Source organism: Cupressus sempervirens, chromosome 1 (genome assembly GCF_028749045.1).
Source record: "Cupressus sempervirens isolate cs-2001-9-10 chromosome 1, ASM2874904v1, whole genome shotgun sequence".
In the NCBI taxonomy this organism is placed as follows: domain Eukaryota; kingdom Viridiplantae; phylum Streptophyta; class Pinopsida; order Cupressales; family Cupressaceae; genus Cupressus; species Cupressus sempervirens.
The window spans coordinates 138,877,983-138,950,071 of NC_143118.1; the positions used below are offsets into that span (position 1 = coordinate 138,877,983).

The 72,089-nt window shown below is 35.5% G+C and overlaps 3 protein-coding genes across 3 annotated transcripts in view; all 3 read right to left on the reverse strand.

Moving 5' to 3' along the window:
• The window catches only part of LOC149576569 (PRA1 family protein F2-like), a 1,282-nt gene extending 119 nt beyond the window's left edge, over positions 1-1,163 (reverse strand). The window contains exon 1 of the mRNA XM_089817887.1: positions 1-1,163. This exon is cut by the window's left edge and continues 119 nt beyond it. Within this exon, the coding sequence (XP_089674013.1) occupies positions 265-846 (582 nt within the window). The 5' untranslated portion in view covers positions 847-1,163 and the 3' untranslated portion in view covers positions 1-264.
• A 25,794-nt stretch (positions 1,164-26,957) lies between these two features.
• On the reverse strand, positions 26,958-54,939 carry LOC149576570 (uncharacterized). Its single transcript, XM_089817893.1, has 5 exons — positions 54,118-54,939; positions 29,608-29,866; positions 29,271-29,441; positions 28,812-28,949; positions 26,958-28,379 (listed from the first exon to the last, which is right to left on the reverse strand). The coding sequence occupies exons 1-5, from the start codon at positions 54,526-54,528 to the stop codon at positions 27,691-27,693; spliced, it is 1,668 nt and encodes a 555-aa protein (XP_089674019.1). The 5' UTR covers positions 54,529-54,939; the 3' UTR covers positions 26,958-27,690.
• On the reverse strand, positions 41,460-43,277 carry LOC149576571 (uncharacterized). The gene is made up of 3 exons (XM_089816725.1): positions 42,682-43,277; positions 42,143-42,549; positions 41,460-42,009 (listed from the first exon to the last, which is right to left on the reverse strand). The coding sequence occupies exons 1-2, from the start codon at positions 42,748-42,750 to the stop codon at positions 42,145-42,147; spliced, it is 474 nt and encodes a 157-aa protein (XP_089672851.1). The 5' UTR covers positions 42,751-43,277; the 3' UTR covers positions 41,460-42,009; positions 42,143-42,144.
• Positions 54,940-72,089: the final 17,150 nt, after the last annotated feature.

Sequence of the window (72,089 nt, forward strand, 5' to 3'; positions counted from 1 at the left end):
AACAACTATAACAACATCATATTCCTCCTTTATTCCAACCAACAAGTAATAAGCCCTCACCAGGAAGAGAAAATTAGAAAAAAATGTAAAAAAAAAAAATCCAACCTATACAGCCATAATATCGACTAGATCCGTCAATATTTATACAGGTACAAAATTAAAAGATTCAATTGAATGTGTATATTGGAGTAAACAAAACTCACACTTGTTTCTCCCCAGAAAAGCATCAAATCAAGCCAAACAAGGGTTTGGTTCAATATGACCCTAAACCCTAGCAGACGGAGGGGGAACAGAGCTTTCGACAACAGAGTACATCCCCCCTGCAGCAGCTTCGTCCTCATCCATGGACAAATTCTCCGGAAGACGAAAAACGGCATGAAGAATGACAATCACCACACCGATGAGCAGGCCGATCAAGAAGGGCAGGATCGCATGGGTGAGCATGACGAATACGAACGTGAGGATGGTAAGCGTCCAGAAAACCAATCCTTCACCCAAGGTGCGCCCAAATACAACGAGCGGCTCGTCTCTGCAGAAGTAAAGTAAACCCCAGAAGACAAACATGACAATTAGCACGATTAGCGAGATGGGGTGCCACAGGAGGCTCAGGAACACGATGCACAGCACAATCAGGGCGTAATTAACTCGAAAATGGCTCAAATTTCTTCGCGCTCGACCCGTCGCATCTGCAAATGAATCGGGTTTGCCGAAGGCGTAGCGGTCGAAGAGCTCATTCCATGGCCGGCGAAGCGCATACACGGCTCGCCCCGCCTCCTGGACTCGAGAGAAGTAATTCATCGATGGCGCAGAGGATGTGGGCAGAGTTCCGTACTTCGTCGTGCTCATTACTTTGTGCAAAAATTCGTCCTCTCGCGATTCAAACCCTCAAACTTCAAGTGCAAATTGGGGCCAACTGGTTTCCAGATTTCTCTTATAGCTTAAATGGTATCTAGTTTTCTCTCGACAGGAATCGATCCGACGATTTTCGTTAGCTGCTTGTTCAACGAGAAGATTTGATCTTGAGAAAAAGAACAAGAGAAGGGAAGAAGCAGAGGCTGTAATGATTCTTGCAGTGACAAAGCCAACAACCAGTCAAAGGATAACGGATAGTAGAAAGTGACCTCCTCGGACAGTAATTTTACTCTCAATCAAAACGCTGAGGTGGGACAAAACTGATACATTCAAAGGTATGCAATTATAGTATCTAAAGATGTTATTGAATTAAATTAAATTGTTTAAGTTTCTATCATAAATTTAATAAATGCATCAGATTATGTCAAATAATTAATAATAATAATTTGCACATTCTCTTAGAGTATTTTAAAATTTTTTTTGGCAAAGTCAATTTTGCACAAGGTTCTAAGGTAAGCTTTCATCACATTTTATTAAGATTGAGAAAAATCTCATTTTCAATTTCTTCAATCTTTATTGTAATTGTGTCCACATCAATGATAAGATTCATTTACAATTAGATAAAATCTCATGAAGTGAATACACCAAAAGTTAAACTTGTTTTTCTTCAGATTTTTCGTATGTTGTTTTAGATTACATAACATGAAGATCATGAAGAATAAATGCTGAAAATATGAGGAGAACCCATCATGTTTTTAATTTTTTTGCATTTTGTGTTGGAGGATAGTTGTGTCCCTTTTAAAATATTTATTCTACCTATCATAAAACTAATTTGAATTCATTTAACTTAATTATTTATATTTCAACAATCAGCTATATTATATATAAATAATTATATATTTTTATAATTATTATGCAATTATTAATTATTTTCTTCTAAATATTGATTAATTGCACTAGATTAAAATTGTAGTTAATATAGTCACTAACATTTAAGTAACTGGGGTGAAACAATCTCTCTTATTCCTTACATTTAAAAGGGTTAAATAATCTTATAATTAGGGAGAGTATTTAAAAGTATTATTGAATAGTTCAAAGTATTAAAGCTATGATTATCATTTTAGTTAAAGTTGTTTTCTCTAGTTCTAAATCAAAAAAAAAGGAAAAAAGAGCTCTATAAGTGCCCATTGGGAATGATACAACATCCCTGATAGCAACACTTGCATCACCTCTCATAGGCCTTTGTGGACATGTGGTTTAATTGTGTTTTTGTGTGTCAGGTTTGGTATCCTTGTTTCATTTGGTTTGGTTGTGGTTGTGTTTAATGTTTATTTTATTTTTCTTGTTTGTGCACCTTCTCGTTCATAGCTCTTCAGCTTGGACGTGGTGCCCTTGGACACCATTTATCCTTGTGTATAAGCATTTATGGATGAAGGCAATTCCCTTAATAAGAACATAGACCCAAATATTATGCAAAATAATTATGAAAAATAGATAAAATGAGAGGTTTTGAGATTTAAAACCTTCATACAAGTCTATTCTATCGGTAGAGGAGGATATTATGGTTTTCCCATATTCTACAGAGTTCACTGGAGGAGTCTTGGCCATCGATAGAGTGGAACAAAAACAACTATTGGGGGCCTGCATATATGGAAGTGGAGATGGGAGCGTTGTCAAAGATAGAGGCAGTAGAAGAGGAGGAAATGGTAAGCCTTCTCCGATGTTAAAAGTCCTTCCATTTTCTCCTAATGAGGATATGTTGAAAAACATAAAGACTGAGAAGAATAGGTTACAATTGTAGAAATGTGTTTTACTTGTATGGATTCAATTACTTTATTGTCAAGGAATTTTTTTTTATGGATGGATTGTGAATGTGTGGGGCAAAATACTAGGTATACATGTAAATTTCTATCAAATGATGCATAAAGGATTTTTTTTGTTATTTTCAAATCAAGTGGAATACAAAAGAGAGTGCTTCAAAAAGGGTTTTGGAATGTAGTCCAAACTCTATTTTAGCCTTTCCCTTGGCCAAGTTGACTCCTAATTGGCTGGAGGTCAAGAATCTCCTTATCGAGTTTTGGTTGTTCCTCCCACAAATTTTGAAGCCTTTGGGCAATGTTTTGCAAATTGAGGAGTCTAGGGTTATATTGGCGCACTTGAATGCATATTTTGATTTCCCTTAACCTATAGTAGACATACTTAAAAAGATTTATTTGTTGTTTGAAGATGATTCATTATGTTAGGACATTGAGGTGTTAGGGAACCTTAATACTTTCTTTCACTGCAAGTGTAATGGTCACAATAGAAGGAAATCCCCTATTTTTAAGAAACCTAACAATGAGTCCTCCAATGTGGTTGATGAAAAGAGTAGCAAAAATTATAGTAAAAGGGGTGGCCACTAAGTATGTTTGTATTTAGATTCATGGATTTCTCCCAATCTGTTTGTATGTGTGTGACTCACTTAAGAGCCTAGTTGACCATGCCAAAATTGTAGGGATATTCACTTACCTTGGACTACCATCAACATGCATCACCCAAGCTTGAGGGGACGAGACAAGAGTTTACTTAGTGCCTTGTTTATATACCAATCAATGTGTTACCGATTTCAGGTCATTCTCTAATGAGAAAGTGTGTTTATAGTAGACAATCCTCTCTAGAAGTGAACTAAAACCTATTGTATCTTTCTCTTCACCCAAATTTTGTGAAAGCAAGGGGAGATGATACAGATACAAGAGATTTTATTTCATGTCATGTATTTAAAGGGTGCAACAAAAATGCAATAAATTGAGCTCAAGTTAGTGTTAAAAAATACTCCTTCAAACACACCAAGAGGAGTTCATTTCCAAATTGGTGATTAATTAATCCCGAGTTCTCTAGTCAATGACTTCAAGCACTTGGGATTAGCATGTAAGGTTATTTTTTGAAAGTAAGTGCTTCAAAAAAAATGATTAGTACAGTAAGATGTGTTTACTTTCCTTAAGAACTTAAGACTTGTGTGTTGCTTTTAAGCCCAAATCGAAATATAAACCATAGCATTGTTAATTGTCACATAGCATTCAAGAGTTTGTTGCATTGAGTTTGTTGATGCAGTAATCAAAGATCTACTTGAAAATAATCTCACTCTTCATGAAGAAGTCAGAAAGCTGAAAAGAGAATAAGAAATTTAGTTAGTCAGAATTTGTGAAGACTTGGAACAAAAGGACAAGCAAAAGAAGAGAAAATATTTCTAACTAAAAGGATAGAAGAAAAGGATAATGAAATTCAACACCTATCTCTTCAACAAGTAGATTTGATAAATCAACTCAATTGTGCAAATAAAGAGCTTATCAAATTAAGGACATATAATGAAAGATTGTAGAATGATCTCAGCATAGAAAGGCAAACCAATGAAAGTATGATGAAATCTCAAGAAAGTATGAATCAATTGGACAAGAAAACTCAATTTAGACACAAAGGCAAAGCATGATTAGGCTATACAGATGAAGGTGAATAATCACAACAAGGAGCTCAAAAGAACAAAAGACCTACATGTAATCATTGTGGAAAGATAAGGAATACATAAAACAAGTGTTGTAGCAATGGTAATCAAAATTCAATGGAAAATGCTACAGTTGTAACAAACAAGGTCATAAAGCAAGTGAATGCATAGAGAAAATCAAGTTCGAAGGAAAATGTTTCAATTGAAACAAACAAGGGCAAAAATCTTTAGAATGCAAGACCAAGAAATGGAACCCAACAAAGAAGATTGTGAAAGCTATCTTTGGTTGGGATTATAACACATGGTGCAGATGTTACTCATGTGGTGAGCATGGAAATATTGGAGCAAATTGCATAAGAACTCACCCTACAAAGAGATATTTTGTATGCAAACAACTTGGTCATCTAGCAAAGAACTATATGAATCAAGCTATAGTTGAAGATGAAAAGAAAGAAAAGGCTAACATTATCAGAAGTCAAATGAGGCAACAATGGGTAAAGAAATCTCCAAAAAATGCAAGTCAAAGTCATGAGAACGTTGACACCCATTAAGACAATGAATTGGATGACTCAACCATTTCAAACTGATGATCCATAAGGATCACCATATCAGTTCCAGTCTGCAAGAAAGAAGATCCAAATTAGCAACTCAGATGCATTGGGATCATCGAGTTGCAAGACCTTATCAAGAAAAGTCAGGTTGCAAGACCTTACCGAGCAAAGTTGGGTTTCTGACCTAATTGAGCTTGGAGGTAGATGGCGTATATCGAGTTTGAGACATAACTAAGCTTATGCTTACTGAGTTGAAGATCAAAGGTATCTACCAAGTTGAAGACTTAGCCAAGCTTTTCATGTTTGTCAAGTTTAATAGGCTTTTATCGAGTTGTCCTACATACGATACATTAATGGCGACTTAAAGAAAAAAAAAATTATTAAAAGGAAGAGTCAAAAGGTTTCATTTTTCACCGTGAATTTCAGAGCAAATAGAGGAGAGCATTCCTGAGCCCTCGAGCGATCTAGAGAAAATTTGTCAAAGTTTATTCCTCCATCACCAAGCAATATGGCATCCTCATCTAGCAACAAGGTTAAGAAGGGTTCTAAGATGTTAGTAAGGAATGTTGAGCTTGGAGTCCCAACATTCAAACTTTTTCTGACGATCACAGAAGAATTGGACCTTGTTGGTGTCCATTCACAAATTCCACCGAAGGTACTTTTGATGCATGACATTAGATCCTTTTATCATTGTTCGATTCAAGAATTAGGAACTTTAGAGACGAATGAAGCATATGAAGTAGTGTGTGGAGACAAAAACCTAAAACTCGAGCATAAACACCTGGAAGTGAATGGTTTGACCCATATATTGTAGATTCCAAGAAACTTTCAAATTAAGTGGAACAGGTTTATCCTAAGTCATGTTCACCACATGCAATTCTGGCTCAACCAACCCATCCATATCACAAAGAAAATGATTCATAGGGTTACCGGGTTTACCATTCTTGATAGACCTAAAACAACAAAAAACCCTAGGTCAGGTTGAGCTGGTAGAGAAGACTCTTGTGAGTGGGATGGCAAAGGAATGAAGCTAAATGGTGTTACAAACATAGAGATCAAGTTTGGAATTCATGTGATTGCTCACAAGATATATAGTTCTAGCTTATTGAACAGTGTTCCATGTGAAACTGTAGACTTAGCATTCAAGGTGGTCAAGAATAATCTATCCTTTGACCTCACTGAGTTACAGTTGAGCTAGTTAAGAAAGAACATGGAGAGCATTTGAGCATCAAAGACCAATCCATGTATGTTTGGATCACTCCTACTATGTTTATTCTTTTATGTTCAGAATTTTTTCCCTTTAAAAGGCACTGTAGTATAGAAGAAAGATAGACCTACTATAGATCAGATCAATGAGTTTATAGCAGAACTGGGAGACAATTTTGAGGGCATCATGGATTTATATTTTGCGACTTTCAAGAAAAGGATGCAAAGTAGGTTCAGAATACCTAAGCAACTAGTTGATGATTATGAACAAGACATATGTTTCCTTGTGGACTATGACAAGGTACATAGACAAGTAGTTAGACCTAGAGTTGCATGGATAAAACCTCTTGGCTATGTGGTAAACATTGATGATACTAAGAATGTCATTGAGGCTCTTGTCAATGAGCCCGTGGACCCTAAAATACCTTATTTTGGAACATATGAAGAGGCAAAAACTAGGATTTCCCTTGAAATCAAGATTCCACAGATTCTAAAGAGAGGAAAGAAGAAGGTAGAAAAGATTCAGAAGAAGAATTTGGAATCTAGTTCCCCTTTCCTGCTCATAGAAGGTAAGGGAAATGCAATTGAAGAAGAAGAAGAAGAAGGAATAGAGGAATATGAAGAAGAAAAAGAGGAAGAAATAGAAGAGGAACCTCCAAAGAAAAAGGGGAAAGTAACTATAACAAAAAGAGCTACTAGGTCCTCTCCTGCATTTCTCACCAAAAGACCTACCAAGTCAAGGAAGAAGCTTAGACTTGCAGATGAAGATGAATATGTAGAGAAACATATATCATTCAAAAGGCCTGCCCTAACCTTTAAAGATATATTGCAGCGACTCAAAGAAGAAGGAGGTATGGTAGATTTCAAATTTCTTAAGGATGAAACTAGAAATAAAGAGGAACATAAGAAAATAGAAGAAACCTTAGTGGAGAAGATGGCAAAGTGGAAATACTCTCCAAGTGAACTAGGCAGTCAAGTTCCTGACATTCTACTCAAGGTAGTATCACATTGTTGGGAAAATATAGTAAATGTTGTCAGAGACATCCGTGATCAAACCCGAGAAAGGCAATGCCATGCATGTCAGATAAAGAAGTGAAGGAGGCATTGAAAAGGCATGAATAAGCCTTAACCCCTAAGTTTAATGCACTCCTAATTTTGGCAAATGACATTGAGTCTGTTGTGCAATCCAATATAAATGCATGGGAGAACATTTATGGATTGAATGTTCCAAAGCCACTGAGGAAGTTGTGCAAGTTGATGATGTTGATGATGATGAAGAGGAACATGATGATCAAATAATTAGTGAAGATCTACCTGATATTCAGAATATCCAAGATTTAGATCCTGAAAAGATTGTAGTAGAGGTGATGGCCTCCCTCCCAAACTCTCCAAAAAAGGCCTTAGTGATATCTAGCTCAAAGAAGGTTGCAATCAAGTCACAAACAATTGAGCTTAACATTGTTCAACCTAGCACTCAATTGGTTGTTGGAGATGTCTTACCAAGCATACTGATGAGTACTATCACCACTACTTCATCTACTAAGTAGAAAGTTCCACTCTTCACAGCTCTAAGCCAAACCGAGTCACATCAAGGTACTATAAGTACTCTTGCTATTGTTGTTGTTTCTTAAATCAATAATGTTGTTTCTGTTACAAGTGATTCCATAGTAAGTGCAATGATAGTTGAAGCTAAGCCTCAATCAAGCACTGAGGATTTGAACAAAGGTAAGGAAATCATTTCTTCATCTATTCCAAAGGCAAAAGGTAAAGTGGTAGAAGTTTCTCATGAGGAAATTAATCTAGAAGAGGAAAAGTAATTCTAGATTGGGATCTTTCCAATCTCACTTCTGATTAGATGGATACTCTTGGAGAACTTTGGAAGAAAAGGGCCATACAACAAAAGCTGAGAGTAGAGAAGAAGAAAAGAAATCGAGTGTTGGAAGATATCAAAAGTATATTTATTGATGCACTTGGTATTAAAATTGATGATAAGAAGCCTACTTTGGATCAACTTGTTGACATAGTTCACAAGTTTAATGAAGATTTGAATGGATGAGAGAAACTACTGCATAGGGCAAAGAGAAAATTTGATAACAAGGTTTTCGAAAAGGTGGTACAAAAAATTTCCATAGATCAAGTGGAACTATTTACTATTCTTGTTTGAGAGTATTATAAACAGTGTTGTTTCCTTGTTTATAAAAATAAGTGATACTACAAATCTCACCAAGGAAATCAAGGACAAGTTGTTAAAGATTGATATTGATATGAAGGCAAGTGCAAACCAGTTGTCACTTGACCTAGCACCAAATCAACATATTTTGCAAAGACTAGGTATCTAACAGACTTGTAGGCAGGGTTACTAAGGGAAGAAGTAAGAATCAGGGCTACAATGGAAAAAAATTTAGAGTATGATAATTCCAAACATGTATATAATGCAGAAACACATTGTTCATACACAAACATTAATCCATGACAACAAATTTTATATTGTTGATCATATGATGAAGTTATCAACTGAAGTTCAGACAGCTTTGCACACTTCAAAAGTTTTGCAAGAAAATTGGGACAAAACTATGTGTGTAGTTTTGAAGGTACATAGTGATTTCCTCTCACATTTTGGTGTTACCTTGTAGACATGTTTTTTTTTGACATTTGTGTCAAAAACAAGGGGGAATAGAGAATATTGCATATATATAAGGGGGCAATATAGCATGCAAAGAATAAGGGGGAAATATGATTAATCAACATGAATCTGTGTATACGTCAGAGTACAAAGTAGAGCTACAAAACCAATTTTGAAAAATAAAAAAGAGAGTCAGTGTCAGTCGAGTATCAGCACAAAAGTCAAAACTAAATTACAGACCCAAGTACATTGATAGGGGGAGTTTTGACTTATCTTTTTGAGCATTCATAATTTTTTGTATGATAAGTGTTTTTGTCACTAATGCAAAAGGGGGAGATTGTTGACCTTATGGTCAAATCATTTGTCAATTAGTGCCAAAACACTTGATCATTTGGTTGGTCACATTGCTACCAAGATTTATAGTGTTAACTGAGCTATTGCAATGTTAACCAAGCCTCACAGTGTAAACTTACTTGTTGTAGTATCAACCAAGTAGAAAGTAAGTGTTAACTGACCAAACCATAAAGACAGTGTAAACTGAGCTAGCCGTGTTAACCAAGCAAAGCAAATGTAGTGTTGATCAAGCTTCAGTGTCAACCGAGATCTACAATGTCAACTAAGTTCTACAGTGTTTTCTGAGTCATCAATGTTAATCGAGTTCATGTCTACTCTTGAGTGATCGATGTGGACCGAGCATCATTGTCAACCGAGTGCTAGAGTTTTTCGAGTTCACTGTGTTGTCGAGTGTTAGAATATCACCCGAGTGGTCTTTAGAACTCGAGTATCAATAGTAAGCCGACTTGGTGAAGATTGTTGAATTTGGCATTGTATCTTACCTCAAAAGGTAATTATTTGGTTTGGTATATATGTAAGATATCTTGTCATATCCAAATGAGTATGTATTACAAGTATGAATGTGAATTAAAGGGTAAAGGCTACAAGCAGTATAAGGAAAAACAGAGTCTCATCTATCACAACAAGGTGATCATTTTACATCAAAGGAATCTCATTTAACAAATCAAGTTACAAAGAAATGATCAACTACTAGTTCATCCTAACAGGTGCATCAATTAGATCCTCTAACAAGGTGGACTTAACAGTCTTATGCATAATCTCCTAACTGAGTACATACTTCATTGTATTGTATAAATCCTTTCATAAGGTGGACCTAACAGTCCTTATTGTTCCTAATAGGGTAGATCACCAGAAGTGATCATTTGTAAGCCTTAATAGGTCAACTTTATACTAAAGTATTAAAGATTGTGGGTATCGTCCCCACCCTAGTTTTACTCTCTATTTGGAAGGTTTATGGGTTACCAATTATTGTGTCAAGTGTTATGAATGTTTTATTGCTTTCAATCTTTCATGCATGCAATTAGATCAGATTAGCTTAAAGAAGATTAATTGGTGAAATGAAGTAAAATTTTATTGGTTCTTGAGTCACCCCTCCCCTCTCAGTCACCTAACCTATTCTACATTTCCAATAGAAATGACCCTAGAAGTGGGTCCCACCAGGTGCTCCAAAATGTAAGCAATAAAAGTAGTGTTTGAAGGAATACAAATGATAAACAAAGCATTTAAAACAAAAGACTTAAGCTACAAATAAGATTAGACAAAAGAAGTAAAACAAGGGAGAATACAAATCAAATGTTAACTCACAAATGCTCCTTTGATTGGTAGATGTGTCCCAGATGAGGAATGTGTGCTCAATATTTCAATGCTTAAAAGGGATAGAGTTTCTTCAAGGATGGAAGATGAATGATTTTCAAGCTATGGAGTTTTAGAGGGATTTTGGAATTATGATGATACTTTGGCTAATTCTTGGATGCAAAATGACATGAAAACAACATTGAAAAGGTGGATAATTTGTGAAGGGTGGAGGGTTCAATTTATAGGAAAATGGGAGTGGAAATGGATGATCAAGATGCAAGTTTGGGAGATTGTAGGGAGTGGATAGGGTGCAAGGTAAGGGAAGCACATGGATTTTTCTTTCTCAATTCATAGCCTTGTGACAAGTGTCACAAAGAGAATATATATGAGGGGATTAGGATTTTGGAGGGAATGTGACCATTTTGGGGATTCTGAAGGGGACAAAGGAGCAATGGGGGAGATGGGGTATACAAGGGAATGCAATAGATGTGTAAGGAAATGTAAGGAAGCATTTAATGTATTTAGTTGAGGGTGTAAGAGGATGTGACAAGAGTTGACTTGGGTAAGGGTTAGGATTTCTTAATCCTCGTGCTTAAGGTTGTAAAAATAATTAGGGTGAGATTAGGTTTGTCTTATGGAGAGATTAACATGTAAATGAGAATGTTAGGAGAATGTAAGTGGGTTACTTAATCAACTAGGTTTAATTAGTTAATCAAATAGGTTTAGTATGGGTGAATGAGTTGGGTTGAGTCTGAACCACTATATTAGGATTGGGTTAAAGGTAGGTTTAGGATGAGGATTGATTAATTAGTATTATTTAATAAAAAGGGGAATTTGAATTAAAATTAAATAGGTATTGTGTTATTATTCAATTTAATAGAAGAAGAGAGATTTAATTAATAAATCAAACTATTGGTAGGCATTTGATTTATTAATTGGACTATAGTCAATTAATTAGATTACTTAACTAGGGGATAACATAAAATAATTAAGCATTAAATGCTTAATTAATTATTCCTCAAAAGATGACTAAATTGGATTACTTAATTGTGTAATTAGATTTAGGAGTCTATATTTTGCCTCTCTTCGACATACTGTTGGGACACCATTATTTCGAAGATGTTTGAAAATAATAGATGACACAAAGATTTTTTTTTAAAGTAACAAAGTTGTCTTTGTCTCGAAAGGAGAGAGGAGAGACTAGACTGGGTGATGCCCTCTGGAGAAGGTGGTGGTGAGAGAAAATGAGGCCCAAAAAGAAAATTAGGGCAAAGAGGAGGACATAGAAGGACTAAAAGAGGGCAAAAAGGAGTCACCTAGGAGGGAGAACAAAGAAGAAGGGTTCAGAAGGGGTGCTATAAAAGGGGCCAAAGGGCTAAAGGGAACTCATACTCGCACTGCTAGAGTACAATATGAGGGGAGATCATTTGCACAACTCTAAGTGCAGGGATTGAGATATCAAGGATTTATGGGGGATATTGAGGGGATTTTATTTTAAAATTGAACCTTTAGGGAAGTGATTGTGGGATGAATGAGATTTGGATTCTTTTGGGACTATTGAATTCATAGGATCATGATTGTAGGACTTCTTTGATAGGGTGTTTTTGATAGGATTGTTGGATTAACTCATTTTGTTTTTGGAAATTTTAGAATGCGAAAAAGGTGATCTATTTTGTTTCCTTGAAATAGGGAGATGGAATCCTTTGAATCTTGAGCATGAGGTACCTTTGGAAGGAGTATCACCATGTAGTTGAGAACTTAATTTGATATTGAGATGTTGAGGACTTGCCAAGCTTACCAAGAACATCAAGGCCTTATCACAAACATTGCATAGGACTGGCTTGAAATAAACATGCAAGGATTTCCCTAGCAACACACATGAGTCTAGAAGAATTCAGAGTGGAAATGATTTTGGAGAACCCATAATCATACGGTATTTTCCAAGTGCACAATGCAACCACAAGTGATCACATATTTGGATATAAAAGGGTCACATCCAACTGATTCACAAGCAAAATAAGAAAAAAAATAATAAAGATTGATCAAGACATTGCTCTTGGATCACCCCATTCTTAACACATTGTGATATAGAAGATCATGGTGACCTTGAGGAGAGAATAACCAAATTTCTTAGAAATGATAATCAAGAATCAAAATTGAAATCCAATATCGAAAGAAACAGTAAAATCCATTATAATGTCCCCACTATTAGGGTTAGTTTGGGACAAGTAATACCTAAAAAATAATGGTTAGAATTACAATGCTAAAAAAACTAACTATATTATTCTACCCTCTAATTTAACCCCAATCTTAAGGACGTCTCCAAATCGGGCTTTCTAGCTCATAGCTACCTTGTCGTCTTCCCAGGAGTGCACCCGTTAAGATTCTTCTTGGATAGGACATCCTCTATCCAAGGCCGATCACATATGCATATGTTAACATCATCAAAATATTTTGGCACATGGAGATTATCCATTGATTCTTGACCATGATGGTCAGATGGAGATCTTAACATCTTGCATACACCATGCTTCGAGTCTCATTAATCTCCATGGTGTTAACCCCATGAGTGAACACAATATTATCCACAATTATGATTCATTAATATAAATGAATTCATAAACATAAGTAAACAAATATAATCCATAAATATAACTTTCTTACCTTCTTCTTTTCTTGATCCATGCGGCTCTATCCTTAGTCAGCCCTTCAATGAATTATTCCTTCTAGATTACTCAACCCTATATTTAATTTCTATCATTCTTCCTTTTCTAATATATATATATATATATATATATATATATATATATATATATATATATATATATAGTTTCTTTTTTTTCCAAGACTCACAATCTTTCATAATACAAATCCTTTGAAAAGTCACAACACTTCATAGTTATAATCCTTTTGAAAAGTCACGCCACTTCATAACTAAAATCCTTTGGAAAAGTCCCAATACTTTATAATCACAATATTTTTGAAGAGTAACAACTATTCATAATTATGACCCTTTCAAAGGTCCATATCTTGTCAATATTATTGATAGCTTTTTAGAAAGCCACTTCCTTATTTTCTTCATATTACTTTCCTCTTCCATTTTTCCTTTATGAACTCCTATATTCTCCTCTTCTTTTTTCCTCTCTCTAAAATAAACTCTCCTCCCTTTTATATCTTGATTTTAAGGAGTCGTCTATTTGGTAAGCATCTCTGGAGTTTTCATTAGACTTAGTTAATTTATATTATTTATTTACTTACTTATTTGTGTTTATTATTATTTGTAGTTAAATTCTATTAACATATTTTCTCTTGTATTTAATTTTATTTCTTTATTTACTCATTAAATTTTTATTATTGTTTAATTATTTAAAATATCATACTAAATATTATTTCATTGATGATATAGATTAAATAATAATAATTTCCTATTATTAAATTTTGTATTACTTTTTATATAACTTTATTATCATTTGTATCATCTAATTATTATTATTAAAATTCTATCTTAAAATGGGGATATGACATCCATGAAAATAACCTTTTCCCAAATAGATTGATAGGATTGGATACTGATGGGCCAAGGTCAAACATGAGGAAGGATGCATCATGCAAGGACCTATTGTTAGGAGGTTGATGTCTCCATCTCCTTGTCTCTGGTTGTTGTGACATGTGTTTAACCACCTCCATGGATCCTTGTCTCTAGTTGTTGTGACATCCATTGACAACTCAAGCTTTTGGTGCAATGACAACAGTGATTCCAACAAGTGGTATCAGAGCACTAGGTTATGAGTTCAAATCCCTTGGGTCATGCTAAGGGGGGGTTGTTGGGAGGTTGGTGCCTTCATCCCCTCTAGGTGAAGGTACCATTCAATATAGACCAATGGATTTATGACATGTGTTTAACCACCTCTCATGGATCCTTGTCTTTGGTTGTTGTGGCATTCATTGACAACTTGAGCTTTTGGTGCAACAACAACATTGATTCCAACACCTATTGCTAGCATCTTGAACCATGATTGACTAGCAAACTGAAATATTTAGGACAATGCTTTGATGACAAGGGATCCCACATGAGGACTTTCTAAAGCACATAGCAAGGAGAACAGAAGATCTTGATCATACACAAGATTGACACAAAGCATCAACTTCAATTTGGTTATATCTAGATAACTCATCAAGAATGGACATCATTTCTTCTCTTTCCACTATTTGTAGGATGTGGTCCATGTTAGGTAAGGTATAGTTGTCCTTAATGGAAGCCTAGTTAAGATTTTTAAATCCATACACATTCTTATTTATCTACTCTCTTTCTATACTGGGACTCTATTGGCTACCTAGATGTAATGGTGGACTAGATAAATAATCCTAGTCTTTAGCATTTTTATCAAATTCCCTTAAAAAATACCATTAACAATCTTGGGGTTATAATTTCCCTACTTTTTACAAAAGGGACTAGAATTAGGTTTGAGGGGTAGATGACGCTTAAGTCTTTTGCCCATGAAATTCTTCAAATCAGCATAGCACCAAGCAAAGATGTTTTGGTACTTCATCAACTTTCTTAGTTTAAAATTCTCCTCTAGAGTACATCACTTGCCTATGTTCACCATTTTAGGATTCTACAAATCTTTGATGTTTATATTTCCATTTCTGCTAGAACTATTACCTCTCTGAGTGGACATTTTTCTGATATAAGCATCATGTCTATCAAATAACTTCTTCAGAGATATCACACTCTTGGTAATTTTATTATCTTTTAGATGTATGACACCTCGAGTAAGGTCTTTTTTACCATATAGGGTAAACTCTCTACACTAGTTTTGTCCTCCTTCAAAATATTGATCAACAAACACTTCAATGCTTCTCTACAAAAGATCAAAGATGAACTAGATCATCCTCAAAGAATCTTTAGGCCCCAAGATTTTCTGGGACATTGGATCCATGTACTAGTTTAATAGTGTATTGCTTATCTTTGAAATCAAGGTGAGGTACAAGTAAGGATGATGACACAACCAAGAGATCTTCTCTAGTATTCTATTATCTAGGAACCAACTTGATAGAAAAGGCCTCTAAAATTTCAATTTCATCCTATTTTATTCCTATATTTTTGTAGCTTATGGTTTTGACAATAAATGTTCCTTTGAGTTGTTTCATTATCAATTTTGTGACAACTTTGGCCACCAACATCATTATTCCCCTCTCTTTTGCTATGAAAAATCCAAGTAGAAAAGCTTCACATTCTCATGTATTTTTTATTAATTTAAATTCTAACTTGTAGGAAACAGGAATAATTTATCCTTCTCATGGGATTAGATCCACTCCAATACGTGAACCTGTTGAAGCACAACTTCTATCAAACTCTATTGTCTATAATTGAGAATGTTCTTTTTTTTAGCATTTTCTCCTACCAACTCCCAATCTGTAAATAACATGTAGTTTCCAAACCCCATTTCCTAATACAAAATCTAGGCCTTGAATTCATCATATTTTAGAATAGTAAGTTTAGCTTTATCTTCTAGTTCCAATTTAGCATTTTTGTTCTGAACATGTATAATTGCATTTGACCAATCTAATTTTTTCTCACCAACTAAATCCTTGTAGAAACTTCTATTCAAAAGCATGTTGTAACTCATTGGAATGCCCACTATAGGGATAAATTAACTTCAACTTCTTAGCAAGGTGTGTGGCTAAGGGTACCTAAGAATATTTTATTTGGTCAACCAATGGGACTTGTTTTTCATCCATAAAATATCATCTTTCCAAGGTCTTGGTCAATGATAGGCCAAGGGATTTTCTTGTAGAGGAAGGGATTACATTATCTAAACTCCTAAATCTATGATGAAATTTCTTATCTTATGCTCATTTATGAAAAGGGAGACAAAAAGGGGGTTGGGTTTTGATTAGATAATGAGTTTGTAAGGTTCATTGCATCCTATGTAGAACTCGAAGTGGATGGTTCATCATCAAAGATTTGGTCCTCACATGGATTGACCTTAGCAAAATTGGTTCTACAATACTTAACTCAAAGATTTATCTCAAAAGGATTCATATTAAGATACTCTAAAGGAAATATCTAAATTTAAGAAGATCTACAAAATTGAACAATGTCAAAGGAATTTTGGTCCTTACTATGTGTGCCTAGTGGTGACTCAACCATCTTGGGTGGTGGAGCTAGAGGCTTTAGGGACTTTGGCCTTTGTGAGATGGACCCTCCATGTGGTTTTATCTTTTAACTTCTAGTAAGTACTCCTAGGGATGATTCATCCAATGTAGTATAACATCCACCTCTCTTTGAATTAGATTCATACTCCAAGTAATAATTTATATAGTCATCATGTTGCCCTAGGTCAAAATCTTCTCTAATAATTTCCCCTTAAAGTTATGTGGTGGAGAATAATTGCATACACATGACCATCTCAAGACACATTTCCCCATCATGATATTTAGTGAGATGGAAAATGCACATATTTCCCTCTTCGAGTTAAGTAGAGATTCAATTGCCAACTTCTATTGAGTGAGAGGTAAAAGAAATTGTTTATCATCTACTTATGGTCTTGGTACATCATGGCAAGGTTGTTGGAAAGATGAATTTACCCTTGACGTCTACCTCTTTAGTGGTATCAAGTCATTGGTCAACCTTTGTAACATGACCTCAGGAGAGGGAGAAGCATTGTTGTGGCTACTTGCATTCAATTCTTTCTACCATTTTGTTATAGTAATGAAATCATCTTCTAATTTAATTGTATTAGTATATATGTTGTCCAAATCCACTCCCTTATCTCTTCTTAGGTGGAAGCTAATATTAAGGGGCATTACATTAAAAAAGAAACATCTTAGTTTGTCAATGGATGGCGTTTTATTTGCAAGCATCTTATTAACAATTTTATTAAACTTTGCAATAAACTCACTCATAGGCACACTATTTTTTTGATTTGTGTCAACAAAGATAACAAGGAATACTCATTTTGCACTTTTTTTAGCCTTTCTTCAAAATTATTTCTCACGGTGTCCCAACTTGTGATTGACCTGGGAGCTAGATGATGAAATCAATCTACAACCCCATCTACCAAAGTCTCTACAAATAATCTATCAACCATGTCTTCATGTTGGACCACTAATACTCCACATGTAGCAAAGAAGGATGCAATATGTTCATTCATGGGGACCTTTTCATCTCCTAAGAATTTTGGCAAATTATTCATTAATCCCTTAGGAACATCATTGTGGGATGTGAGATTTAATGGACTTTTTGTCGCTTCCTATGGTATGGTTATATTTCTCTATAGATTGCAAGGTATGAGATTGAAACTAACCCTTGAAAGAAGGGTAACCTAGTCTAGGGTTAACACTTCATAGGTGGGAGATGTATCATTCTTCTTAAGAAGAGGGGATGCTTCTACTCTGATAAGTAGGGGAAAAAAAAAAAAGGGTCTCTTAGAGCATTTTGAAAACTAGGTCAATAATTTATTTTTCCTTTTCACTTCTCATGTAAATTTTGAACTCCAATATGCCAAGTTGGTTTGATAACCATATCACTATTTTCTGGTTGTTTCTATCTTACCCAATCCTCAAAAATATAATTCAATGCTTGATTCTAAACTACATTGTGAACTTTCCTTTATAGTTTCCTCAACATAAATAATCTAAAAAACTTTGTTAACTCTTCTTCTTTTTCTATAACTTAGCTTTCTCTTCTATAATCTTCAACATTTCTTTACAACCTCCAAGAAAGTTTATTTAACTTACTGATAATTTCCTCTTTCTCATCTTGAAATTGAATGTTTTCTTGCATCACATGAAAACTGTTTTGTGATGCAACACCATTATACCCTCATCTCTAAGCAAGTAGTCTTAAAATAATTATTCATCTCCCTAGTAGAGTCACCAATTTTTTTTCGGTTAATAGGTTGGCCTTTTAACAAAATGACTCAAATCCATTAAGCCTTCTATGTCTCTCAACAACTGAAAACAATAATCGATTTAATCTCTAAATTGGTTGGTACAATTCCCTTTAATTAGATATGCAATGAATATTTCTTTTTGTTGTTTTCTAATATAAATGGGTATGCTCTTAACCAAAACTTAGCAGAGACATCTAATGAATTGTCAGCACCATGAGACACCCATTAACAAACATAAAATCAAATAGTAAAATGCAAACTCTATTATTGTACATTAGTTCTTACAACTATGAAAATCAAACACAATATATAACCATTAGAAATAAAAATCTACCAACAACATGAATAAACAAGGGGCGCATGCGCCAAAGTTCCTGCCTTCATGTTTTTATGGTTGATTGAAGTAGCTTTTGCAATGATCTCTATCTTGTCAATGCCTCTGTATTTTACTGATGGAAACTTATGGCTCAAGATTAGTTTTTTGTGTTGAGTGAAGAACTAATGGAAAGTGTTGAAGTATCTTTTAAATGGAAACGTTCATAATATTTTTCTATATATATACAACTAAGCTAGTGTTGATATCAAGGATGCCTATGGCCCATGGGATATAATGTTATACGAAGAGAGAGCTAAAAGAGAGAATGATATGCTATTATAAGGACAAGTAAATGTAGAATAATAAAGAGAGTTGAAGAGAATTTGAAAAATATTAATTTAAGAAATATATTAAAATATATATATATATATATATATATATATATATGTATATATATATATATATATATATATATATATATATACACACACACACACACACACACACACACATATATATATATATATATATATATATATATATATATATATACACACACATATATATACATATATATGAGTGAACTACTCATTTCTACCAATTTAATTATAAGTTGAAATATTAATTAAAAAAAAATTGTTGATTACTTAAATCAAAGTACCTAAATATGCAGTAAGTTTGAGGGGTAGTATTAATGGTATATAAAAAAGTGAGCAAAATTGTAAAATAGTAGCTAGTAAAACATAGCGTAAACTTTAAATTTTTTTTTTTTTTACAATTGTCAAAAATAAACATCAATGTAAAACTAATAAGATATATATATATATATATATATATATATATATATATATATATATATATATATATATATATATAAAACTAATAATAAATATATTTAAAATAAGAAATATAAAATATTTAACTCTATATTTGATTAAAATATCTAAATTATACAACTTAAAAACATTTAACTCTATAAATTCATATGACTTCTTGTCCATAAACTATCTTAAATAATAAATGTATTTAAAATAAGAAATATAAAACATTTAACTCTATATATGATTAAAATATCTGCATTTGAATAACATTTTACAAATTACAAAAATAAATATCAATGTAAAACTAATAATACATATATTCAAATTAAGAATATAAAATATTTAACTATATTTTTGAACTTGGTAAGGAAAATAGATAGGGATATAAATAACAATAGAAATTATATTATATGAATGAACTACCGATTTCTACCAATTCAATTATAAGTTGAAATATTTAATTTAAAAAAATAAATTGTTGATTAATTTATTCAAGCTACCAAAATCTCTAGTAAGTATGAGGGTAGTATTAAAACAAGATTGTAAAATAGTAGATAGTAAAACATAGTGTAAACTTAAAGAAATAACATTTTACAATTGGCAAAAATAAACATCAATGTAAAACTAATAAATATATTTAAAATAAGAAATATAAAATATTTAACTTTATATTTGAAATTGTGATAATTAATATTGATTAGACATTCATTGATTAAAATATCTAAATTATACAACTTTAAAACATCTAACTATAAATTCATATGGCTTCTTCTTCATAAACTATCTTAAATAATAAATGTATTTAAAATAAGAAATATAAAATATTTAACTCTATGTTTGATTAAAATATCTATATTTGAATAACATTTTACGAATTACAAAAACTAAACATTAATGTAAAACTAATAATAAATATATTTAAAATAAGAAATTAAAACATTTAATTCTATATTTGAACTTGGTAAGGAAAATAGATAGGGATAATTAATATTGACTAGACATTTATTTGTGAGGTGGAAGATAAAAATGATTGTTTTTAAAAAAGTCAATCCACTTGTCACAAATGTGAAAAAGAGAAAGTTGTAATTAATGCATTCATTAATAAAGTTGTTAGAAAATATTTGTAATTTTGTTGAAGAAAATTGAATTTTTTCATTGCCTTTTTATCATGAGCCAATACAATTTTCAAAAAATTGTATTTTTCAATTTCAAAAAAACATGCAAATTAATATAGCTTTTGCAGACATTAGTATATTTTCAAATTTTTAGATTTCTGTAACTAATATGGAATCACATGATTCCATTAGTTTCCTATCAAAGGCAGGAACTAATAATGGAAAGGAACCAATGGTGATTCACATAACACTTTATAACTATTAGTTCTTAGAAACATAGTTTGATTCCACTCATTCAATAGAAAGAAGAATTAAAATAGAAAATGGAAGTGACATTATACCTTGCAAATTTGCCTTAGCATAAGGTTGAATCACTTGATTAAGATTGGATTCTCCTTTTCCTTGAATTCATTTATTTTCTTGAGTACATATTTTTGTTAGTAGATGTATTACTTATGATGTGTCATGTTTATTGCATTGCATAGTGCATTGATTGGCTTGGAGCAAGTTTGTCAAAGTAGTCAAGTTTGTATCTTATGATTTGATTAACTCAAATGTCCACGATTTCTCCTATCCACATGTTGTATTCACTAAGTCTACAACACAATTATCAAAATCAATTTCAAGACTACAAACTACACATTCACCTAGAAGCTCACATATACCTAAACACTAACATTCACTCACAAAACATGAATGACATGAAAACTAAGAATGTTCTCATTTTGATTAACGTAGGTCCCACTGTGTGCACCAAAAAAATATGAATGAAAATATGCCAACTAAATAGTCAAATGCTAAGTAACCAAATAGTTCAAAGTTATTGAACAAACATTCACAATTTGGCAAAAAAAGTAAAAAATATATATAATTTAATAAAATTAAACTACACTAAACTCCCCATTTCATATATTTTCCTAATACAATTAGTTTTTGTTTGTGGTCACTTATGAGTTGAACAACATAACACCACTTGATGGAAAAATGAGTGAAGCAAGATGAAAATAGTTTAGAATTTGATACATATATGATATATGTGAAAATGGATGGAATGTTGAGATTTCTTGATGGAGATTAATGGTGCTAAGCTAATAATACATCCCACCTCACGAGATGGTGTTGAGTGGCACCATGAGGGAGGTGAGAGGATACATGTACCTTAAAGTGTGAGAGGAGATCTTTCCATAAAGACAAGATTTATCCTCAAACTCCAAATGTATGGGAGTAAAGGAAACAAAGGAATTTAAAATTCCTTACATGTACTTTTGGAAGGACTCTATGGAGGTCCCTTTTAAAAGGGGTAAGAGTGATGAGAGGAGGATAAGGGTTGATTGGTAGTAAATGGAAAGATTTGAATCCCTTCCTTAGTCATGGATTAGGAAATGTATAAATGATTAAGTCACGATTACGAGGGGATTAGAACATGTGGGAAAGTTGGAGGATTTTCCATTTAAAGAGTGAAAAGGAGGTGAACTAGATAAATATATTTATTTTATATTGGATCAAAATGGGATGTAAAGGCTAAATTAAAGTGGGAGAAATAGGTAAGGCAAGATAGATAGGAAAATAATTAAATTTAATTATTTACTTGAAGGACTTGGCGGTGATGGAGGAAATTAAGGAAAATTAATTAAGTAATATTTTTTTATTTAAATTAGATAGCGTGGGGATAAATTGACAAGACATACATAGTCAAGCTTAGGTGTCTATATTTCCACACATCACCTTTCTAAATTCTAATTAGTAACAACCACTCTTTAGATTAAATTTTGGGAAGTGCTTTATGCTTTTCAACTATTTATGAGTCATCCATACATGGTAGAAAGAACCCATATTTGATGGTTTTCCTATTAATAATAATGAAATTACCCTAGAGTTAGTTAATATTCTCAACTTTGTATCCTTGTTTAAAGTAGACACAAAAACTAAATGAAAGGCAACATGGGTACAATATTATTAATACAATAAATAAATTAACACCCACAAGGCTTAAAGCACACCAAATTGCCTACCCAGTCATAATACATCAATGTACCTAACCAATCATAATGTACATGCCAATAATTGGTTACTCTCCTCTACCATAGGCAAATGTAAAACTACATGCAAAGTGGTGTGGGTACAAAACAATTAGTGCAATAGCTACATTGGAAGCGAAGAGGTTTACAACACATTGAGTTACCTACACAACTATCAAGGACATGCCAATGATTGGTTACTCTCCACCACCATAGGGGTAATGAGAAACTAAATGGAATGTGGCATGTGTACAAAAACTATTAGTGCAATAAATACATTAGTACCAATGAGGCTTTAAACATAAAAAGATACCTACCCAATCATTAAGGACATGCCAATAATTAGCATTCTCTACCACCATGGAGGAAATGAAAAAAACTAATAAAAGATATTGTTATTCGAGGAAATGAACCAACTTACCCATAGTTTTGATCTTTATTACATGATTCCTTATAAACTTTAATCCCAACAACACTCGTGCATATCTTTTACTTTTTTCAAATATATCGGTAACCATCTAGTACATTTTGCATGACCCTACCACTTTCTATTTAGCTTTGTGCCTATTTTAGAGATTTTTTGGACACACTTACCTATTACCAACTCCAATTACCCATGCCACTCTTTGTAATGTTGTAAATTACATCCAATATAATTCTTCCAATTGAATTGCCCCTAAGCTTCTACATCACCCCATAAGTTTGTCATCTCCCTTGTCTAGACTCTCAACCATGCAATTACTTTGTCTTAGGATGCATGTGTGCCCCAAAGACATCCATGCAACACACACTTGTCCCATGAATATGTAAACCCACAAGTGGTTGTTGAGACATTACGCTTGTTATTTCTAATAGTCTTAAATCTCTTCTCACTAACTACTGACATTAGAATCTGCCATCCATGTTTGAACTCCATAGCTTGGCTTCATTTCCCATCTTGGCTCTCTAGACTCTCTTGGATATTCTTGTTTTACAATTGGTTAATCACCTCACATTGCGTAGAAGCATCCATTACTTGCGAGCTTGGGTTCATGTTCATCCTATCGAGCTTTGACTTCTTCATCTTAAAGTGGAGTGTCTTTATCCATCTACCCTATTTGATTAAGCATATCATAAAATTTTAAGCAGGTTACAAGTGTGGTTGTTGTTACACCAAAAGATTGATCTGTTAATGCCCAATACAACTACTAGACATAGAGAATCCATAGGAGGCAGTTAGTCCCTTGTCACAAATCTCGAGGGGGTGTTGACCATTTTGCCAACAATCTCCCCCTCAACGTTTCCTGAAGGGATTTGAACTTGTGACCAAGCTTTGATACCACTTGTTACAAGTATTATTTTCATTGCACCAAAATATCAACCTGTCAATGCTCAATACAACCACTAGACATATAGAACCCACATGAGGTGGTTAGTCCCTTGTCACAAATCTCAAGGGGAGCATGGACCATTTTGCCAATAGAGCAATCTCTTGTTGATTTGTTATTTTTATCATTTGTTGGTTATTGTACATCATATATATCTATCATGGTTGTTAGTGAGGTGAAAACACCAAAATGGGGCTTTGGCTTTGGTAGGCCTCTTAATCAAGCAACCCCAACATTTTTTATGTTATCGTGTGTGCATGATCAAGGAGTAGATTCAAATGAAGTATTGAACGCTTTCCTTTATATATATATATATATATAATGTTTGGCATGGTTGCTTTCCACACACACGAACACACACACACACACACACATTGTTGTCATATTGTCTCTACATTGTAGTACTAGACTCACACAAGTGTCCAAGTTAGTGAGCTAACTGAGCTTGTCAATTAGACTTGATTCTTAAGTCTTTTTTTTCTATTAGTCTAAATGTTTTGATCCCTTCATATTATAAAGTTATTTGTGTTTCTATCATTTTCGTAATTAGTCTTAATTTCCTTGATCACCCTAGCTCATCAAAGCCTTAGTTAAGTGAGGTGCCTTAAGGTTAGTTTACTCAATAGGATTTCATCAATCTCGAGGGTGGCAAATTCCCTTCTCGCCACTTTTCATTTAATTTTGTATATATTTTAAATTTTTTTTAATGCAATTATCTATTGTGATATTACTATTATGATTCAACCCCGTAGTCTTTAACTCATTAACATATGTTTCATGACTAGTGGTTCAAAAGGATCCTTCTCTCACGAGAAGGCACTCATTGCATCTAGCTAATGGACACAGATGTGGACCACCAATGCTCAAAAACTACATGCATTGAAGACTCATGAAAAAGGAGTCAATGATTGAAGCTCAAGCATCTCAACAAGTCCTGGTGTTTCACCTTTGAGAGAGCATCACCTAGATGCAATAAATGCTAGGTTTTTCGTTCATTGGATGTAGTATTTTTCTACTCATTGTCATGTGAGAAAGATTCTTGTGAACACTAGTCATGAAACATGGGTCAATACTTCCTAGATTTATCTTTTGCTATGTCCAATTACCCCATGTTACTTTCCATTTCATTTTATGTCTATTTTAAAGAGATTTATGACATGTTATTACATATCTTACGTCTTCATCTTGCAAGAAAATGAATGTAACACTTAACACTCATTGCACATAGGTGATGCACACAGAGGTGGAGCAGCAATGCTCAAAAGCTACATGCATTCAAGACTCATGAAAAATGGGTCAATGAGTTTGACTCAAAAACTACTCAGTTGAAGTTCAAGCATCCCAATGAGTCTTGATGTTTCATCTCCAAGTATTCACGATGTTTCACCTAGATGCAATAAATGCTAAGTATTTCATTCATTAAATGTAGTGTTCTTCCACTCATTGTCTTGTGAGAAAGGTTCTTGTGAACACTAGTAAATACCTCCTAGATTTATCTATTTCTATGTCCAATTACCCCATGCTACTTTCTATATCATTTTATGTCTATTTTATTGAGATTTCTGACATGTTACTATATATCTTATGTCTTCTTTTTTCAATAGAACCCATCTCTCAAGAAAATGAATGGAGGTGATGGGCACATTGGTGGACTAGTAGGGCTAAAAAATTGCATGCATTCAAGACTCATGAAACATGGGTCAACGAGATTGACTCAGTCGAAATTCAAGCATCCTAATTAGTCTCAATGTTTCATCTGCAAGTATTCCCAATATTTCACCTAATTTCAATAAATGCATAGTATTCTTTTTATTAAATGTGGAGTTCTCGAGCATCCTAATTAGTCTCAATGTTTCATCTGCAAGTATTCCCAATATTTCACCTAATTTCAATAAAAGCTTAGTATTCTTTTTATTAAATGTGGAGTTCTTCTACTCATTGTCTTGTGAGAAAGATTCTAATAAACACTACTCATGAAACATGAATCAATACCTCCTACATTTATGTATTTGCTAAGGTCCAATTACTCCATGCTACTTTTCATTTCAAAGAGATTTCTGGCATGTTTTTACATATCTTACGTTTTCTACATACTTATCAGTGCCCATCCCTTTCGTTTTGCAATTCCATGCCGCTTTCCATTTAGTTTTGTGCGTATTTAAGAGAATTTTTGTGGATGGTTTTTTTTTGCATATGCATCTTCAAGCATTTGTACGTGTATTCAAATTTCTGGATATTACATATTTATATTTTCGAATTTTAAGACAATCAAGGGTCAGTCACTTCAAATAGCTAGTCATTATGTCCTCCACAGAAGTGTCTAAATTGCTTGGCTTGTCTTCAAAGCAGTAGAATCAGTCAACTTCCAACAGAATGATTATCAGCGCCAGCGATGTGAATATGATTTTGAAGGGCACACAAGTTCAAAGACTACAAGGAACTCCTGTCATTTCATTGTCGATTGAAACCAATCACAACACAAGGAACTACTGTCATTTCATTGTGGCTACTCACTCATCGCATCAAAATCTAGTACCCTGCTCTATCTTACCAGTTTTCATAAGCAATATTTGTGTAGTGTTTCAGGACTCGTCTCTTTAATTTAAGGTAAAATTCATCTCTGTTATTCAGGGTAATCTGAGTATGATAGCTGCATTGCTTTTATTTACCCCGTACTTAATAACTTTCCAATTCACTAGCCTTTCCAAGCACGAGATATCCATATTTAATGGTGACAAGGTAAAATCGTACCCTTCAGAATAAGCATGAAAAGAAAGAATAATTTCCATTAAGAAGATTTATCAGTAAACAAAAAATCTGAAACAATATGCTCTTCAAATACAACTAATAATAAAATTCATCTCTGTTATTTAGGGTAATCTGATTGTGATAGCTGCATTGCACTTATTTAGCCCGTTACTTCAAAACTTTCCAATTCACTAGCCTTTCCAAGCACGAGATATCCATATTTACAGATGACAACGTAAAATCGTACCCTTCAGAATAAGCATGAAAAGAAAGAATAATTTCCGTTAAGAAGATTTACCAGTAAAAACAAAATCTGAAACAATATGCTCTTTGAATACAACTAATAATAGATATACTTCACATCAAGCAGTGCAGGTTCACAGTTTTCCATTGCTTTCCAGAATGCAGCAGATAAGGTATATCCCCAGAAAATTGTATATGAGATATATCCTCAGAAAATTAATTTCAAAAGTACATTTCTTCTTTCTTGGTATGATATAACCACGCCTGCCGTTATAAGGGAGCTGCAAGTCATTAATTCAAGGACACACTTCAAGAATTACGGAATCTCCTTGGAATTATTTATACGGCAGTGATATGTCAATCAGCAAGTGAATCTCTGCTGCTACGTTCAACTCAGTCATTAGCATTGTGACAACTGATTTCTCATTTTAGCATAAAACTTTAAACATCACTAAGTGAATCTCCTTGGATTTATTTATATGGCAGGGATATATATCAATCTGCTGCTACATTGAACTCAAGATGATGTATGTGACAACTGATAGAGCTGCAACATTAACTGCAGAAGGGGGGCAACCCCTAGTGCACATGGTAGACAGATAGGTTTGAAGTCGTGGGTCACCCTCATGGTCTCAGCTTCAATTCCGCCTCTGCGGCTGTTCTGCACCCATGAGGGACTAGTCTCACCCTAAACTTGTATCGGTCACTGGTCATCACTGGCCTTAGGCTGCAGAGACACCCCCATGTATAAAAAAAACAAACAAACATTAACTGCAGAAGTTGATGGTACATGAATAAAATTGGTTACTTTTCTGCAAATGGTACACGAATATGTCCCTTAAGATTATGAATGTTTTCTGTGAGCCAAGTGCCAATGCCTTTCTTGCTCCCAATTCGTTGGTTTGGATGATTCTCAGATTCAAATCCATCTGCTACAATTGATCTGTTTTGTCCACTTCCTCTTTGTAAAAAGCTTTTAGCAGAGGAGCAGTGTAAACTTAGTTGTCTACTAATCTGAGGAAGAACCTGCCTAAGAGGAATGTTGGGCTGTTCAGGTGAAGCGGGAGATTGTGCTGAATGGGGAGGATCGCCAAAATGTAGCTTGCGAATCAACTTGTTTTCAGAGGTTTTAGGAGATGCTGCAGGTGTAGGTTGTCCAAGTTTACTGGGCGGTGTGAAGAAATGATCTTTAGATTGTGGAGGGGTGGTTATGTAGGAAGTGGAAGTTTGAGACACGGCCTGTTTACAAGGTGTGATTTTTGAAGAAGTCCTGGAAATCTTTTTCTTGTTTACATAATCAGGAATGATGCCAGTTGTTGCTGTATTCCTTTCCCCTGAAATCTGCAAGGATTTCTTGATTTTTCTTTTTAAGTCAGAGATTTTGTCAGTGGTAAGAACTGGGACTGTAAGAGTACCCTTCACATGCCCAGATTGGGTTCTTATTAGCTTAAATTTTCTGGCAGCGGGCCTTTGCACAGGTTCCTCTAGATGTTCTGCAAGAAATAAAGATCTGCGATTAAAATATGACGACTTGTCTCTTAAGAGGCCAAAGAACCGGGAAGGATGAAACCAACACACAATTAAATACAACCTGTTTGAAATTTATTCTGGGTAGATTCTGTTGTTCTTTTTCATCAACATTTCGGATCCACACTCCCTGATCCATCAATAGAACGTTGCAAGAGAGCATAAGGAGCATAGGGATTTTTCGCTCCTTATGCTACTCTTGTAACACCCTGATGATGGACCATGGAGAGTAATCCGAAACATTGGTGATATAAACTCCAATGTAATATCCAGGAAAAAAAAAAAACTCAAATAATCTCTATCGATTGTGGAATTTTGCTATCATTACTTGATCTACTTGAGGCAGGAATCTAAAGAGACAAAATTTAATAAATTCTGCATAACGCAAATTAAATCACCTGATTTGTCCTCTGATTGAGTTGTAGAAGCTAATCTTGCAGGAGTTTTCCCTGGGCTCTTCAGAACATTCACATGGAATGTACATTCTGGATAGATGAAGTAGTCTGCAAGAACTTTCTTCTCCTGCAATACCTTGCCTGTCACAAGATTAAATTTTAATTTTCCTTTCTTTGTTTTTATCTTGCACAAAACTCCTCAAAATGAAAATTATTGAAGCTCCTCAAAACTACTTTGTTATAAGAACAATTGCACCTCTGCAGATATTTTGTTTTTTCTCCAGATATTGTGATATGAATAAAGAAAGCTGCATCTTATAACAAATTTAGCTAGCAGCCCACTGCAAAGCAGGCCTAATATAATGAAACATTTAAGAGTGATTCACGTATAATTACTATATTAGGGCAATTTTCAAACAAATTCTAAAACCAATAAAGCATACAATGTTTTGATATGCTTACCATTAAAAATAATTCGCTGCTTCCAGTGAGGGATTCCCATGCGAGATTCAACAATCTGCATAATACTTCCAACTAGATATGAAGGCTGGACTACAAGAGTTGAGGTTTGTTCATTGCTAAAATGCAGAAAAACGACCATGTGGCAATGGGCTTGGTCCAAATTGCTGTCTCCTATATTTGAGCACAAAGAAGTTTCAAATCATAAGCAAATAAGACAAACAGAAGTTTAAGTTGTTTGGGGCTATAAGACACACAGAAGTTAAGTTGTCTGGGGCTGTTTTTGCTTATGAAATCCCTAAAATGATATAAAAGGCTTGTTTTAAACCAAAAAGTTTACCTGATTTACAAAGATCAATAATACTGCCCTCATAAATTGCATGAAAACCTTCAAAGTCGTTGATATGGAATTCATCATGCATGACTCGTCCAACTGAAGACAAGAGTTGATGAGCTGCTGGAATCCCAGTCATAGACTCAAGTCTTTGTTTCAGTTCTGAGACCCTTGCTGAAGGACGAATCCCCACTAGGGGTAGAATCCCATCCTTGGTTTCTACAAATATACGGCCACCTTCTGCAGATAAATGCTCTGGAAGAATCTGCGGGATAAATTATCACAAGTTTCAATAACCTGTTTGCTAAGCTCCAATGCCATAAAAAAGTTGAAGCACATGTAACCCAATATGAACCCTGGTTCAAATGTCATGGTTGACATCAATCCCTGTGTGTTGTCATGGTTGACATCAATCCCTGTGTGTTGTCTGACAGAAATATAATGAAATTAATAAACTAAAGGTTAATGAAGGTTCGGATCTGCTGGATTGTAGGATACTAATGGATGACATTCAAAACATAAATTAATAATACCAAGTTTGAACAGAGATCAAATTTCATGGGTTGACATCAATCCCTCTAGGCTATATTAGGGCAATTGTTCAATAAGCACGAGGAATCTGAAATCTAGCAGGAAGTATAATGAAAATTAGTAGACTGATTGATGAGGGTTCAAATCTACTGGATGCTAATGGGTGACATTCAAAACATTTATTTATGATGCCAAAGTATTGAAATATCATAAAACCATTAGGATTAACCGTTAAAGAGTTCATGCTTGCACAATTCATTTCCCTATCTATGATTGGAATGAATTTCTATTTGTTACATCAATCCCTGTGTGCTGTCTGACAGAAATATAATGAAATTAATAAACTAAAGGTTGATGAAGGTTCAGATCTGCTGGATTGTAGGATACTAATGGATGACATTCAAAACATAAATTTATAATGCCAAGTTTAAACAGAGATTACCATTTCATGGGTTGACATCAATCCCTCTAGGCTATATTAGGGTTCAATAAGCACAAGGAATCTGAAATCTAGCAGGAAGTATAATGAAAATTAGTAGACGGATTGATGAGGTTTCAAATCTACTGGATGCTAATGGGTGACATTCAAAACATTTATTTATAATGTCAAAGTACTGAAATATCATAAAACCATTAGGATTAACCATTAAAGAGTTCATGCTTGCACAATTAATTTTCCTATCTATGATTGGAATGAATTTCTATTTGTTACACAGACACTATGGTTCAAATTTCATGGGCTTGACATCCCTTTGGAATATATTACTTAGGGCTCAATAAGCACAAGGAACTCTAGAAATTTGTCAGCAAGCACAGTAAAAATTAGCAGACTGAAGATTGATAAAGGTTCAAATCTGGTGGAGATTAATGGGTGGCATGAAAACATACATTTACAATGCCAAGTGTTGAAATGTCATAAAAGCATTAGTATTAATCATCAGAGACTGCATGTTTGCACAATCCATTTCCCCTTCTATAACTGGAGTGAGTTTCTATCTGTAATCATATCATTTGTCCTGATGATAAAACAGTTGAAGCACACGTAAGCGAATATGAACAGAGGTTCAAATTTCGTGGTTGACATCAATCCCTGTGTGCTGTCTGAAAGAAATATAATGAAATTAGTAAATTAAATATTGATGAAGATTCAAATCTGCTGGATTGCAGGATACTAATGGATGACATTCAAATCATAAATTTATACAGAGATTCCCATTTCATTGGTTTATATCAATCCCTGTAGGCTATATTAGGGTTCAATAAGCACGAGGAATCCAAAATCTAGCAGGAAGTATAATGAAAATTAGTAGACTGATTGATGAGGGTTCAAATCATAAATTTATAATGCCAAGTGTGAACAGATGTGTGGATTACAGAATATGAATTTGTGAATGTCAAGCCTTGAAATTGCATAAAATCTTTTTGGTTACCAAAAGAAACTTACTCGAGTTACTAGATTTATCTTTATTTGTTTTGACTAGATGATACACAGGGTTCAATAGGAAACCTGAGCTTAAAATCTTATCAGGACACTCTGATTTAAAGCTCAGGAACCCAGAAAAATTAACCACGTGATATGCTCAGAATATGCATAACCCTTAGGCTATAACAATAAAAGCTTTAGACATACACAGATTAATTTTGTCTAAAAAATTATTTTACTATAGCTGATAGTAAGGGATCAATCAGAATCCTATCTTGTTCGGTCACCCTGAGTTGATTGCCAGAAGCAGAGGAAATTTTAGCACATGGTTACATTTAAGAGTGGCATGCATTGAAATGTCACAAAATCTTTAGTCTTGATAAAAAGCTTCAGTTTAAATTTAACCTCAGCTTATCAGGACACCCAGAAAAATTTAACCACATGATATGCTCAGAATATGCATAACCCTTAGGCTAACAATAACATACACAGGTTTATTTTTTCTAAAATATTATTTATTATAACTGATTGTAAGGGATCAATCAGAAATCTATCTGGTTCGGTCACCCTGAGTTGATTGCCAGAAGCAGAGAAAATTTTAGCACACGGTTACATTTAAGAGTGGCATGCATTGAAATGTAACAAAATCTTTAGTCTCAATAAAAAGCTTAAGTTTAAATGTAAACTGTGGAAGTCAACTGCTAAACACCTTAAGAAAGAAACATTGAAAATTAAAGCACATGGTGTGCTTAGAAATTTACATTTAGAAATGAATTCTATTGAAATGTCAAATTTAAGAAATTTAAAATTGGGAAACTCAACTGCTAAACCAAGCTCATTAGGACCCCCTTAAGATCCAAACAAATGATTATGTGCCCATAGTTTCTCCCGTACATCACTGGAGACAGTTTATCATAGTAAATGGTAAAAAATTTCTCTTTAAAGATTAAACCTTAGATCTATGCAGCCTTTAAGTTTCCATTTTACTCATTTCAAGGTAACAAAGGAGAATCGGGACTGAATTGCGAAACCCCAGCTTACTAGACATTCACTGAATTGAAGCTCAGGCAACCAGAAGTACACACATGTATAGAATATGCTTTTATATTTAATCTAACAAAACCCTTGAAGAAAACAAAAAAAGTAAAAACCTGAGACTCGACTTAATTAGATCCATTAATTATCTAAGCTGATGAGTCTCACTGCTCAATTGGCAACCTGAGTTTATTAGGACACTAGCATGATATGTTTATAACTTTAGACCAACTCCTGAATTTTGTTTTAATCTATTTTGAACTGCTGAGGCTCAGGACTAATTTGGAAATCTTATTAGGACACCCTCAGTTAAGGCTCAGACATGGAGAAAATTGAAAGCATATGGTATATGTTTAGAATGTAGATTTATGAATATCAAGTATTTTGAACTGCTGAGGCTCAGGGTTCATTTGGAAATGTTATCTTATTAGGACAACCTCAGTTAAGGCTCAGACGTGGAGAAAATTTAAAGCATATGGTATATGTTTAGAATGTAGATTTATGAATATCAAGTATTGAAATGTGTAGACTCTACAGACCATAAATCTATGCAGGCTTCGTAGAATTTTTTATTTTGAGCTGATAGAAGTTGTGGGGCTCAACAAGTAAATCGAGCTCATTAAGACACCTTGAGATTTATATACTTGATTCTGCACCCACAGTTTCATTTCCCTGAAAGCCAGCTTAAGTTTGAAGAAGATAATGAGCAAAGCTTAAGCTCATGAGGAACAATTGAGCCCTATGAAAATTAGATGGGCACATATCCTTCAATCCTAGAGTATACAGCTATGCTTGACGTATATAACCAAGAAATGTACCAAAATGACGAGCTATCAGAGTTTTAAGGCTCATATCTACTATATGGATCTCCTAAGGCAAAAATCCTTTTGATAGAATTCTTTAAAGCAGAAGTGAAGATGTGGTTATGTTGTAATTAATACAGAGCACAATTGAGTGTAGCCCATGTTTACAAACCTTGCGAATGTGGTTCAACCATCTGGTTATGCTGTAATTAGTACAAAGGAGAATTGAGTTTGGCCCATGTTTATAAGCCCTGAAAATGGAGAAAATCACCATTTATTTTGCATGGTGGCACTCAGACAATCTTAACTCCAATTTTCTACCTTCTTTTACTTTTTGCAAATGCCAACCACTATACGGAACACTTCCAAGCCATCCAAATAGTAGAGATTTGGCATTATGTTTATCAATGTATGGACACCTATTGCCTCTTCTTTTCGTCCACTTAGAATTTTATCTGCAAATGACTTTCTATATCCATTATAGCAACTGGCCATCTAACTCTCTGAAAACTACTTAAGCATGCAAATGATTATCATATGCACTGGATCATCTATCTATGATATGGGAAATTGTGAACAATAGAGAGATGGAGCCTCTTTTCTCACTCATTATTAAATATTCCAAATTCCAATAAAAATCAATTCATCTAATATAGCTTACAATATTTTTAAATTTGCCTGATGAAGTTGGGCACGTAGAGTGTGGCCCATGTTTACAAACCTTGAGAATGTAGGTCAAGTTTACCATCAATTTATGTTTTAGTTAGTACAAAGCACAATTGGGTTTGACCCATGCTTATTAACCTTGAAATTGGAGAATCTCATCATTTATTTTGCATGGAACACATGAAATGAAGTTGGCACTCAGACAATCATAACTCCAATTTTCTACCTTATTTTACATTTTAGTGAATGTCCACCAATGTATATGGGGGCATATACAAGCCATCGAATTTATGGGGATTGGACAATATATCTATCAATAACATGCCTAACATGCCTATCACCCTACTACTCACTCTTCTTTTTATTAACATGCCTAACATCTACACAATATAAATTCTTATTAAAACTAAATTTTCAATTCCTGATTGCCCTTGAAATGTGTGTCATTGTCATCTAAAAACACAATATACACTTCGGGATGTCAGCAACCATCAAAATTAAGTTTGTTGCCTTGTCTAAATAAGGTACATGCCCAATTTTATCACCCAAATGGAAATTTTAATATTTAATAATAAGTGAGAAATGGGCTCCTTCTCTCTACCATTCACAACTCCCCATATCATAGATAGATGATCTTGTTCATACGTTAATCATTTCCATGTAAGTAGTTTTCAAATAATAGATGTTAAATTGCTATGATAGAGATCATTGGTGGCTGTGGAGCAACAAGATAGAAAGTCACTTGTAGAGAAACTTTTAAATGGACAAAAAGAAGAGGAAGTGGGTATTTGTTAAGCAGTAAACTAATGTAGAAAATTAGAGCTGTGATTATCTCAATGCCAACTTCCTCTCACGTGTTCCCTACAAGATATATGGTGAGATCTCTATCTTTATTTTTGGCACATAAACCAATTGAATGTGACCCCATGTTTTATTACAATAATAGATAAGACGTCTATTATTAGTTAATGGTTATCTTGTAAATATCTTTAGCTTTAGTTTGCTTTCGTTTTTTGCTTTCTCTGGAATAGAATGTTTCTATTCTTTATGATTGTTTCCTAAGGAAACATCGTCTCTTCCTTTTGTATAAATTGACCTTTCGGTCTCTGTTATTAATAAGCAAGTATTTACCAATTACCTTGTAATATGGTATCAGAGCTAAATACTTAAATTTTTTTGGAAAAATTTATAATTTCTTCTTGAAATTATTTGTTTAAATTTTTCCAAAATTATTTCAGCTAATTTCTCCAAAACCCACCTAGGGTTTTTCTGCTTGGAGAAATTCCCGAATTACGGGTCTGCAAATCGCATGGAAATCGTGGCCATTTTTTGGAGACTCGTGTTTTTGGGGTGAAAATCTGCATGTTTCTATATCAAATCTTCATGCTCTTAGCCCTCTCAGTCTGTCATCGTGCTCTGGGAAGCAGATTCGACCATTTTTCATCAAGAAATCTGAAGTTTTTTCAAGCTTTTTTCAGCTAGGGCCTTTTTTTTTCGAAACCCTAATTTTTGGGGTCGAAAATTTTTTTGTTTGCAAATTCTTGCTGGGTTTTTCGAGAGCTCAACTGGGTTGTCGTCCTTTTTTTCTGGGTGCCTCGATTTTCGAGCCAGCGGATTCAGAAAATGACAGCAGATTCCTTCTGGGTTTTTCAAGCTTTCTTTTGGGTCATTCTCTGATTCTTTTGGGTCTTCCGTATTTTTGCCTCGAAGAACGTGCCTTCACAAATTTTCACAGTTTTTCATTGAAAAACGTGCCATGGCATCTCTGACAAATATTCTGCTCGAGCATAATTCCAAATTCAATGGTCGCAATTATGGAACCTGGAAGCAGCGCATCATTGCAATCTTCGAATATCGAAACACCGATCAACTTGTTCTGGGTGTTAAGCAGCGTCCGACTTCTCCGGGTCCTGAACAATCGAGAGGCAGTAATGCTTCTCAAACTCTCCGTAGCTGATGACCAGCTTTCTCAGATTCCATCCGGCAAGACAGCGGCCGAAATCTGGACACATCTAAAAGGTCTTCATGAGACTTCCGACAAGAGCAGAGCCTTCTTTCTGAAAAACACTCTGTTTTCTATTGTCATGGATGAGCGCACCTCGCTCCAGGCACACCTGAATCGAATTCAGGAAATCCGTGATCAGTTACTTGCCATCGGTCGCAAGATGGAGGAAGAGGATATTGTGGTAATCACTCTTCGGAGTTTACCAAATTCCTATGAGCATTTTATCAAGACTCTCAACATCACATCTACTGGTGTTGATCTAAAGTTCACTGATCTCTGCACCCTGCTACTTCAGCAAGATCGGTGGAAACAATAGTTCGGTAGCAGCTCCAGTTCCACTTCCACTGGAGCAAGCCTTTGCTGCGAAATCCTTTCAGAAGGATAAGGGCAAGTTTCAGCAACCATCTCAGCAGAAGTCTTCTGCTCCAGTATCCGATGGTACCAAAAAGAACATTCAATGCAACTATTGCCACAAGTATGGTCACATGAAGGTTGCATGTCGGAAATGCTTAGCTGCCTAGTCTAAGCAATCAGGTTCGCAACCCAAAGCGAACAGTGCAGAGCACACTGAGCAGGTGGAATCTGCCTTTTACGCCTTCATGGCTAAAAGACCCGCAGATCATGTACAGTCATCTGCCTGGTACATTGATTCAGGTGCCTCTCGACATTTCACTCACCGCAGAGACTGGTTTACTGACTACCAGCCTTATTCAGATTCTGTTATCTTTGGTGGTGGAGAAGAGTACACGGTTGTTGGTAAAGGCAACATTCAAATTCAGTCTGTTGGGAGGAAGCTCATATTCCTTGATGTGTACTACGTTCCAGGGATGGAACTAAATCTACTCTCGGTTAGTCAGTTGCTACGACATTCTCCACACTTGGCAGTCACCTTCAGTTCACATCAGTGCACCATCACTGATCGGGCGACTAAGTCTACTGTTGCAGTTGGTCTTGAGGATCATGGTCTTTTCAGACTTACTGATTCTGGTGATTCTCAGGACTTAGCTATGGCTGCTCGGCGATCTTCCATCAGCACACTTTGGCATCAGCGATATGGGCACTTAAATGTGCATTATCTCTCACAACTTGCTCGGGATGAGCTTGTTCTTGGTTTGCCAGAGATTCAAACCCAACACCTTGGAGTTTGTGACGCATGTCAGGCTGGGAAGCAACATCGCACACCTTTCCCCAGTGGCGATTCTTGGCGAGCTTCTCAAGTACTTCAACTTGTTCATGCTGATATCTGCAGCCCTATGGCCACTCCTTCTGTTCTTGGGTACAGGTATTTTCTGTTGTTTGTAGATGATTTCAGTAGAAAAATGTGGATGTATTTCCTTAAAAAGAAATCCGATGCATTTATTGTATTTCAGAAGTTTAAACCCTTAGTTGAAAAAGAGTCTGGGAAATCTATTATTACTCTTAGATCAGACAATGAGGGGGAATTTTGTTCTAATGTTTTCTCCAGCTTCTTGGATACACATGGCATCCAACGCCAGTTCACCACACCCCACACGCCACAACAGAACAGTGTAGTTGAACGTCGGAACAGGACAATCACCGAGATGGCTCGTTCCATGCTCGAACACAGACATGTTCCAAAGCGTTTTTGGGCAGAAGCAGTTAACATTGCAGTTTATCTGTTGAACCGGTCACCCACAGTGGCGGTCAAAAGTAAAACTCCGGAAGAGGCCTGGTCAAGTCGCAAGCCCAGAATCAGTCACTTGAAGGTTTTTGGCTCTCTTGCTTTTGTTTGGATGCCTGATGCTTCACGCACCAAGTTGGATGCCAAGAGTCAGAAACTGATGCTTGCTGGATATAGCAGTCTTCACAAAGCCTACCGCCTTATTGATGTTGAGACATCTCGTCTCATATACAGCCGCGATGTAGTCTTTGATGAGCAGCGAGGACCATTCATGCTTGTTTCTCCTGTTCCTGATCCAGCAGTCCAGCCTATGCAGGTTCATGATTTGGGAGTTTGGCTTCCATTAGGTCCACCTGATGGGAGGGCTCCAGTAGCTCCTACAGCTCCAGTCCTGCTAGTGATACCTGTACAGCCACCTCCGGCTTCTCCTGCAGGATCACCTCGTTTTGAAGATGCTTCACCTGAGTTTGATCCAGATTCTTCTGATCAGGATCCTGCTGATCAAGCATCTCCTAGTACTACTGTTGGTCATTCTCCTCTCCGGCCTAAGTGGTGGGCTAAGACACTTGTTGATCTTCATGATGATGAGCTCATTGATGGGAGAACTAGTCGGAAAAAGAGCAAAACTATAGATTCTGTTAACTTTGCTCTTATGGCCAACATTCACAGTGTGTTTGAACCTCAAACATATTCCGAGGCTAAAGGAATTCCAGAGTGGGAACGGGCCATGCAATCTGAACACCAGAGCCTGCTGAAGAACAACACTTGGGTCCTTTCTGATCTTCCCCCAGGGAAGAAACCCATTAGCTGCAAATGGGTCTACAAAATCAAATACAAATCAGATGGTACTCTGGATAAGTACAAAGCTCGTTTAGTGGCAAAGGGCTTTTCTCAGCGTCAGGGCATTGATTATCAGGAGACCTTTGCTCCTACTGCAAAGATGAGCACCATCAGATTAGTCCTAGCCATGGCAGCACAATTTGGCTAGAAGGTCCATCAGATGGACGTAAAGAGTGCTTTCCTGAATGGTGATCTCCATGAAGAGGTCTACATGACGCAGCCTCCTGGTTTCAAGGTTGCTGGTAAAGACCATCAGGTTCTCAGATTGGTAAAAGCTCTCTATGGTTTGAAGCAGGTCCCTCGGGCATGGTACATCAAGATTGATACGTACCTCAGTGATCAAGGCTTCAAGAGGAGTTCTTCAGACTCAAATCTGTACATCAAGACTACTAACAGTGACATCATCCTTCTGGTTATCTATGTGGATGATCTGATCATCACTGGCAGTTCAACATCTTTGATTTAGGGAATCAAACAACACTTATGCCAGTCTTTTGATATGACTGACCTTGGGCTCATGCATTATTGCTTAGGTGTTGAAGTTTGGCAACAGTGTCCTGGTATATTCATCTCTCAGTCCAAATATGCCAGAGCCTTGTTAGACAAATTTCGAATGCAGGATTGCAAACCTGCGTCTACACCTATGGAGAAAGGTCTCAAGTTATCAGCCAAGTCTGATTCTCCTTCCGTTGATGATACTACGTATAGGCAACTAGTAGGCAACCTCATCTACCTATCTGCTACTAGGCCTGATATCAGCTTCGCAGTCAGCTATATTTCACGCTTTATGACAGCTCCTAAGGCTGATCATTGGATGGCAGCAAAGCGTGTGCTTCGTTATGTGAAGGGTACTTCTGATTATGGACTTCTGTATCCTTGGAGTTCTAATCCTAAACTTAGTGGGTTCACAGATTTAGATTGGGTAGGCTCTGTTGATGATAAAAAGTCAACATCTGGATATGTGTTCAGTTTGGGATCTAGTGCAGTCACATGGACCAGCAAGAAGCAGCAGGCAGTTTCTCTCTCTTCTACAGAGGCTGAATATAGAGGGACTGTTAAGGCAGGATGTGAAGCTGTCTGGCTTCGTCGGATGCTTGGGGATATGCAGATGTCACCAGCAGGACCGACTACTCTGTTTGTTGATAACGAAGGCGTTATCAAGTTAGCACGGAATCCAGTCTTCCATGAACGAACCAAGCATGTGGATGTTCATTGTCATTACATACGACAGCTGGTTGAAGACGGGACTATAGATTTGCAGTATGTTCCTACCTCAGATCAGACTGCAGACATTCTCACCAAGCCTCTTGGTCCTGATAAGTTTGTCAAATTCAGAGGACAGCTTGGTGTGTTAGATAGATTAACCATTAAGGGAGGGTATTACAATAATAGATAAGACGTCTATTATTAGTTAATGGTTAGCTTGTAAATATCTTTAGCTTTAGTTTGCTTTTGTTTTTTGCTTTCTCTGGAATAGAATGTTTCTATTCTTTACGATCGTTTCCTAAGGAAACATCGTCTCTTCCTTTTGTATAAATTGACCTTTTGGTCTCTGTTATTAATAAGCAAGTATTTACCAATTACCTTGTAATATGTTTACCATCTAGTTATGTTATAATTAGTACAAAGCACAATCCATTTCCCTATATATAATCGGAGTGAATTTCTAATTTTCTATTTGTAATCTTATCATTCATCAACCACAAAGACTTTTCAGATTATTTTAACTTTTTTTGAACTGATGAGGCTTAAGGATAGGTTGGAGACCACAACAATTTATTAAGGCCACAACCCAAGTTCAAACTCAAAATCCTAGAAATTTTCAAGCTAGAAATTTGTTACGAGTATAGATTTATGAATGTCAAATGTCAAAATGTCAGAAAACCTTTTTGGTCACTGTAAGAACCTTACTCAAGCTTATTCGATTTGTTTTATATTTTATTTTGACAGGGTGATGCTAAGGGCTCAATTATCAAACTTGAGCTTATTATGAAACTCTTGGTTGGAGCTCAAAAGCCCCAAAAAATTAAACCAAATGATATGCTCAAAATATACATAATACTTAGGCCGACAATCTAAGTAGCCTAATCGGGTATGAGAACGGGTATTGGTACGTGGGTACGAAACACTGGTACGACATAATTTTTTTTAGGTGTTGGGTAAGTCCACATATATATACAAAAAATCTATATATATATAATTTATGCATGTGTGCTGCTAGAAAACATACCAATATCAAAAACAAATTAAATTTAAAATTCAAATACCAACACATATGCTAGCAGCTAAACAAAACCATTATAAATTCAGATTTTGAAACATAAGTATTTAATTTGAAATTCAGTTTTCGATATCAAAAAAGATCGAGCTAGTGTCATTAAATATAGTTATTGTTAGCAATAGAAATAATACTAGAAATCACTGATCAGCTCACTAATCAGAATCATATGGGTCATCATCAATAGAAAGATTGTCATCAACATTGACATTAGATGATTGAATCCCACTGGTATTTGCACTAAAGATATGCTGGCTACTTAAATCCTCCATTGGTAAAGTTGGTGCATCAATCCTCAATAGACTTTGGTTCTACATCCCATAATTTTGCTGCCCCTTCCTTGTACTCATCATATTTGTGAGTAAGAAGGCGCAAGTTTGAATGCACATAGACTAAATCCTCAGCTTTGCTTGATGCCAACTGATTGCGCTTCACTAAATGGATGAAGGAGTATGTACTCCAATTTCGTTCAGCTGAAGATGAACTAGCAACCTAATGAAGCAAAGCAAAAGAAGATCTCATTGGAGTCTCTAAAATTTAAGTAAATCAAATGAGTTTGTTAATTTCAAAATGACAACCAGATTTAGAGTTTATAGTATATACAAACTTACCTGTGATAGAACTTTGATTGCCAAAATTTGGAGGTTTGGCGATTTGTGGCCATAAAGACCACCAAGAGTGAGTATCCTTCCTATACTTGTCACGAACAGCAGCAAGACTATCACCAGTGGATGGTACAAAATCAGCAAATTCACTTGTAATTGCATCCTCCATTTCAATATTAGGGAAGAGTTTAGCAATAGTTTTCCTAGCCCCTTCACCTACTTCTGCATCACGATATGGTGGCACCCTTGTTGGCAAAGCAAGAATCTCTCCACTATAATATTTGAGACTCAATGAGAAGGCAAGAGATGGAGTGGGGGAGGTCATTTTGTTCCATTGCTCAACACATTTTGTTCCATTTTGTATCATACCTAAGATGGGCTCTGTGAAACTAAGAAGGTATTCTGCACGACTCAACAAAGTTCCATCCAAAATCCTTCTCCTGATATCAGTTGCCCTCTCACTATTGGATTGCCTTCATGTGTTCCATTGGTGGCTGATCACCATACTAGAAAGTGCCTCTTGAACATTCACAAGCCGTCTCAAGACAATTGTATTTGATGTGAATCTAGTCTCGACAACCTATTTGAAAATTAGAAAAACAAGTAATTAAAAATAAAGAATATGTACATATATAGTTTTGCTGAAATAAATAAGATAATAAGTTATAACTAACGTAAAACATTAAATTGTAGTAATTGAATTTTTGGATTACCTTCAATAAGATGGAGTGGGGGTGGTCATTTTGTTCCATCGCTCAACACATATTAATTGCACCTCCTTGAAGAAGGTTTCTTCAGGGTCTTGCTCTTTTGCATTTATGACAGATCTCATATTCTCAATCATTGAGTCTATTCCATCATAAACCTCCCCCAAGCATGGCTTATCCATGTCAATAAAGCGTTTCATACCTAGGATGGGCTCTGTGAAACTAAGAAGGTATTCTGCACGACTCCACCAAGTTTCATCCAAAATCATTCTCCTGATATCAGTTGCCCTCTCACTATTGGATTGCCTCCATGTGTTCCATTGGTGGCTGATCACCATACTAGAAAGTACTTCTCGAACACTCACAAGCCGTCTCAAGACAACTGTATTTGATGCGAATGTAGTCTCAGCAACCTATTTGAAAATTAAAATAACAAGTAATTAAAAATAAAGAATATGTACATATATAGTTTTGCTGAAATAAATAAGATAATAAGTTATAACTAACGTAAAACATAAAATTGTAGTATTTGAATTTTGGATTACCTTCAAAAGCTCCAGTCGCGAGAATGATCTAAAAATAGCTTGGGAGAAGTGGTGGTTCGTTATGAACATTTGGATATCTTGAGCTTCATCATAAACTTGTTTGATCCAAGCTATTTTAGTACCCAACTTCTATAGCATGAGGTTGAGCAAATGCACCGCACAAGGTGTCCAAAATATATGTGGGAATTGTGTCTCAACTAACATACCAGCTGCTCTACAGTGCTTTGCATTGTTTGTTACAACTTGGACAACATTTTGAGGGCCTACTTCATTAATGCATTCTATGAGAATGTTAGCAATGAATTGTGCATCATTTACTTGGCCCTCACAATCAATAGCTTTTAGAAACATTGCCCCTTTAGGGGACGTTGCAATCACATTAATTAAGGGTCTGCTTTTTGCATCCTTCCACCCATTAGAAATAATGGACACTCCTGTTTCTTTCCATGAGGCTTTAATAGGAGCCAATAAAGTTTTTATATGCTTGACCTCCTTTGTCAATAAAGTGGTACGAACCTTCTCATAACCTAGGCCTGTGTACCCCATTGGAGCTTCATTTATTTTTCTTATCATGTCTTGCCAATAGGGTGATCTAACAAAATTGAATGATAAACCATTTGCATAGACGCACTGAAATGACCCTAGCTAATAAAGGTCACTAAAAACCAATACTGAACTGTGGCAATTCGTCAAATAGTTGGCAAACAGGCTCTGATACCACTGAAATGACCCTAGCTAATAAAGGTCACTAAAAACCAATACTGAACTATGGCAATTCGTCAAATAGTTGGCAAACAGGCTCTGATACCACTGAAACAGCCCTAAGAGTGATAATCACTAATGAAACAATAATAGACTATTTAACAGATGAGCTAGCTGTAACAGATTTACTAGATCATGATTGACATTATTAATATTCAGAACCAGTACTCCTTATCCCTAATAATAGTCTTGTTTGAGAAAATAGCAATTTGGGTACAAAAATTACAAAGGTTAAATGAATTACTTGTAACCCTTGATAGCCAGAGAAATATTAACCCAAACCTTATATGAAATGCTTGTTACTGGTCTGCTCTTATCTGCCCATGAAGTTCGCATCTCCCACCCTGACTCGAAATCTGATACTCAGAATTTCAAATACTGAAGAAGCTCAGTCCCGTGAGTTGCTAATAACCCTTCACGAAATGCTGCCGGCGGTTATCCAAATCGGGTTCAGGAATTCGCCCTTTTCCACACATCAGTACCCGTTGTCTATCACAGCGGAAACGGTGGTAGGCGGGCCTGTCTGTGAAGCCTTTGTAAGAGGACCAATGTAATGGACTCCAAAATCGGCATTCCCTTTCGTGATAATATGGTTCAGAAGAGATGTCTGCCGTACTGAGCTGCTACATGTGTTGTCTGATAGCCATTACAATCTGCTGCTTCTACCCTAGCACCATTCTGAAGTAAAATCTCTGCAACCTCGTCTTTAATTAATGAATCCGCCGTCTATTTCCCCCTGCAATTTCCTCCGGTGATTCCAGACTCTTACAAACAGCAGTAATGGCCGCGGTTGCTTGATTAGAATCGCCGTTTATTAACAGCTTCAATATATATATAACGGCATCTAAATTAACTTGATTCAATTCTGCTTCCGTCTTCGGAGAGGTCGCAATTTCTTTCGCTGTCCGCAATAGTTTGGCTCGGAATTTCTTGTTGGAGACCAAACCTAAACGGCTCCCATTTCCTGCGAAAGAAACCCTCAGTCCCGACTACAATGGTGAGACGATGTTAGCTGTAGCTGTTCCAGTCGTCACGCGAAACTCTGGAACTCACGTCGGCTTGCAGTTTTACTAAATAATCCTCACTATTCCTCACCCATGATATTCGCTGATGCTGGTGTTTGCTCAGTGTTGGTTATCAACGATGAACACTTATTCAATCTTCCGTCAAGAGATGATGGCGGTACTGATTACAGACTCGCCGTTGATACTCATATGCTGCAGAATTAAAGAGTTGTGACGATCACATAGATTGAGCCGTCTGGGTACGGGGAGAGCTATGCGGCCATTCTCATGCAAATTCGATCAGATATGGGAAAATGTGCTTCCAGCTTCCCTTCGAATCTCTCCAGTTCTGCAATTAGTTAATCCCCTTCTAACTAAACCTCCAATGATCAATGAATCGCAAGATTTGGCCTTAGGCCACAGATTTGTCCCTGATGAAATGACTGCAGCGTCACCTCCAATCTGCAATAATTCGGATGATATTTCACATCCTCAAAATCGCGTACCAATTGAGAGTTATCATTCTCAATGGCCAACTGTGACAATTGTAGAAACCCTAGGTTCCACAATGCACCCGTGATTGAATCACAACCTGAAAAATCAAGAGAGATAATCAACTGCCTAATTCGAATGGAGCCCCGGGGTGCCTATTTATTCTTTTCCCTCCATCCTCTCCAGAGACTTCTAGAACCTTTTTGATCTTATCTCTTAAGTGACTTTATTAAATATTTTTATAATCCAAGTCACTTTATTAAATATAAAGTTATTTATTTATTTAATTAAAATAATTAATTAGTCGTCCTTGGACAACCAGTATTAATTAAATTAATTAAATTGAACTGTCACCAAAAATTGGGGACATGACAGTCCGCCCTTCCTGAAATTGCTTGTCCCCAAGCAATGGCTGAACCATGACCCAATCAGTCTGCCTGGATCCCAAATGTAAATTTGTGTATCATCCCAATCCGCATCATACTCCCGTGGAGAAATCATCAATACCAGTAACTGAGAAACTGTACTCAACATGCAAACAACTGACACTTCTGATGAAATCATCTGAAAACCAACTGTAGATGTCAGTAGAAGAAACCATTCTGCGGAACTCAAGCCAACTGAAACATCAACTTTATCAAAACTCAAGCCCCTGTCAGAATGACACTTGCACCCAACTGCACTGTAGATATGACAACAGCTATAGGTACCTGAATTACTGCCATCAAATTCAATCTCTGAAAAACTGCTCCGAGTGTGTTGATGCTGCAGGCTGAATAACTTGCTACTACCACTTCTTTTTTCGAAAGTAAGGGCCAATCTATCCACTAATGGATGGTAAGAAACTGGAGCCAATCTACATCTGCGTGAAATAAAATCTTCTATCTCTATGTCAAAAGGAAAATGATGAGCGTACCCTACCGCATAACGCTGATAAGAACCTCCAAACTCTGCTGCTGGCTCATCATCACTGAACTGGGAATCAACAGATGGCTCCAATTTCTGACTCCGAGTGACTGTAGGTCGGATAGGATCCCATGCATTCTGCTCAACAAACACTTCCTCGAGATCCCTGTGAGGTAGCATAGTAGAAAGGACCCCTATAATCTTCTCAACCAATCTGGAAATAACACTAGTATCATGGATGAGAACACCTTCTGTCACTTCATGCGAGTCCAAATGAACACATGCACTATCCAGCAAATACTCCATGAACGGTTCAGTGCAGTAAAAATTATATGAGGAAACATTAACATACTCCCCTTTACACCACAACTGGTCCTCCCGTAAGGGTGGCATATTCAACTGTACCACACTATCAACTATCTGAGAAGAATCAATCTGAAAACTTGACTCTACCGGTATCCCAAACTCATTAAGACCAACTTCCTCCAAACCCTGAACATGTGTGTCAGTCTCAACAATAAGCTCCTCAAAAGCAACTGTAGGAGTGTACTTACCGTCATCTACCTCAGTAGTCAAATGAACTGGGTCTGGGGCTGGTTTTGACCGCAAATGCTCCAACTCCACGGTCACCTCCTTCAACTGAAACTGCGACTTCTGTAGATCTCGCTGTGTGTCCTCTAATGCCTCAGTAGTCGCTATGAGCCCTTGGGAAAGTTCACTCACCTCCTCTTCACGATCCAAGAGTGCCTCATATGCTGTACTCCCCCACTCAACCAAGTGATCACGGTCGGCTACCAATCGTAAATAATCCTGCTTCAAAATCCGAACAGCTTCACGCAGGGCATGAATCTCTGCCAAAGAAAAGTAACCACCGCTGGACTCATCTGTCATAGGAGAACCCCAACCAGTAACAGCCAACAACTAACGAGCAGTATCAAAATGCTCACAAGCGATAGCAATGTCTCGCTCACTAACTTTCAACTGGCTAACCACATGATGGCTTTGGCTAGACTGTCTTCTATAAACTCCTTCTAGAGCTCTTAAAGGAGTATCCTCAATATTAACATCCAGAGTGTCAAAATCTGTAGTTCTACTGTCAAGCTCTTCTGTACCTAAAGAATCTGTCAAGGAAGCTGAATCTTCAAAACTGTTCACTTCATTCTCCCGGATGTCATCAAGGTCAAAGCGATCCTGGGACTCATCTGTACATGCTTCCAAATATGAAAAACCTTCAACACCCTTCAGCAAGAATGGTCGTCTACATACATAAACCAAACCTAACACCGGTGTATAAAAACTAATACCAACATCGGACAAACTGCTGGCACAAGGAAAGACAACACCGTGTATGCTGCTAATCAAATCCATGATAGTACTTAAACAATTATGGCTACCATAAAGTGTTAAAGTTCTTTGGTTAACTGAATCCCAAACACTGCTGAAACATTCTCGAGTCCATATCTGTGAACAGGGGACAGCCGGTAACTTAAGCAAACTTCTTACCTGAATAATGTGACCAACTGGCTCTACGAACCTATCTGACCTTGTCCTTGTATCCTGGATGTGAATGCTAGATGAATGCGTAACATTATCAGCAACCAAATATGACCCATCAAATGTAGGAAGCTGAGTGTCAGACGTGCCAGATGAAACTAAGCTTAGCTCCATGCCATGCTCATTCCCATGTCTTTCCCTGTCCTGTAAAGCCAAAGTTTCTCGAGTGTCCTCAAGTTCGCGAGAAAGCTTGACAACTTCCTCCTCCCTCCTCAAGGCATCTGAATAGTCTTTGGCAAGGCTTAGAAGATGGTCACGATCTGATAGAAGATGTAAATAGCTCAACTTCGTCGTTCCCATTCCTTCACCAATTGCATGTAAGTCACAACAAGGAGAATTTGCCTGAACTCCCTTATGTCTTCCTTGTAACTGAATCATCTGGATGTGCTCTTCTAACATCTCCCGCATCCTGTCATGATGAGATAAAGAAGCCACAATACTATCTTTGCTTACCTTCAGCTGGCTGGACAAATCATGTGAAGTACTGCCATTCTCATCCTCATGTGACGAAGCATCTAACTGAGCCTGGTACTCTCTGTCAGCAAAATCATAAATGCTCGATGTCTGCTCATTTTCACCAGGTATCTCATCACCATGCACAATGACATCTTCATCATCATCTGAACTCACTTTACTGTAATCATTGCTTGTCGGAACCAAACTACCCTGAGTACATGAGACATCACCTTTGGGAAACTCGTATTCAACTGTCTCAACTTGAGTGTCAAGTTGACAGTTACTATCCATCAGCGTAATATCCTTCACCACTTCTTCCTGTGACCGAACTGAAGCCTCTGACTGGTTGCACACTTGTTTCTCGAACTCCTCATTAAGGTTCCTAGTAGCATCTCTCATTGTATCAGTCAACGCTTTGTGAGAAGATTTGTCAAAACGAAATCCAGTTGATTTATTCACCTTAGCTGGGTCGGACAGCCTGTCAAGCATACGGTGGTGTTTAACCAACAGTTCAGACATGTTATGTTTGATTTTTCTGAGCTCATCCTGAATGTCTGAATAGTCCTCCTTTCCACACTTCCGACTTTGCATACTGTGTCTATTAATGGTACAAGATTGTGTCCTTGGAGACTTTGTGTTGTATCTGTCCATCTTGGTTGAAGTAGAGTGCTGATCACTCATGTAAGTCGGTTCTCACCCCACAGGATGGCAAGAAAACCGCTCTGATACCATTGAAATGACCCTAGCTAATAAAGGTCACTAAAAACCAATACTGAACTGTGGCAATTCGTCAAATAGTTGGCAAACAGGCTCTGATACCACTGAAATGACCCTAGCTAATAAAGGTCACTAAAAACCAATACTGAACTGTGGCAATTCGTCAAATAGTTGGCAAACGGGCTCTGATACCACTGAAATAGCCCTAAGAGTGATAATCACTAATGAAACAATAATAGACTATTTAACAGATGAGCTAGCTGTAACAGATTTACTAGATCATGATTGACATTATTAATATTCAGAACCAGTACTCCTTATCCCTAATAATAGTCTTGTTTGAGAAAATAGCAATTTGGGTACAAAAATTACAAAGGTTAAATGAATTACTTGTAACCCTTGATAGCCAGAGAAATATTAACCCAAACCTTATATGAAATGCTTGTTACTGGTCTGCTCTTATCTGCCCATGAAGTTCGCATCTCCCACCCTGACCCGAAATCTGATACTCAGAATTTCAAATACTGAAGAAGCTCAGTCCCGTGAGTTGCTAATAACCCTTCACGAAATGCTGCCGGCGGTTATCCAAATCGGGTTCAGGAATTCGCCCTTTTCCACACATCAGTACCCGTTGTCTATCACAGCGGAAACGGTGGTAGGCGGGCCTGTCTGTGAAGCCTTTGTAAGAGGACCAATGTAATGGACTCCAAAATCGGCATTCCCTTTCGTGATAATATGGTTCAGAAGAGATGTCTGCCGTACTGAGCTACTACATGTGTTGTCTGATAGTCATTACAATCTGCTGCTTCTACCCTAGCACCATTCTGAAGTAAAATCTCTGCAACCTCGTCTTTAATTAATGAATCCGCCGTCTATTTCCCCCTGCAATTTCCTCCGGTGATTCCAGACTCTTGCAAACAGCAGTAATGGCCGCGGTTGCTTGATTAGAATCGCCGTTTATTAACAGCTTCAATATATATAAAACGGCATCTAAATTAACTTGATTCAATTCCGCTTCCGTCTTCGGAGAGGTCGCAATTTCTTTCGCTGTCCGCAATAGTTTGGCTCGGAATTTCTTGTTGGAGACCAAACCTAAACGGCTCCCATTTCCTGCGAAAGAAACCCTCAGTCTCGACTACAATGGTGAGACGATGTTAGCTGTAGCTGTTCCAGTCGTCACGCGAAACTCTGGAACTCACGTCGGCTTGCAGTTTTACTGAATAATCCTCACTATTCCTCACCCATGATATTCGCTGATGCTGGTGTTTGCTCAGTGTTGGTTATCAACGATGAACACTTATTCAATCTTCCATCAGGAGATGATGCCGGTACTGATTACAGACTCGCCGTTGATACTCATATGCTGCAGAATTAAAGAGTTGTGACGATCACATAGATTGAGCCGTCTGGGTACGGGGAGAGCTATGCGGCCATTCTCATGCAAATTCGATCAGATATGGGAAAATGTGCTTCCAGCTTCCCTTCGAATCTCTCCAGTTCTGCAATTAGTTAATCCCCTTCTAACTAAACCTCCAATGATCAATGAATCGCAAGATTTGGCCTTAGGCCACAGATTTGTCCCTGATGAAATGACTGCAGCGTCACCTCCAATCTGCAATAATTCGGATGATATTTCACATCCTCAAAATCGCGTACCAATTGAGAGTTATCGTTCTCAATGGCCAACTGTGACAATTGTAGAAACCCTAGGTTCCACAATGCACCCGTGATTGAATCACAACCTGAAAAATCAAGAGAGATAATCAACTGCCTAATTCGAATGGAGCCCCGGGGTGCCTATTTATTCTTTTCCCTCCATCCTCTCCAGAGACTTCTAGAACCTTTTTGATCTTATCTCTTAAGTGACTTTATTAAATATTTTTATAATCCAAGTCACTTTATTAAATATAAAGTTATTTATTTATTTAATTAAAATAATTAATTAGTCGTCCTTGGACAACCAGTATTAATTAAATTAATTAAATTGAACTGTCACCAAAAATTGGGGACATGACACGCACCTAGCTATCGCTTCATCAGCAATATCTCTAGCATCATTATTAAATGCCATCTCCAATGGTCCTCTTGCTCTCTTTGGATTACTAGTTTGATCTTCATTTCTCCTTATAAATGGATGGCTTTCTACAGCAATATCAGGAGCAGCACTAGGTGTATGTCTTTGAGATGATGAAGCATGCGACTTCCATGAGCCTCTTCCTTTGGTCTTAAGCAATAGATTCCCATACCCGCTTTCAATCCTTGCATCTGGTTCCTCTTGTTCCTTAATATATGCTGCTATTTTAGAAACCAGTATAGGTACCTTATCTTTTATTGGACAAGCTTTGATTCCCTTTCTAGGAATTGCACACAAATGCCCTTTCACGCGGCTGTATGAACTTGTATACTGCACATCACATCCAGGACATATCCAAATACATGTCCCTCCACCAGGAACATGCTTTAATATGTTCACATGCCTCCATAATGGTGAAGCTGGGTCAACAGTAAATGTAGGAGTAGTGCCTGCCATGTTAAATTTGAATAACTACTAGCACCCTGCAATTCATACAAGAATAACTTTTAAAACTTTACATTAAATTCCCATACCCGCTTTCAATCCTTGCATCTGGTTCCTCTTGTTCCTTAATATATGCTGCTATTTTAGAAACCAGTATAGGCACCTTATCTTTTATTGGACAAGCTTTGATTCCCTTTCTAGGAATCGCACACAAATGCCCTTTCACGCGGCTGTATGAACTTGTATACTGCACATCACATCCAGGACATATCCAAATACATGTCCCTCCACCAGGAACATGCTTTAATATGTTCACATGCCTCCATAATGGTGAAGCTGGGTCAACAGTAAATGTAGGAGTAGTGCCTGCCATGTTAAATTTGAATAACTACTAGCACCCTGCAATTCATACAAGAATAACTTTTAAAACTTTACATTAAAAAATAAATATAAAATCTAAGCAATTTGTATATATAAAAAATTAATATGAATATCCAAAACATACATATCCATATTAATATCTTATAATATACTTATATATATATATATATATATATATATATATATATGTTTATAAAAATATGATTATTTTAATGTGTTTATAAACTTGTATATATTTATATAAACATATTTTATAAAATAATAAATACACTAACCCTATCATATTTATAATATGATAAATATATAATTTAACAAACATATATAGTATATACAACCATTTATATTAATACAAACATAACTAATTAAAATAATCCTCTGAAAACAAAATAATAATATTGAAACTTTGGTAGTAAATTTTTTTTAAAAACCCCAAATAATATTGAATGGTCGACAATGGAGTTGGAAAAACCTAAGTTATAGTCGTGTAGATGAAGGTCGCCAGGATAATGGAGGCTGTTAGTTGCAGACATAAGTTGCAAACATAGGAGAGTTGTAGATGGTGGTCGCGTTAATAGAGGTCATCTGCTGTAGAAACACGTCACAAATGCGTTGATGGAGGTCATCTGCTACAAACACAAGCAAATGCAAGAGAAAGCAATAACGTGGTCGTGCGAAGTGAAAATAACAAAGAAAAACCCACACCGCGTCATGTTTTAACAAGATATTTTAGGGTTGTACCCATGGTCAAAGTCAAGGCATTGATGAGAGTTGACGTGGAATTACCACGTCAGCACAAAATCGCACACAAACGAAACGAAACGAAAAATTGATTCCTGTGCATGCCCATAGTCGATTCCCCTCGGTTTCTAATTCCGAATCGACTCATACTCGGAAACGATGGGCTGGAGGGAGCGATTCGACTACCTAGCCAACAATAAAAGCTTCAGACATACACAAGTCAGATTTTCTTTAATTTATTTATAGCTGATGATTGTTAGGGTTCAATCGGAAGTCTATCTTGTTTAAGGACATGGTGTGTTCAGCATTTACATTTACGAATGGCGTGCATTGAAATATCACAAATTTAAACTATGGAGCTAAACTCAACTATTAAACCAAGGTCATTAAATCTATGCAGTCTTTTTAAATTCTAATCGGGGCTCATTTGCAAATCCTAGTGTATTGGGAATACAATGAATTGAAATTAAGGAGTCTAGAAAGTTTTATGCACAACTATGTACAGAATACACTTTTAAATTTCATTGACTTATTTGTCAGAAGACCCTTAAAGTTATTAGAATCATTCTTTATTTGAGTTGATGAGCCTAAAGTTCTCAGTTGGCAACCTGAGTTTATTAGGGCAAAAATGTGAAATGTTCAGAATTTAATTTTTGATTATGAATGGCAAGTATTCGAATGTCACAGAATCTGTAGGGCTGCAATAATCTATTTTGGAACTGCTGAGGTTTAGGGCTCAATTAGAAATCTGATCTTATTAGGACACCCTAATAATTTATTCATTTTGAGGTAGTATCCGAGGACCAGGACTGAACTGCAAACCCCAGTTTAATAGGCATATACTGAATTGAAGCTCAAGGAACCCAGAAAGTTTTAGGTACACCCATGAACAGAACATGCATTTAAATTTCAATCATTGAATTGTTACAAAGCCTTTAACCAAAAAAAAGTAAAAACTTGAGACGGATTCATTCTTTATTTGAGGTAATGAGTGTCTCAATGCTTAATTGGTAACCTGAGTTTATTTGGACACAAGCGTGATATGTTCAGAATTTACTTTTTGATTTATGAATTGCAAATATTGAAATGTCACAAAATCCTCAGGTTTTCAATAATAGCCTTGGAAATCAGTTTAATCTATTTTGAACTGATCACTGCTCATTTGGAAATCTGATCTTATTATGGCACCCTGAGATGAAGCTCAAACGTGGAGAAAATTTGAAGCATATAATATATGTTTAGAATGTAAATTTATGAGTCATGCATTGAAATGCATAAAGGTCTTAAATCTAGGCAGGCATAGGCTCAACAAGTAAACTGAGCTCATTATGACAGCTTGAGATTTATATACATGATTATGCACCTTATCCTTGAGCTCACTTCCCCGTCCCCGAAAAGACAGCTTATCCTTGCCAGGCTGAGCCCCCGTCAACTTAGTTTAAAGAACATAATGATCATAAATTATCCAAACGAGCATAGCTTAACCTTGGAGGCAACAATTGAACCCTAGGAAAATTAACTTGGAGTCTTTGATACATATTCCTCAATCCTAGAGAACAAAGACGTATATACCAAGTACTGTATAAGGGTTATTCAAACAAAGGAATGTGCCAAGGCTATGGATTAGCACAGTTCAAAGCTCATCCCTGATCAAGGCAAAACACCTAATAATAGATTTCTATATTAATAAAGAAGGACCTCAAAAGAAGAAAAGATGAATACACATGATATGAAGATCAAATCTAGGGTTTGACACCCAGGTTCAAACTATCTGTTTATGTTTTGTTTATAAACCTCGGGCTCGTGTTTACCATCTGGTTAGAGCACAATTGAGAGTGACCCTTGAAAATGTGGGTAAATTTACCTAAGCAACTAAAGAAGAAAGAAAGAAAGAAAGAAAAAACTAACCTTCAGAGCTATACTTGACTTGTGGAGTATATGGTAGTCTTGTAGCCTCAAGTCATCCTGCAAACGTATACTTTTCCCAGATTCTAACCCCCAAAGTGTGCACGTATCTTCATCAAAATGAAGGCCGGGATTCTCAGCCTCCGTATTGCAGTCATATTTACAGTAGACATCCTCCACCGACTCATTCTCTTTCAGTCTCGTAAACAGAGGAGCAGAGATAGACTGTAAATGAGGAGGAATGTATAGATATTCTTCAATAAATTGTTTTATGGTAGATTTGACAGATAATTGGGTATCAAGATTGGGTATTAGGATGACTTTGGGGTGCTTGTTTTGGGTGGATATCGTTGAGAGTATGCTTGCTGTGGGCAGATGTTCCACTGCCAACGCCACAGAAATTATGCCCACCATGACAAGCCAACAGGATTCGAAGTGTAGACCTCCCAGAAGAGCAAGAAAACTTTGTTCTAGCAAATAAAGAGTAAAGAAGCAGCAGCGTGTGAAGAATATGGTGTAGAGAATTGAATGAATTTGTGTTGATGGCTTTGAAATCTCGGATCACTTCCAACGGTCACTGCCGGCAACGGCTGGATTTGCTTCTGATAATGGGACGTGTCAAAATGTTGTGTTTGGTTAATCGTGTTTCCAACGGTATCCCCTTCCGGATCACTAGAGTCGGATTAACAACGTACGATGGGAACAGGACGGCGTATATGAACTCCGAGCTCCGTGGAACCAATCTACACCTTACCTTGCCTGGTTCTTTTAGCCCTCTACAAAGAAGACGGTTCTGGCTGTGGGGCAATTTATTTGCACCCCTTCCCAATGTGTTTCGTGCCAAGTGCATTATATTAACACCCATAAGAGGTGCATAGATTCCCATTATATTTTTTACCTCAATTTTGTTGGGGGAGGATTACTTGGTGAGAGAAAATAATAATAATAATAGTAAAATGGTCCATTACATTTTTTTTCCCTTTTATTTGATAGATTAGATTGCGACCTAAAATTTGATGATTATAAAATTTATTTGAAAAATTAGTGTAGTATTTATATGGATTGTGAAAATCTAGTAGCTTTGATTGAATTTTTTTATATTCTATATTTGAATAAGTGTTACTTGAACATATGAGTTAAAAATCAAAAATAAAATTTTATTGGAAATTTTTGATTTGGCCATTATTAACATGTTGATTAAGGATTAGATAATTTAGTTTTACTTATGGATGAACTATTATTTAAGCTAATTATTAAATTAAATATTTTAATAGACTTTAGGGAGGGATATTGTTCTGCAAAAAGGAACTCCTTCAAAAGATTTTTTTATTTATAGTGGATCAATTCTTTAGGAGAGAGCTAGAAAAATCTAGAAAAAGATATAGTGGGGTGAATAGTTAGAATTGGATTGAAGGGATTGAGCTTAGAGGAATTCGAGTCCAATAATGGATCTTTGAGTGTTGGAGAGCAACCCGAGGACTAGGGACGGATTAAAGGGGGATGTAAGGCTAGGATCAAGCTCTCAAGGAGGAATTCTTTGTAGGACCTCAGGGAGGGATTAGTTCTAGGAAAACTCCTAGCATTTTTTAAGATATGTCTATGTTCTTACCTTTGTGTAATGTGTGTGTGTTATCATGATTTTATTTTCTACTTTGCTTATCAATTTCACACATAGTATAAGGAAAAGATATTCATCTAAAGATAAGAAATACAACAAAAAATATTATATGAAGTTATTATTTGTTTCTTTGTATATGACTATTTGGACTTTGTATTGGGGGATTAGGTTTATTATACCTATGGGGTTAAATCTTATATATTTTTTCATCTTTTAAAAGAGTGCATATCATTGTACAAGTTTTGTTTGAGTTCTTTGTTTTGGGGGAGTGAGCCTATGTTTCTTAAGTTGAAATGGGAATATATAATGTCTCTATAAATATGCAATTTGATGTCTTTGTAAAATCCTAGCATTTCACTTTGAATCCAATTGATCTAATGACCACCCTAGCTATGGTGTTTGGTGTGGAAGGGGTTTGGGACATCCAACCCCTCTCTCAAATCTTATACCATGCACAAATCTGATCTAAAGGTGAATCTGCACATTTTATTATTTTTGGTCCACATACTCATACAAGTCAAAATCCCTTCCCGTACGTTGAAAGCATTTCATTTGGCTACTAGAGTTTCATCATACAATGATAACACTTCATCAAATGGTTTTCTATGTTTTATTATTTCTATATTGAATTTTACTTGTACGACATTTTATTTTATCATATGGTTTAACATTTCGCCATACAATAAAACTCACTAGAACATGTATTTGGTCCATTTTTCTTGATTTGTGAAGCCTTAAATCTTTTTTTTGGGTTTTGTGCTCTTTGTTATGTTTCTAGGAAGTTAGAGTTGCATCCTCTTATGGACCTTACTTGATGTGCCATCATTTTTGCATTTTATGGTTAGGGTTTTCCTCATGATGTGGATTGCAAGAAAATCTCAAAGAACCCAAGAGAGGGGTGTCTAGTTGAAGAGTATTGAAAACCCTTAGATGGCCTTTGTATGAGTAGGGTTTCTAGGTACACTAGGTGAGTGGCTCACTAGAAGAACCAGGGTCATGGAGGTCGCTAAGATTGCCTTTAGGTGAGTTATGTGTAATAAAAACCTAATAAAAACTAAAATGCTTGGGAATAAGTAAAGTTTAATTAAAAATAAATAACAAGTTGAAAGAATACATTAAAGTCCACATAGGTCATGTTGGAGTACCAAGGTCATGTGTAAGTTCTAGAAGAAGTCCTCGGCAATGGGTACCAAGGTTCCATGATTGCTAGGTAGGATCACAACATAAAAAGAATTATGCAATGACACTTGACCACCATGTACCCTAGAGAACCCTCCTTTTATGTTTTTTTCTTTGAATATGTATTTTGGACTTTAATCTTGTGTTGTGTTGGGGAAGGGTTATCCACAACCTTAGATAACCCTAGTTTCTTGTTTACACTTTGGTTTTATCTTCTAGTACAAGGGAGTGGACCTGTATGGATCCACATGGTTGGGTGATACATAGATTTGAGATATTATTCATGTTTTGTCATCATGATTGATCAAGAGTTATTGAAGAAATTTTTTGTATTCTTTCTATAACATAATTTTTTTTTAAAAATGTATTACATTCAAGTAAACCCGAAAGGGGCATGTTATGATGTATTATTAAAAAGTCTTGTGATTTGGGAAAGGGTATATCTATGAAGAGAAAGAGAAATGAGTATCAAATGATGTAAGTAGATTAAGATGAAATGTATCAATATTAGCTGTACAAAATGCAAAGTGTTAAGGGGGGAAATGACATCAATGAGTCTAACAATGCAAACTAGATAAGACATGTGTAACCCTTTCTCCCTGAGTCATTCAATACAAGAGAAAGAGGGGCTTCCAAGCATAACTCTCAATATGTCCTAGGTTATATTAGCAAAGCCCAAGTATGATAAAGGGATGCCAATACTAAACCCAAGCCATATCAAGGAAGTATGCAAGCAAGGCCTATTTCATGCAATGTAAATTGATTAAAGATATCCAATGCAAGTGCGAAATTGAACTAATTGATTAAATGAGAAGTGTAAGATAGGTCTAGGTACTAAATAAATGAAGTCAACCCAATTAACATATGAAAATAGGTATACAGTAAAGAATGAAACAAATGATAAAATACTTACCTCAAAATGTGAAAGGAAGTGTTTTTTATTTTCACTTCAAAAATTATAGATTTGAAATTGTGGTTGAACTTCCTATTGTAGATATGCGATCATGACAAAAAACCAAAAAAAGTTATTTTTCTGAGGCCTCTAGGAAGATGGCAACCTAGTGGTAAAGTGTCCAAACACTTTACAAGAAGATGGACATGTTCTCGGGACATAGTAGCAAGTTTGACCCAATTTCTTTAGAAAGGTTTTGGCAAGTAGTTTCCAAATCTCTAGTTGTAAATTTGATAAGTAGCAAGTATGTTACATAATTGATGTGTGTGGGTAGTTATAAAGGGGTTTTACTTAGCCAACCCTCTATTTTAGTGATTTTCACCTCTATGAATAGTTTTTAGGAAGAATATCATGTGTGTATGTAATGATTGTGAATCCTAGATTGTAGATCTAGAATGTAAAATAGCTAGAAAATGCTAAAAATCTACTCTACGAGTGAAACTCTAGCATGTAAATATGTTTGTAAATGTGCATGTGTCCAAAATATGAAGAGACAAAGATCATATTTGAACATATCATACAAAGCATACCAAGCCCCCAAGGCTAAAGTACTTTACCCAACTACATGATCCCCTTGCATCTCCATGGTGTCATGTAATGATTTAATGCTTGAATTGAAAAAATGTTGGTGAAGACGTCACTTTGCAATGAAATAATTAGATTCATCCCTTAGCTTCTACCTTACAATTTCTCTATGTCAGATTGGGGTATCCATGTTTTCTTATGTATTGCCTTTATCATGTGCAAATGAGGCCTTTGATGCCTTTTTATAGTGAATTTTTTAAATTACCCCTACTAGAGTTGAATGCTGGGAGCGGTAATTAACTTGAAATTCGAAATAGGGTTGGGACCAAATTTTCCCATCGATCAAGGAGCAAGTTGACTTGGGTCAACCTATTCCCCAAGAGGCCAGAGTCTTGGGTTTCTAACCCATGTTTCTGGGACAACAAAAGGCCTAGGTGTAATGTACATCAGGGATTCATAAATCAAGGTTAGAATCAAGAAATAGGGCTTAGAAAGAGGAGAATGCATAAAAATTTGATCCTACCTTACCCTTTGAGTGAAAAAGGAAAATCAAGTAGGATGTGGTAGATCCTACCTCAATTTTTCCTAGGAGAAAGAGAAATAAAGAGGAAAGTGTGTAATCCAAGTGCAATTTTGCAATGCAAGCACACTAAAAAAGAGCTAAAAGGTCATAAATAAAAGTGCTTCCAATTTGAGATGGTACATTTAGCCCCCACTTTAGCAGTATATCACACTATGTGCATACTAAAGTAAAAACCAAACATATGCAACTTCAAAAGGATATGGCCAAGTCCACATGTATAGATCTTACAAGAAACCAATAGTAAATGCATCCTAAAAAACCACATGATAGTGATAATCAAAATCACCTAGGACTTACTAGATAAAGATGATGAAGTTCATAAGTAGCTATACGCTCCCTAGTTTGGATTGCTCATTTGGAAAAGATGAAATGGGGAATCATGTTTACAACAATGAACTAAATATGATATATGTTAACAATTAGCCTTCAAAATCATTGAAGACGAGTCTTAAATGTTTTCTAAGGCAATTGTTGACACAAAAGTTTGCACCCTTGCTTGAAGTATGACTCTCAAGAAACCTTGTGTAACTTGGACATGACCTCCAAGTGTGGGACTTGTACTTTGAGGTTGAATCTCTAGAGAAGGTCGGGTTCCTTTTTATTAAGGTGCACTTAAACTACTGCTTGAGAGGAAAAGGGAGAAGGAGAGCATAAAGTAAATATGCAAAAAGGGAAAGGGGGTGATGCACCAAGATAGAATGTGGTTACGACTCTACCCACAACTACACAAAACATAAATGAAACACTCCAATATACACAACTCCCCAACCCTAATTACCCCTCACAACTCATGTAGATCAGGAACTAGATGAAATACTACAAGGGAGAAGCTTCTCATGATAGCATTAACAATAAGAAAAGTAGACACAACATATAACTTGAAGAAATAGGAAGCAACACTAACAGAAGGCAAGAAGGCATGCATGACATTAATGGTGGAATAAAGTAATAAATAGAGCTATTTCATTAATGGAAAAAAAAAGTTGCAGAGCATAATGCTGCTACAAAATACAAACTAAGACGAACCCTTAAGAAATATTTTCAACTTGCCTTTATAGAGTTCAGGCATAGCTCTGATGTTTACATTGAGTTTGAATAACCAAGATGTAGTGAGAATATTCCCCAATGATAGATTAAGTCACCACCATTGATGTATATTTCCCCCTTGAAATGGATGACTAAGATGCGAGAGAATCTCCCTTAATGAGAGATTAAAATGCAATCATTGATCAAGATGAGCTTTATTTCTAGTGGATGATTGAGATGCAGTAATGAGACTCCAAGATGAGTCAGATCCAATAGTTGTCATGTAATTTTGGGCTTTAGAACCTTATGGAGACTCTGCAACATGAAGAAACACCAAAATGGTGACACACAACAATATCAAACACTTCCAAGAGGATGGGCAGATGTATCATGAAAACACAAGAGCCATTGATATGTTTTGCTGTTTGATAGAAAATATGATGATATTTTAACCTTTCATTGAATCTTCGATGTCGATCTGTACATGTGCATGTTGGGCTAACTTAAATGCCAGAAATGGGACCCTCTGCCATGTGGCACAATTTCAAAATTTGGAGCGTTGCAAAGACTTCACAACATGAGGAAATATCAGAATGACAACATGTGGCAACATCTCGTGCTTTCAAGAAGATGGGTAGATTGCTCACAAAAATATGAGAGCCATTGGATCTCGTCTGCATGGGTCAACTTGACCAAGAATAAATTGAGTTAGCTTAGTCAATGAAGAAACTGGAGCTCACTCAGTCAAAGGAAAAATTGAGTTAGCTCGGTCAATGAAGGGATCGAGCTAACACAAAATGTTAGCCACCAATCTTAGTGGGTTAACCCAAAGCAAGAATCCAACCCATTGAAGGTTTCTTGAATTGGTTCTCCATGAAGGGCTGAATGGGGGCAAAAATGGCCAATAGTAATTAGATAGCACAGAAACTAAATCAAGATTTGAATGCCCATACAACACCCAAATTGGAGTTATTGAACTTGAGATATGACCAAAAGAGTAAACAAAAGTATTACCAACTAATAATGATAAGTTAACTTTTTAAAACAAACTCAAAAAGTATCCTAATTAGTAACATATATTAAGTAAAGTTACCTTTATTGAATCTCATTTTGGAACATTTTCTTGAAGGTGAAAGAGAAGGAGAAAGATGTCAAGGAAGGAGGAATTATCAATGACACAGATGAAGGTTCTTTGGCAAGCAATGATAGATGACACAAATCTAGAGGAGGTAGGCCTCAATGCTCGTACCCAATTCATTACATTCTTCTTGTATTTCTATTCTTTCTGTAGGTTTAGGAAGTTGTTCTATATACTATCTAGTGACTGGTTTTTGATGTCTAGCTCAAAAACTCAATCTATTCCCACAAAGTTGACTTGTACCCCAAGGTGAAAGTCAACCTTTTCCTAAGAAGTTGTCCTATTCTTGAGATAGGCCAGAATAAAAAATTTGATGCTGAGAATTTTTTTTTGATGTGGTATGCTGATTGGGGTCTATCATTTTTCCATTATAGGAGCTGCTAGTGATGAGGGAGCACTATATGTCAAACATGATGATCTATGTTCGAGATCATAGAGGTGAGTTGGGAGAAATACAGATGTATATGATGAGAAGCACTAGTCTCACTAGGTAGCTTGAATACCTCATGTTTTTTTTCACAAGGCCATGCTAGTAAAAAAGATGGTGAGATGGGACAAGGTCACATGCTCATTCCATCTACTTGTTGCAGAGATGAAAATTACCTTGGAAGATGTTTACTAGATCTTATATTTGCCAGTTTGAGGACTGACATTTAGAACACAAGTCAATCATTCTCTAGAAGAGATTAAAGAAGACTTCAAGTACTATATGGGGATGGCATACTACGATAAAGAGAGACTCAATCAGGTGAGCCTGAAGGGCATCTTGTTTGGATGAACTCTTTTCCCCAAGAAGCTCATGCTTTATACTATATGATGCCCAATACAAAGGGCATCATCTTTTGCATGTGGTTTGGCACATGGAAAGAGAGTCTACAATGTACATGTGGGGTGAAAGCATGCTTGTGCACCTTTACTATGAGCTTGAGAGATTCATCAAATATCAAAGGCACAACTTGACAATGTGTACACTCTTACAAGTGTGAGCCTTTGAGCACCTCAAATGTATTGGGCCTACTAGATTTCCTAAGGATGTGTCAGTTAAGTCACCAAGAGTATTTTCATACTCATTGAGTCATTCATGGTAGTTTTGTGATGTATTATATTAGAGGGTCAGGCTAGATTGACTACTAGTTAGAGAGGTGGTAAGGAGGCCTTACCATCACATGATAACATGGCCAAACTTAGTAATACAACTAAGATGGATGCAAACACATAAGCTAATTGAGGGCAGACAAAACTATATAGTGGTGGCCTACTACTATGAGAGGGTGATGTAGTAGTTAGATCTTCAATACAATCCTCCCACAGAGGTACCTTAATACACACATGGGTAGAGATACATTTAGGTCTGGACTACACCTCAATCAATGATTGATGACATATAGTTGATGAACACTAAGAGTCCAGATGATGTTGAGGTCCCTCATATAGTTGAGGATATAGGAGTGTCGAGGGACTACCTACACTACATCAATGTGCAAGGAGTGAGACCCTTTTTTCTAGATGACTATCCTATTGGAAATCCATGTAAATACTTTAGGGTTTAGTTTAGAGATGAGGATGAGGAGGAGGAGGATCTAACACCAAGAAGAGATACCATGGAGGTAGAGGGTGGGAAGGAGACACAAGTAGTGGGAGCAACAATAGATGCAACACCACCATCTCCTAAAGCAGCTAGGCCCGTATGGTTTTGAGAGGCCTAATCATAAGAAGATATGCCCCTACCCTAGATGAGACATATAGAGTGAGGAGAGCCTAATTGGATGATGTCCACAACACCTTTCAAAGATATAGATCCCTATTTCACAAGGGAGATCTAGGTGTGGGAAAATTTGAAATGCAAAATTTGAATGATATTTGACAAATGATTTATGCTAAAAATGTGATATGCAACTAGCACTAAAGATTGGGGATCATTTGTGAGAGATGTCTTGATGGAAATGGTCATTCATTAATGATTTCTTCCATAACACAAGTCTTCTATGAGGGGATGCAAGATCTTGGGATGCATAGGGATATCATCACTCCCATAGTGGTGAAGCTATAGTTTTTTGTAGAGAGGGTCGAGAAGCTAAAGTGTTACTTACGGGAGCAACAATGCATACCACAAAATCGGTCAAAGAGGAGCTCATCCAGGAGCCTGACCTTCACCTCAACTACACATAGAGAAACACCATCATCCCGATACAAATATGAGAGACCTAGTTCTCACTATCCTATGGACAAGGCATGATGTATTATTTTAATATTGAACACATTTTATATATAGTGCCTTCTTTGTATACCAAAATAGTATTATGATGATATATGATGGACCAACATGTTTACTATCTCTTTTACTATTTTTGGGATTAATTCTTTTAATGATTAATAGCATAAAAATTAAAGGAATAGACATGAAATGATGATAAAAAAGATATGCGCTTAACACTTTAAAGTACAAAATTTAAAAACATAATACATCACATTTTGAGAAAGTGTGAAATAATACTCAAAAGGAAAATACAAGCACATAGTAAACATATGAATGAATTAAGCACAATAACAACACAAATGCATAATATTAATAGGTTTCTTAAGAGGCACACCATTCATATTAGATATTCTATATGCACCAAATTCATGAACTTATGTGACAATGTAAGGACCTAGCCAATTATGACTAAACTTCCCTTTTCCACTAGGTAGGGCATTTATATTTCTCTAATTTTCATAGAGAACCAAAACACCAACCAAAAAGGAAAGTTCAATTACTTTACCATTTTATCTCGTGTTGACAAATTTGTGATAGGTCATGATATTTTCTAAATAATTAATGCATTGCTCACCTAACATCTCAACTCTTGTAATTTTCACTCTCTAAAAGTATCTTTATCAATTATACCCTTGATAAAAACTCATAAGGAAGGAATCTCTTTCTCTAAAGGCATAATCATATCTTCTCTATAAACAAGATTATAGGATGATGTTCCAGTTACAATATGGACACTTGTTCTATAATCTCATAAAGTATAGGTTAATTTTGTATGTTTTTCCTTAGCATGCTTATCGATCATCTTCCTAAGAATTTGTTAAATTACCTTATTAGAAGCTTCATCTTGACCATAGAAACATGGATGGATATTATATTTCCACTTCTTTGGTCTTAAATTGAGTTCCATTATTAGTAAAAATCACCATGAGAATGCCGAATCAAGCGATGATGTTTTAAGAATGAAAACACAAATAATTTCTCCAGTAGTCGAACAAAGAGGAATATCTTCAAACTACTTAGTAAAGTTGTTAGTAGTTGTAAGGATGTATGTGTGCTCTTGAGAAGTAGAGGGAGAAATTTTACTAATGAGATCTCAAACCCCATACACTAATGGGTCGAGGAAGAACTTGTAAATGCAATGCATAAACATAAGCATGAATCATATTGTTATGATGTTGACACTGCGAGAACTTTTTGACAAAAGAAATTGAATCTTCTTCCATAGTTTCCCAATAATACCTTATGCAAAGGATTTTCTTAACTAATGACTTTCCAAAAAAATGCCCCACATAGGATCCGACAAGGTCTTCTTGCAAAGTTACATAGATCTTATTTTTACGAATACATCTAATAAAAAGGCCATCATAAGAATGCTCATAAAGAACATTCGTGAGAATGATGTAATGAGCTACAAGATTTTGGATTCTATATTCTTATTTGATGAGTCATGAAACGAGATATCCCTTAAATAATGATACATATGTGAATACCATTCATCAAGATGCATGTTGAGATAAATGATATCTAATGAGGGATCCTTAGAGATAGTAGGGCTAGACAAGCTTTGTATAAATAATTCAAAATTCACCATTTAATCATCTATAGAAATAATAAATGTCATGTGCTTATTATATTTTCTAGGTAAAATTTCAATGGAGGAAGAGGGAAACTTTCCAAGAAAACTTATATCAAGGTTCTAATACTTGGTCAATTTATCATTCTTCACTTGATAAGTCTCATTGATTTGTTGCACAATTAATCGTGCATCGATAGATATTTTTCTATGTTTAATTTGTAGAGATAAAGTCACCTTTAATCCTATGATTAGGATTTGTACTCAACTGTCTTAGTAGTGAAAGAAAAAATAAGTTTATAGGATAAATGAATATGTTTCTTAGATGGGGGTATTAATAGAACACTTGCACTAGACCTAGTTTGACATCTAAATCCATCAAAGTATAATTCCCAAGTATCATATATCTCAATAGGTAAGACAATCACATCAAGGAATTCAATTGGTTTTAATGCAAAAAGGTATTAAGGAGTCTAAACTAGATGATCGATTAAGGTTTTCCCTTTGATAGATTTTTGAGAAATGAATTTTAAATTAAACTCTATTAGGAGCATGACCCATTTAACAGGACATCTTGACAAATCAGATTTTGAGAAGAGATGTTTCAAATGATCAAATTTTACATAAACATTAACTTTTGCATTAAGGAGACAATGTCTAGGTTTTTGATAGGTGTAAAATAAAGCAAGACATTATTTCTCAATCATGGTGTAATGTGTCTCATATTTGATCAATGTATGACTTATGTAATATACATGAAACTCCTTACTATATCTATCATATTGAACCAAGATGTCACTCAACACTTTTGAAGAAGTGGAGGTGTAAAGAAAGAGCAACTTATTTGGTTGAGTCAATTGCAACATAGGAAGATTATCGAGATTATTCTTGAATTGTTCAAATGAAAGCTTACAATATTCATTCCAAGAGAAGGTAATATCCTTCATAAGAAAGGAACTAAAAGGGATAGTATGATCTGCCATATGAGAGACAATTTTTTAAATAGCTTATATATTCTCTTGCAAGTTATGAAGTCATGAGATGTTTCAAGATGAAGGCATATTAATGATAAAATAAATCTCTTGAGTATCCCCCTCAATGCCTCTACTAGAGATAATGAATCTGAGTTTTCTATTATAAACACCGAAGATACAATTCCATGGGTTCAAACACATATTTTATTCATGCATCCTCCCAAATATTTGTTTAAGTGTAGGAACATGTTCATTTCGTTGCATAGATTTAGCAAGAATGTCATCCACATAATCTTTAAGAATCTTATGTTCATGTAATTGTGAAAGCTCAATGTCATAGCTTGATGATAGGCAACACCCAAATTCCTTAACCCAAAAGACATAACTATTGAGTTTAGAGGATCATAGTAAATGCATTAGCACTGCCTATACAATATGTATTTTTTAAAGACAGTAATCTCTTGCATTTATATTGTGGCTAAGGTAAGAAGAGACATGTCCCTTCATGGGACATGTCTATTCATTGATTTATTATTTACGATTAGTACATGTTAGACAATTATTAATTATATGCATATAAGTGTCTAATAATTAATAATCATAATGATTAACTAGTAATCATACTAATGTATCTCATGGTTAAATCAATTCGACTGAAGCTACAACATTAACACTCCCTCTTATCCAGGGAGGATAAAAACATGAATAAATATTATCTCAATGTAATATTAGGAATGATAGACTTTAAGGATATCTTTGATCTAAAGATATCCACCATTTAGATATCATCTCATGATATCAAGAGTAATGACCTGAAAATATCAAGTCACATAATAGTCACCAAGTACTAAACAATGTTTATAGATATTGTATCCTCAATAATAATTACCATAGAACCATTCATGGTATGTTTAAGGAAATTAATCCACATGCAATATATAGTCTATCATAATCCATCTCAGACATCATAAGATGTCCATTACAATAGAATGACATGGTCTATTTAAGGAACTTAATTCACCATGCAAGTTATCATCTATCATAACCTTCTTAGAAATCATAATATGTCCATCACAATAGAAGGTCATGGTTTATTTAAGGAATTTAATCCACCATGCAAGTTATCATCTATTGTGATCTACTTAGACATCATAAGATGTCCATCATAATTGGAGATTAAGTTATTGAAAGATTGTCACCTTGGTCTTTCAATTACTTCTACAGATACAAGTGATAATTATTTGGAAGTCTTCACTTACTCATGATGTACACCCATTAATATCATGTAGTCACACACATGGATTTTCAAAATCCCTTTGAATATCGATCTTCTAAGCTCCTCATCCAATGTTGCCTCTGATGAATTATCAGACTCCCTCTAAATATGGTATCAATCTCCCTTTTCCTAGAAGAATATCCTAAGAAAAGATCAAGGAAAATAACTCTTATAGTATTTATAGAAATACAAATAAGAATGTTAACATTAATTAGGATGTTAGTAATTTAACTCATGCTTATTACTAAAAATAACATAAATGATTATAACATAATTCTTTATTTTATATTATCAATAATAAAAATAAGATAACATGATACTTAATTTTTATATAAATGATGCTAGAGTAATAAAGTATTTTCATAAAATAAATTATATAGATTTAATTATTAAGTCACTTATTATCTCTAGTTTACTTAAGCTAAACTTTGAGCATATAATCATTAATTCTTTTATTAATTATTATCATGCAACCTAAGTTAGTTTCCTGTTAGGGTTTTGATCTCCTTTTATAAGAATTAATCTCTTTGTAATTATTTTTTCACTTTTGATAATAGCAATTTCTCTTTTTGCTCATCAAGAATGTCTCATCTATGGATTTGGCAATTCTAGCCTCCATAGCTTTTGTTTCTCTCTTTTTGTGATAGGTGTTTGCATGCAGGTGATTCTTGGGAGCTATGGGGTTGATCTTTCATCAACTTCAACAAATGATTTATAGAAGTTAAAATATAACTATACCTGATCTTTAACTTTTATACCCCCATAGTGGATCTCTTTATATCAAATCTACTCCAATTAATTCATGTAGTTAATTGTGGGTCCCTCTGTACCTATGTGATGTGCATAACCATCAAGGAGGGGTATTTATCTACATCCTTAATTCTCCTTATTTAACAAATCATTGTGGGTCCACTTTTTTTATGGTGACTGCCAACCGACTGTGGAAGTTCTGTGCATTCAAATCTGCTTTGTTTTCACTACATTTGATTTTCCCTTTCTTTTGATTTTTGTGTGCCAAAATGGCCAAATGTGTCTCCCCTTATTTCAAGTCATTTTCATCTAAACTCATTTGATGCCAATGTTGGATTCTATTATATCTTAGGCTATTTTTGCACCATGCATTAATGAATCTGAGTCATCAAGGCAATGTCACCCTCTTTGATATGGTTTCTTTTTATATAACTCTTCAGTCCTTCTTCACATTATTTCCCTTACACATTAGATGCCTTATGATTGGTACACAATTGTAATGGCAACCTGCATGTTTGTTAGATTTCATAATCAGATTGAATTTGTCTTGTCCACATATGGAACCCATGTATGATTCAATGATAACACAAATTGTATCTGCATTGGATAGATCATTATAGGATTGACCCCTTCATATATTTGTTTGTATTAGATCTATCCCATACAATATGGGTAATATCGCATACATTTTCACCCTTTAAATATATTTTCTTTGATAGTATTGGTAGAAACATTTATATGGTTGATAGTTATTTATTTGCACACATACAACATCTGCATACATGTTTAATATCAAATTTTCTACCATGTTGGATATCATTGCAAGGTCTCATCGTATCATCTTTACTCTATGCATCCAATCGTGTTTCTATTAATGACTGATCATTTCCTTTTGACTTGGATTGTATCTTCCTCTATGGTAAGTATATTATCTTATATATATACTCCATGTCCAACACTCTCTATGTATCTCAACTTCCCTCCCAAAAAGAGAAAAACAATATACATTTGCAACCTAGCTCTAATACCATCTTGAGTTTAGAGAATCATTGCAGAAGTATTAGCACTTCCTATACAATATGTATTTTTCAAAGGCAACAATCTCTTTAATGTATATTGTGGCTAACGCAAGAAGATACATGTCCCTTCATGAGACATTTCTATTTATTGATTGGTACATATTAGACAATTATTAATTATATACATATGTGTGTGTATTTATACATTAATTGTCTAATGATTACTAACTAGAATGATTAACTACTAGTCATATCAATGTATCTTATTGTTAAATCAATTTGACTAAAGGTACAACATTAATAATAACCCAACAAAAGGTTCCCCATGGAGTAATTAAGGTGGTCTTATATTGATCATAAAGAGGAATGAAAATTTGATTATATCCTGAAAACCCACCCATGAAAGATAATCATGGGTGGCCCGCTATAAAATCAACAATCATATCAATATTAGGGAGGATAAAATCATCTTTTAAGAAAGATCTATCTAAATTATGAAAGTTGGTGCACGCCTTTATCTTATTTTTACCCTTTGAGAGAACCACAATGTTAGAAATACAAGGAGAATAATCTATAGGATGTATGAAACCAACATCTAAGATTTTCTCTCTTTCATTCTCAACAAGAAGAGTAATGCTAGGATTCATTTTATGAATCTTTTGCTTAACTAGTTTTATGTTAGGTGTGAGAACTATTTTATGAGTGACAATCTTAGGATCGATGCCAGGAATAAATGAATATACACAAGAAAAAATATATAATAATTCAAGAGAAGATGAATGTGTTTCTTAAATTCATCTTTATCTAGACATTTTCCAATCTTGATAATCTTCTCAAGGTCATTAGAATTAACTTACACATCCACAGTATTAGTGATTAATTAAGAGATTTATTTTCTAAGTATCCTCCACAAGTGGGAGAGGATCAAGATATTTTTCAAAACCATTCTCTTCCCCAATATATCTATAAGTGTTAAAACAATATGGTCTTCTTCTATTGTGATGAAAAGGAGGAAAATCATCATAAACTGTTGAGAATTCTTCTATAGCATCATCATAGTAAAAGACAATAAAATATGGTTTCTAATATATTGTGATAAGATGTAGATTCACTAATTTTAGAGGGCCACTACAAATGCATGATTAACATTTAGAAAGAAGGAAGGTTTCTTATAAGGACTGAATCCCAAATCATAAGTATGTTCACAACCATCATTTTTTAGGGTAACCTCTATTCCTTCCTCAAATTTTCCACAACCTTGACCGTTAAAACCATGCTTAGGGAGTAAGTGACAATCAGGACCATAACAAACATCCATGTCAAAAAGACTTAAAGGAGCGTCATAGGGCACTATGTCATAACAATTAGGTTTAATAGTCTTAATAGTCTTGTTATAAAGAAAAAGACAAAGTTATTATTCAACTCTCCTGAAAAGGAAGTAGAAACAATTGTTTCAATTTTAGGTTCTTCTCAAAGCTCCATGAAAGAAAGTTTAGAAAACTGATATTCTCCAATAAAGGTAAGACTGAAATCTAAAGTACCTGACCATCCTTGGATAGAACAGAAGAAGGTTTTTCACCCAATTGAATTTTATTTTTAGTTTTAGTCTTTTGTTTTTCTTCACTAGGTTTTGATGCCTTAGCTAACTCAATGTTTAAATGATTTCTAGGCTTATCATCCACATGTACATCGCATTTTTGAAAATAAAATTAACTTATGATGAAGCAGGAGGGAATATAATTCATGTTATGCAACCATGCTCTTCCCAAAAGGAGATTGTAATCGATAGGTTCACAAATCACATGAATCAGACTACGTAGGGTAACATGACTCACTTTAATAGGTAAAGTTATGATTCCCAAAGTCTTATTAGCAATGTTATCAAAGTCATGAATATGAATATTATCAGGCTTAATAGTGGACATGTCATCCTTAATGGATTTCAGTATGTCTAAACCAAACACATTCAAACCCAACCCATTATCAATCAAGGTCCTATGAATGAGATTTCTATTAATGAGGACAACAACCATAAGGGCATCATATTGGTTTTGCACTTCCTTAGGAGGAAAATCTTCTTGCATGATTTTTTTTAGGAGTGGATCTGACACACATACACTCCAAAAAGGATTTAATGTTGTCTTGATTAGGTAACAAAATATGAAGGGTAGATAGATCCTTTTTTAAAGATTCATAATAAGTGGGAGAAATTTGAAGAAGTTTCCACAAGGAGATCCTAGCAGGAGTAGCACACAACTTCTCAACAAGATCATACTCTTGTCTTAAGTAACTAGGTAAACAAGGTACTTGGAGGAACACTGATTAAGAAGGGGGTAAAGAAATATGAACAACCGGAACGGTTGGTTGAGGATTATTCAATGTTCAATAGGAATGAGAAATCACAATGTAATCGATCTTTCCTGTAAGAACTATAATAGACTCATTGTTTTGAGAATAACCCCAAAGAGTAATCAGTGTTTGTTGAGGAGGACATCATTTGAGAATTCTAAGAGGCTTAGAAAATTAAACTAGTTTAACGGGCTCAGCATTAAAAATGGTCTCACAAAAAGAAAGCCATGATAAAAACCTATCACAATGGTTCGCTTGGAACACTTCGCTACTAGACACCTATCATTCATTACATCCAACACTTCACTACTAGACACCTCATGTGATTTACTAACAAATGCATCATAAAAGTACTCATGGAAGAACTCATACAACTTGAAAGTAAAATAATCTACTCATAATAAAATGAATTTCAATTATTTTTGTGTTTTCCTTTAAGTAAAAATGTAATCCAAATCTAACTAAGCAATATTTTTTTTGTATTTTTATGTTTATAAATGAAATTAATGAAATAAAAGATCAAACAAAGCAGGGTTCACATTGGGTTCAATAAAATGTTTAGGAGCAAAATGACATTAAGTCTGACAATTCAAACTAGATAGGATAATTTTTACATCCTCTTTCTCCCTAAGTCCTTGAATACAACAGAAAGAGGGACTTCCGAGCATAACTCTCAATACGACCTAGGTTAGATTAGCAAAACCCCATATGATAGAGGGATGCCAATACTAAACCAAATTCATCTCGGGGGAGTAT

Excerpts from the sequence above, each read along its gene's own strand:
- LOC149576571 (XM_089816725.1), bottom strand. The coding sequence starts at position 42,750 with ATGTTCATAACGAACCACCACTTCTCCCAAGCTATTTTTAGATCATTC. Across the intron at positions 42,550-42,681 it reads CGCGACTGGAGCTTTTGAAG|GTTGCTGAGACTACATTCGC; the intron begins GTAATCCAAAAT and ends ATTTTCAAATAG.
- LOC149576570 (XM_089817893.1), bottom strand. The coding sequence starts at position 54,528 with ATGGTGGGCATAATTTCTGTGGCGTTGGCAGTGGAACATCTGCCCACA. Across the intron at positions 29,867-54,117 it reads AGTCAAGTATAGCTCTGAAG|ATTCTTCCAGAGCATTTATC; the intron begins GTTAGTTTTTTC and ends TTTATCCCGCAG. Across the intron at positions 28,950-29,270 it reads GCAGCGAATTATTTTTAATG|GCAAGGTATTGCAGGAGAAG; the intron begins GTAAGCATATCA and ends ATCTTGTGACAG.